At 48.7% G+C, this 50,623-nt stretch overlaps 1 protein-coding gene across 1 annotated transcript; it reads left to right on the top strand.

Moving 5' to 3' along the window:
* The first annotated feature begins 6,296 nt into the window (after positions 1 to 6,296).
* CCND2 (cyclin D2) lies at positions 6,297 to 36,609 on the top strand. The gene is made up of 5 exons (XM_041736192.1): positions 6,297 to 6,921; positions 8,725 to 8,940; positions 11,592 to 11,751; positions 21,382 to 21,530; positions 31,094 to 36,609. Exons 1-5 carry the CDS (start codon positions 6,727 to 6,729, stop codon positions 31,241 to 31,243), a joined length of 870 nt encoding a protein of 289 aa, XP_041592126.1. The 5' UTR covers positions 6,297 to 6,726; the 3' UTR covers positions 31,244 to 36,609.
* The last annotated feature ends 14,014 nt before the right edge of the window (positions 36,610 to 50,623 follow it).

Below are 50,623 nucleotides of genomic sequence, written 5' to 3' on the forward strand. Positions count from 1 at the left end.
CTGAAATTTGCCACCAGCAAAAAAACCAAAAAGCCTCAACAAGACAACTATTTCTCCGGTTTTTATTAATGAGTTTATAAAAATTTGGAGAATATGAATTCAGCATGTTGTAGAATTATGTTATAAACTGCACTAACAGATGCTAGCAATCCTTGTGTTTAAAGATTGCAAAGTAAATTATGAAATAAGGAATATTTATTAGAAATATTTTATATCACTTCAATTTGGTTGTAACTGATACACTGCTGAATAATGCCATGAAATCCAAAGAATATTCAATCTTCCACCGGAAAGTGGACATTTTAAAGGGGGACGAATAAACTTAGACAAAACTGAAGTGTTTAGAAAACAAACAAAAATGACTATTGCTCAAAAAAAATTTCTGGTGGGGGTAGTTTTGACATTTTACTAAGAATTTAGATTTACAAAGTGTTTAACCTGACTTCCCACAACTCAGGTGTCTGAAATTAGGCAGGAGCAAAATTTAAAGGACATTCATCTTTTAAGCTTTAAAACACTTCATTTGGTTCTTCCCTTTTTTTTTTTCAATAATTTATTCTATTTTTTTAAACCTTTGTATACACAAAGCAAGTGTCTATCAAACCAGGCACCAAGAAGCAAGCTCTCTTAAATACAGCTCACTCGGACTGAGCTTCAACAGAAAGTATTGACCTTAACATTAATTTTAACTCTTCCTTTTTTTCAAAAGAAACAAAACAGAGTGTCCTGGGTCAGATCAGCAACCATTAAACGAAAAAGAAATAAATATTAAGTTAAAAATAAAGGAAATGTACTAAAACGAATGAAGAAAGTAATACTCAAAATCAAACTCTGTCGTCTTAAAAAAGAAACACTTCCACACTTGATATCTGATTGGAGCACAAAGCTTCTCCTTTACATTTGAAACAAATGATTCCACTTCAAATCCATATTTTTAAAGAAGCCTCTAGCTTTCTGCATCTGATTCCTGCAACAGTCTCTCTACCTCATTGAGGAAAATGCCAGTTCACGTTTCCTCTTTCTCTCTCAAACATTCCCACGACAGGTCCTTGGAAAATTGAGCATAAAATCAGAATTGTCACTGTGGGTTCAGAAGATGACATATTTTAGAGATCATCCCCCAGACTGAAAGACTAAAGAGACTTTGTCCAAACTGAGGGGAAACTGAAGGTGCATGGGCTGTGTGTGCGGCTGCAGGTTCCAGCCCCTGCAGTCTAGAAGGTTCTTCACGAGCGCGGGCACCACACGGGGACCCCGCGAGTGGGGGGGACCGCCCTGCCCTCTGCCCTCTGCCCGTCTATTCGTGGAACTCTTTCTGACAAGCATATTTCTAGGCGGATTTTTCTCCTCGCACAGTAAAATTCATCCAATATCGCTCGTTTCCATCTTCGGGAGAAGGTCTCACATGTCAGCATTAGAGCATGAACCACCCCCGCCGGTGTTCGCAGAGTGGACGGGGCGGGTGGCGGGGAGGAGTATGTCGCGCGTGGAAAACTCCTGGTGTCAAAGCAGCCGCGGAACTCGTGACTCGAGCGGAAAAACACGGCCCCGTCCCCCTCGCTGGAGACAGGGGCAACCACGATGCTCAGGCTGAGGTCGATATGGGTCGGAACCGGGCCGGGACCCCCGCGACCCAGCGGCTCCGGATCGCAGAGGGGCGGGGGGGGGCGGCCGCGTGGGGACGGGGCCGGCGGCAGGAGGGTCGCCGCCCCGGGCCGCAGGCAGCCCCCGCGCCCCCCGCGCCCCCCGCCCCGGCCCGCAGGCCGCCCCCGCGCCCCCCGCGCCCCCGCGCCCCCGCGCCCCGCGCCCCGCGCCCCGCGCGCCCCTCGCCCGCAGCGCCCGCCGCCGCCGCCCCGCGCCGCGCCCCCGCCCGCCGGCCCCCTCCCCCGCCGCTTCCTCTCGCTCTCCCAGCCCCTTCCCCCCACGTGTGGGTGACGTCAAAATTCCGCGAAAAAGCCGCGTGGTGGCTCCCCGAGCAGAGGCGCGAGTCCGCCGCCCAGCGGCCCCCGCCCGGGCGCGCCGGGGGAGGGCGAGGCCCGGGGCGGCCGGTCCTTTGCTCCGGGGAGGCCGGGCCCCGCCGACGCCGCGGGCCAGGCGCCCCCCGCCCCAAATCTCCCTGGAAAATTCACTTTTATAAAGCTCCTGCGTTTCCAGGGCTATTTTCGGCCTCGCGAGGCGTGTCCTGCAGCTGAATCAGACAGGAAGAGGGGGAAGTTTGGGTCTTTTATTTTTTATTTTTCTTCTCCAGGGGAGGGGAGCGCGAGGCTAGGTGGGTGAGCGGACGGCGGGCGCCGGCCTCCCCGCCTCCCCGCGCCGCGCCACCGCCTCCCCGCGCCACCGCCTCCCCGCGCCGCGCCACCGCCTCCCCGCGCCGCGCCACCGCCTCCCCGCGCCGCGCCACCGCCACCGCCTCCGCCTCCGCCGCCCCGCACAGCCCCGGCCCGGCTCAGGCGCGCCCTTGGCGGTCCGCACGCGCAGGCCGGGCCGCCGCGGCCCCCGCGGGACCCCGGGCGCCCCAGGGCGGCGACGGGCCCTCGGAGGCCTGTTCACACCTGGCGTCGCGGCCCGGGCGGCGGGAAGCCTTCCTTTGGCCCGGCCCCACCTGCCTTCCGTGCCTCGTGCCCTCCATCCCGACCTGCCCTTTTCCCCTCGCTCCCTTCTCGGGACCCCGCCGCCCTCCCCCAGTTTCTCCTTCTGTGCCGTCTCTAGTTCTTTTCTGGGGTCCCGGGAGCCAGGGGCTGAGACCGGGACACTTGCCATCTACTTTTAAGTAACCGTCGGGGTTTTGCTTTGCACCGTCTGGCCACCCCTCAATAGAGAAACACAGACACAGCGCTAGGCTTCGGAGAACTTAGGGAGAGGGCGGTGGTCCCGATTCCCAAGCCTGAACTCCCCCCCCCCCCCTCCCCTCCCCTCCCCCCACCCGTCCCGGGCGCCCCTGCGCGGAGGCAGCCGGGCTCGAACTCGCGCGGCTTTGAAGCTTTGGGCCGACAGCGTGATCACCTGGCCTGCCGGCGTCTGCCAGGTGAGCTTGGGAGCATGTGTGCTTAGCGTTTGCAGGCTCCTGCAGAAATGTGCTATAAACACCCAACACCAGGCTGCACCCTACACCTACAGGGTTTTGTACACTTTCCAACCGAAACTCCAAAACCCGAGGAAAGGGGGGTGGGGAGCCGGCACGGGAGGGAATAAAAGTCCAATAAAACTTATGTTCACTAAAGTTTATCACTGATCCTATAAAGGGCAGGCTTTTTTTTCCCCTTGAGGGATAAGGAGAAACCAACATTATTTTACCCCCTTTATTCCCACAATGACCAGTTTTGACTTAAAATTAAGAGCACAGGAGCTTGAGAGTTTTTTTTTTTCTCTTAACCTGAGTCTATACTCAAAGAAAATGTGCACGTTTGCCCAGAAGGCAACGTGCCTTTTCCCGCGTGCTAGGCGCAGTGCTTTTTAACAAGCAAAATTACGGTTTTAACACATGGTCGGAGCGGCGACCGAAAGGGAAAACTCAGTTTCCAGTCCAAGCCTCCGGAGACATTCCTGCCAACCTCCGCACCCTCTCACGCCCCACCCCGCGCGTTGGAGACTGAACCCCGACTGGGGGACGGCTCCGATGCGAGGTTAATGTTCGGGAACGGTCCGTAATAGGAAGGGGAAGTGAATGGGGGAACTTGAAGAGGCGAGCCTGCCACGCGGGAAGCGTCCGTACTCGCGGGTCTGGGTGAATGGAGTGGCCACCGGGAGAGGGGGCGTCCGCCCGCGCCCCTCCCCTTTGCAGCTCCAGCTCCCCCAGCCCCGCGCCCCGCCGGAATTTCCCCGGGAGGCCAGTCCCGGGCAGGGGCGGGGGGCACAGGGGAGGGCAGGGGCGAGCGGGCCCTCGGCTCGCCTCTGTGATTTGAGCCGTCGCCACCCAGGCTCTCTCCCCGGGGTGGGCCAGGCCGGGAGGACCACCACCCGCCTTGCCCCTCCCCCCTCCTCCCCACTTGGGAGCCCCAGGGCTGGGGATGCTTTCCCTGCAGAGAGGTGGAGAAAAGACCGTGCTGAATTAGTTATCAAGTGATGTAAAGAGGCTGGAAGCCTTCGCCGACTTCTGTCCTTGCCTGTCGGGCTAGATTTATATTTTAAAATACCTCTCACCCCCCCCCGCGCCCCCCCCCACCTCCCCAGCAGCTTTCTTTGAACCGCTCATAGGTGGCTGAGGTAAAGTTTGAGTAATTCCTTTATGGGGTCTTAAAACGTAAGTTAACGTATTTATCCGGAGTGACTCAAGCATGAGTCGGAAAGTCCAAGTTGACTAAAATCAATAGGTAATTGTTAGGGACCGACTCTATCCCGAGGAGCACTGCACTCAGCCGGAGTGTCATCCGCTGCGCAGGACTGTTTCACTTTGAGTTGCAACTTAGGTTTCTCGGGGAGCTTTTTTCTTCCCGAAAGCTAATGGCTTCCACAGCAATTAGACTTTTTCTTCGCCGCCCCCTTCCCTCCCCTTTCTTTACCTACGGTAGATTGGATCCTAATTCCCTCGGCCATTGATAAGGTCGCAGGCGCCCCGGCCTCTCCCCAGCCCTCGCCCGCCCCGGTCCCCGCGCTCCCTCCGCCCTCCCTTGGCTTCCTTTTGATGTAGCGGGGAACGCGTCCTACTAAAAAAAAAAAAAAAAAAAAAAAAAAAAAAAGAAAAAAAAAAAAAAGAAAAAAGTAATCTGCCCGGTAACAATCAGCGCGCAGTAGCAGGAGCCCCAGAGCTATTGGCTATGCAAATAGAGGGAGGGGAGACGGCGCCCCAAACTCTTACTCACCCTTTTAAAGCGATATCCCCCCCTTCCCCCCACCCCTTCCGCCCCACCCTCGTTTAAAGGGGCTGGCCTCGGGGCCTGAGTTAATCGCTAGCACCTCTGGTTTATTCACTCCCCGCCTTCTCTATTCCACTCCCCCCCCCCCCCCCGCTCCTTTCAGGGAACCGAGTGTGCAGCTCACCCAGCCCCCGCTCCCCGCTAGCTCTCCACACCCCGGTTCGGGCCCCCGGCCTCCGCGAAGGAGGCGCTCGGTTGACCACGGTGTGTCCCGAGCCCTGCCCCACGCCATGCTCCCTGCACGTGCCAGCCCCGCCAACTTGCCGGGGGCGCTGGGCTCTCTCCCCTTCCCCCCCAAGTGAAATTACACTGAAACCCGCGGGGGGGGGCGGGGGGGGAGGAAGAAGGTGGGGAAACGCCACCATATCCCCTGTAAAAGCAGCCTTGACCCGGGGATGCGTTAGAGCACATGTCAGAGCCGACTGCGCTGGCAGCGTCCCCACCGCAACCCGGCTCCCGGGGAGAGAGCCCAGGCTGGCGGGTGAGGCATGAACCCGGAGGGGTCGGCGAGGATGCCAGCGAAGGACACAGGATGGAAGTCTCGGGCCTCCGAGGAAAGGAAGGGGTGGTGTTGTTTGCGCAGGGGGAGAGAGGGGGAGCCAAACCTAATCCCTCCCTCGCCCCCTCTCCTCCCCTCCCCCTCCCGGGCTATTTCCTAGAAAGCTGTATCAGTGTGGCCACGCTCGGCGCAGACACCTCGGGCGGCTTGTCAGCAGATGCAGGGGCGAGGAAGCGGGTTTTTCCTGCGTGGCCGCGGGCCGCGGAAGAACCGATGGTAGCCCTGCCCCCCCCCCCAGCCTGCGGCAGCCCAGACCTCTTCTCTCCTGCTCCCCATGGCGCCTGTAGCGCCCCCAAGAAGGGGAGGGTTTCTGCTTCAGGGTCACATTCTATCACGTCGGAGAAGCCGCCCCCTCCCTCCTAACACCCACCCCTTCCTCTCCTTCCTCTTCGCACACACAGGCGGGGTGGGGTGGGGGGGCGTTGTTCTGGCCCCTTTAATCGGGCTTTTGAAACAGCCCGAAGTGATCCAGGAGCTCAAACGTCCGGGACAGAATCTTTATCTCTGGATATCCGAGGTTGCTATTTTCTAAAATCGCCCTCCTTATTCTTCACTTAAGGGATCTGCTTCTAAATTGCAGGAGCCCACCCCATCTTCAAGTGATCCACTCGTCATTCTCGGATCTTACATGCATGGGCAGGAATGGAAAGGTCAATTTTGAAAAAGCCAAAGTTGGAGGGTCGTATTTTGGCACGATACGCCCACAGAATGTGCGAAATTAGAGGAAATAAGTAGGAATCGGTGGGGTTTTTTTTGTGGGTTCCCCTATTCGGGGCCCCTGGCATGCAGGGCTGGATAGAGGGAAAGGGCCTCGGAGAGCTAAGGAGAGGGGTGGGGGGGGCGGGGGACCGCGTTTGAAGTTAGGTCGGGCCAGCTGCTGTTCTCCTAAATAACAAGAGGGGAAAGGGAGGGAGGGACGGAGAGATTGAAAGGAGGAGGGGAGGGACGAGAGGGGAGGGAAGGGGAGGAGGAACCGGAGAGGGGAGCGAGGCGAGAGGGAGGAGAACTAACTGCCCAGCCAGTTTGCGTCACTGCCTCGCAGAGCAGAGAAGAGCGAGCAGGGGAGAGCGAGACAAGTTTGAAGGGGAGGGCAGGCAGAGTTAGCAGCCCCCGAGGCTCTCCTCTCCCACCGCCCTTCCCTCTCCTCTCTTCTCCCCAGCCTCTGTCTCTCTCTGCCCCATAACTTTTCTTTCGAAAACCCCCTATTTAGCCAAAGGAAGGAGGTAAGGGGAACCCTCTCCCCTCCCCCCTTCAAAACCCCCCAACTTTTCCAGTCCGGAGAAAGCAGGGGAGCGAGCGGGTACCCGACTGGCCATGGAGCTGCTGTGCTGCGAGGTGGACCCGGTCCGCAGGGCCGTGCCGGACGCCAACCTGCTCTACGACGACCGCGTTTTGCAGAACTTGCTCACCATCGAGGAGCGCTACCTTCCCCAGTGCTCCTACTTCAAATGCGTGCAGAAGGACATCCAGCCCTACATGCGCAGGATGGTGGCCACCTGGATGCTGGAGGTAGGTCTGCAGACGGACTCCGTCTGTCCCCATCCGGATAGACGCCCACACTCCCCACCCCCGCCCCCAGCGCAGGGACCCTAAAACTGGGAGATGGCAGGATCCACGCTCGCCTCCGCACTCCCGCGCGCGAGGTTACCCCGCGCCCTTTGGCGAGACGCGTGGCTTCATTTCTGTTCCCTGCAGGATGCTAGAAGAGCTGGGGGAGGGGAGGGGAGGGGGGGAGGAGGAAAATCTGGGAGAAACGAGACTGTCCTGGGGCGGGGGTGGGGGAGCATCCCGCGCGCGTGTGCCTGCATGTGGCTGCCTCTTCTTCCCACCCCCATCCTGATCTGTCTTTTGCGAAGCTGCGGCTGCTTTCGGTGTAGTGAAGATGGGAGTGGGAGCGTGGAATCGGGGCCCCAAAGTAAAAAAGAGCAGCCCCCCAAAGGCCAGAGCAAAATCGTCCTAGCCTCAGGTCCCCGCATGTGGTTGCGACTCCGCGTTGGCACTTGGGGGGGGGGGGGGGGGGAGGAGAGAGGAGGAGAGAAACGGAGAATTCAGGAGCCCCGGAAGTCGCAATGAAGAAACGTGTGTTTTAGGGGAACCCAAAAGAACCACTTCTTTACCCTTGCTCCAAATCTTTGCCGAGCGAGCCGTGTGCCCACGTATGCACGGCTCTGGACCTGCCGTGGTTTCGCCATGTTGCTTTGCAAACTCCGGCTGGAAAGGCTGGAAAGCGTTGCCCGCTCGCCCCCCGCACCCCGCTAGCCCGGCCCCCCCACTTGCAATAGTACCCTCTCCCCCAGCCCCCACCTCACGAAGGTTACTTACAGTTTGGCTTTCCAGTTTTCTCGGTGCGGAGATTTGGGTGGGGTAGGAAGGGGGGAGGAGGTGTGTGTAGGGGGATGTCGGGGCGCCCCTAACGGAGAGGTCAGAGCCCCCGGTGCTCTCCGGCGGCGCCCCGCTCCTCGCTCTCCCCCGGCTCCTCACCGCGGTCCCCGGTTTCTGCCCTTGCGGGCCGCAGCCGGACGGACACTCCCGCCGCGGCGCTCACCCCTCCAACTTTCCCCTCGGGATCCAGAGCCCCAGGGGTTGAGATACAGACCTTTCCGGCACCCGAAATCTCCGTTTCGGGAAGCCTGGCTCCTCTGTGGGGTTTTCACGCCAAAAGGGCTTTTCTAGGATATTTCCTCGATTTTTAATTATTTTTTGAAACCGTCTCCCCAGGCTCCGAGTCCGCCGCCGAGGCTGCGGCTCTTCCTCTTCTCCTCCCTCCCCCTCTCTTCCCCACCTCTCCCCACCCACCCCCCCAATAGCGGCGCCTGGGCCGCAAGGACGCCCCCGGACATTTTTTTCAATTGTCGGGAATGATAGAGCAGGGTCCGGGGCTCCGAATGAGACCAAGAAGAAGACCCCCGGAGCCTCCAGAATATTTTTATTGATTTTTTGAAAAGATGACGAAATCCAAAAAAGAGAGTGTGAGTGAGTTAGAGGGAGCAAAGAAGTCAGTAGCCAAAGGGAGCGTCGCCGAGCCTGGCGGCTACTGCGCATTTGTTTGCCTCCTCGGTTCGGATCTTCAGTTCACCTCTTTCTTACGTTCCTGGGGAGTACCCCAGCACCGACCATTTAGATTTACCCCGTTTTCCTCATCTTTATTCTTATCACATAGTCTACTCCCCTCCCCCTCCCCGCTGAAAAATTAAATATTTTTGCTTCTTTCCATAGGTTATGCCTTTTCATTTCTTTTTTTGTGTATGTGTGTTTTCCTGATATTCTTCCCTCCAACCACCCCCACCCAACCCATTCCCGCTCCCATCTTAGGTCTGTGAGGAACAGAAGTGCGAAGAGGAGGTCTTCCCTTTGGCCATGAATTACCTGGATCGCTTCTTGGCGGGGGTCCCAACTCCTAAGACCCATCTGCAGCTGCTGGGTGCTGTCTGCATGTTCCTGGCCTCCAAACTTAAAGAGACTATCCCTCTGACCGCAGAGAAGTTGTGCATTTACACTGACAACTCCATCAAGCCTCAGGAGCTGCTGGTAATGACAATCTCCTTTCTATTCCTCCTTCCTTTGCTCTCTCCAGGCCTGGCGAGCTTCTACCTCCTGCTCCCCAAACAAATCCTTTGGATCCCAAATTACCGCACTGCTGGAATTTTCACACTTTCCGGAAATAACGCTTTAAATACGAATTTTTTTGTGTTCCTACTGTGTGCGAGGCACTATACTAAGCACTGAGGCTACATCCAGGAATAAGATACCCAGATACCCCAAGACATTTGTTGTGTCCGTGAAATTCAATTACAGTTGTGCCTGCGTGTGTGTGTGTGTGTGTGTGTGTGTGTTTGTGTGTGTTTGTGTATGTGTGTGTAGGGGAAACCTGGAACACAGTGATAACATTTTAGTTAAATTCAAATTTTCATCCACTGAATTCTAAGAAAATAGCTCGACTTCTCACATGGTAGGAATGTGCCCACATGATAGGAGTGTGTTGCCCTGTGTGTCCTAAGAATCTACAGTTCAAAGGTAACATCAATGGATAAACTCTCAAGATACCTGTACGTAATAGCTGTTAACTAAATATCAGCTCATTGACTTTGGAGCCAAGTCAAAATTTGGCCTTTTTATTGGAGGAATCTGAAGCCTGGGTTCCTAGCTCCAGCGGGGCTGGGACCTCTTTGCCATGACAAGGGTCCTGTCTTGACTGGTTTTCTGGCAACAAACCTTTTTCCCACCCAGTCTAACTCTTTTTCCCTGCAGCTTCGCACTTAAAGGCGTGTCCATGTTGCGGCAGTGTGGTTTGGGAGAGTGGCACCCAGGCCCACCAGGAGTGGTGTGCGCACCTTTCTCTGCGCTCTTTGGAAAGGGGCCCCCCTCTAGCTGCCCCTCCCCCTCGGGGCAGCCTGCCCGAAGTGAAGTCCGCAGGGCCAGGGCTGGCTGCTAGAACGGAGCTCTTTGTGAGAGGCCTTCCTTTCTGGGGCTGGGCTGCCATCTAGTGGCAGACATGTGCAAGGTTGGGGGAGGAATTGCAGGGAATGCAGAGGGGCCTGAATGACTTCACCTTTGAACCGCTGCCAGATTTCAGCTGCTTCTGGTTTGGTCCGGGAGGCCCAGAAAGGTGCTTTCTTCTGGGAGATCTGCTTCCTTTAATAATAGTACAAGACGAGTGGTTTACACTCGTATTCCCCTGCGAGAAGAAAGGGCTGGAATTTCAAGCCATCTTAGAAGACACTGGTGGTTTAGTCATTTTATCTTTTTTTTTTTTTCCCTCCACCCCAACGTCCTGTAAAAAGCCAAAGCCAACATTATAAAGCATGTAAAGGAAAGTTTGTTAGAATTCGTTGCCAGTGTGCTTTTCCTCATGGGAGACCAGGAGAATGAGTCTTCCATGTGGTTCATTTGTTTCAGTGTGACGGTGGGCCACGGTGTTCTTCAGGACACCCCAATTTTTCCAGGACCAGCCAAGCTAACTAATACTAGGTTCCTCCAAAACGCTGCCTTCCAACCCCCCCCCCCATTCCCCATCTATTTATCCCCAAAGCTGGGATCTGGAGGAGTCCTCATATATGCCCAGTGAGGGGAGGGGAAAGGAGGCACCCCAAATCACACAGCCACTTAGTGCTGCAAGAGGGGGGGCTGGGGCTCTGGTTGCTGGCTTAGCAAATGGGAGATAGCCTGGGGGCTCTTAGGGCAAATGGGGGAGCAGGGTGCACAGGCAGGCAGGTCTCCACCTCTCATTCTTATGAAGGCATGAATGGATAGGCCCATTTTCCCTCTGATTACGCACATTTTTAGGGTTTCCTTTTTGGCTTGGTTTACCTTGAGCACAATTCTCCAAATGCATCCCAGTAAGGGAGAAAAGAGGTTTCTCACGAGGTGGGCTGGTGATGAGAAGCCCTTGAGAGATGGGGGTTGCACCGGCCACCCTCAGCTTTGAACGGAGGGATTCCGTGACCTAGTACAAACACTTTCACTTTGCCCCATCACCTCTAGCTGCAACATGGGGTTGCTAGTGACCCTCTGGTGGGTCCTTTAGTCATGATGACAAAGGCCTATGAAGCTTTTAGGTGAAAGGGCACTCTGTGGCTGCGTGTCCTTTTCCCAAGACTTCTGCATTATTTGTAGAGGGGAAAGTTTTAAAGCAGAGAGAAGTGGCGCTTTCTGGCACCAGCTACAAGTAAGCTAATTGGTTGCCAAGGAGTTGGGCCCAGGAACCTTATTTTGAGCTTTATCTGTGTGCATCATTTTTGCCCCGAGGATTAAAAAGACTATTAATCCAGCGGTAGAGACACAGACAATAAATTACTACCTAAGGGCCACAATGACCTTGGCAGTATCTTATTGTAGGTTCAGCCTTCCGGGTGGGCAGGCAACAGTACTGTTTGGAGGTGGGGATTGGCTGGGAGCGGGGAGCCGGACAGGAAAAGAAATGGCAGAAAGCAGAATCTTGGCAACAGCCACCTGGGCTCTCATTATTGCCCAGGGAGCCTGACACTGGAAGCCTAAGAAGAGATGTCAACAACTTCCAAGCTTTGGGGGTAGGGGAGGTACTGGGACAAATGGGCCCACCTCACCATCCCACAGCATCCAAATGAGTGTCTTTAAAACTGGTCTGGATCCCCAATCCCAGTCCTGGGACAACAGGTCAGCCTCTGGGTTTTATACTTTTCTCTTCCTCCCTCCCTCATCAGGAGTGGGAGCTGGTGGTGTTGGGGAAATTGAAGTGGAACCTGGCTGCCGTAACCCCTCATGACTTCATCGAGCACATCCTTCGGAAGCTGCCGCAGCCGAGTGAGAAATTGTCTCTGATCCGCAAGCACGCGCAGACCTTCATTGCTCTGTGTGCCACTGGTAGGAGCAGGCCACAGTAGGGGGTGGGGGGTTTGGGGGGGGGGGTCGGGGGTCCTGGGGGAGTGGAAGCAGGTGCACACCCAGGCTGAAGAGTCCTTTTGGAGGGGGTGGTCAAGGGAAGGCACCTGGGGTACTACCTGGCATGGGCTTAAGAGGTTTAGGAGATAGGTGGTCCCACTAACCTAGACTACCAGGTTTCATGCCTGGGCTGTTTTATTTACTTTATCTCAGCCTGGTACATTCTTTTTCTCTGCTCAACTTATAAATGGTTTATGAGGACGGGTGTGGTAAGGGAAAAAAAAATAATGCCTGTTAAAATATTCTTTATGATGTCTAAAGTGCTCTTTGAAGATTATATATACTGCTCTCTGGTTGTGTTTAAATCTTTAATCTTTTGAGGAAAAGGATGGTTTGGAGATAAGCCCAAGAGGAACTTTGGGGGGTGGGGGCAAATATAGGTTAAAAGAACACTGTCAAGATAAATTCGCTCCCTGCCCTGATAAGCAATAAAGGGAAGGCCGGAGGAGTTCTTTCTACTGTGGGGCACATACATGTAGCTGTTCCCTCGCTGGATGGGGGAGTAAACCTGGCTGGCTCTCAGCAAGGACTCACGTTCTGAGCACTGAGTTTTGATGCACTCCTTCAAGTGCTGGTGTTTTGATTTTGGTTGCAACCTTTCACACAATAGTCACAACTGGCTTTTTCTTATGAAGAACTTTCCACCCACCATGTTGGTCCTACAATTGATACATAGTTCTCACTGGCCCATATGCTTTGCATTTCTCTAATGAACTAAAGGCCAGAGGGTTGACAGGTCTCCTTAAACTGAACTGGGCCAGTTTCTACCTTTTTTTTTTTTTTTTTTTTTTTTTTGGTAGTGGCCATGGGAGAGACCCTGGAGCCTTAATCATCCAGGGGAGAAACGTCATAGAACCGACCATCTGGGCAGATCATTTGTTTGGGGATGGAGGGGTGGGGGGAGGAGTGGCGAGGGGTGGGGTGCAGAGGGTTCAGCCCAAGGTTGCCAAGAGTTGTTGAATTTTATAGTTGGGACTCTGAGGCTAACTTTTTTGCAATACCTTGTTACATGTTACTCTAGAGTAAATACAGATGGATCACACAGTAGGCAAGAGTGTATACGCTCTGTTTTCGGTCAAAAGGTCAGACTTTGCTACTTCTCACTGGATGACTTTGGACAGGCTGCTTCACCTTTGTGAACCTCAGCTTCCCTCTGCAAAACCCACCTGTGGATGCACGATCTTAGGGCCTTTTCAGGGTGGTTGGGAAAACGAAACTCAGAAAGAGATGATGCGCAAGGAGGCACTTTGTGAACCGAGGTGGTACCGATTGTGCACGTCTCCATCTCCCACTTTTAACTATTCCCGTTGCCTTCATCCGCTGCCGGCAGAACCCCTTGCTCTGCCTTGACTGGCTTTGAATGTAGGATCTCCAGACATCCACAATTGATTCTGGGGCACAGGTTTTGTTCTACTGGTTTGCTGTAGTCCTGCTCTTCCCAATCCAGGCGGTCCCATGGCATGTGTATGCATCCTGTGCCCCTTTGTGGGAGGGTAAACTGCCCTTCCTGCAGCCCTGAGGGGGCCATTCTTCAGAGCCCCCGTGGATACCTTGCTGCCTTTTAGACAGTCACCATTCTTTTGCTTCCTCTCTTCTCCTGCTGTCTGGCCTGGGGCCCTAGAGGTCAGTCCCTCATTGACTTGTCATTTTGTCTCCCAGGCCCTGCTGTCCCTTCCTCTCCATTGTAATGATTCACTGTGGGGGAGGGGTCAACCAGTCCTTTTTTGCCTCTGGCCCTAGGACAGCTGACCCCCTGACCCTTAGCTCTCCCATTGCCCAGCTGTTAGCCAGAGTTCTGCTTTGACCTTGTCTCTTGACTGACAGATCTTTTGGGGTCTGTCCACCCATCCCTCCATTCTGATCTCTGTTTGGGATAGAGATGGTGAGTGGAATTACCCAGGCATGGGCAGATCCCCAGATTCTGTAAAGGCCCATTCTCTCAAATTGGGGATCCCATCCCCCACTCTGGCCTTCTTTCCTAGATCCTTGACGTGGCTGCCAACTCCAAGGCCAGAGTAAGGAGCACGGAACTCAGGCACTGAAGACAAGTCTAAGGGGTGGCATGGGAAGTCACAAAGACTGCCTTCTGGGAGACCGGAGCTAACTTTGGATAGGAAATGAGGAAAGATAGAAGGAACAACTCCAATCTAATGAAAACCACAAGTCAAGTACTAAGCCTTAGGTGTGGACTGGTCAGGGTGAGAGAGGGGTTCTCACAAGTTTTCAGAATCTGGGAAGGATGGCTGTGTCTCACAAGGCTTTTCTTTCTCGATGGATGCTTGAGTCTGAATGACTGAATTACATAGCATCCTTACTGTGTGGAGTTTTATAGCAGTTGTCCTGACAGTATAAAAGCCAAGGGCTGTTTTTCTTGGAGGACACATCTTCCAGTTAGATGCTACCTTTTGGGGGCCCGGGTGTGACAAATGGTTGGGTGCCTGAGACCATCTGGCAAGTAGTGGGTGCAAAGGGACTGAGAACCAAAGGTAGGTGGTGATGGATGCGGAGACCGTCCTTTCTGCTCCTTGTGTCTCACACCATTGTCCTGGTCCCCTAGTCCTCAATATTCTGCCTTGAAGCCCAGCAGACACCTGTAGCTGGGGTCCTGCAGGCCTACAGCGGGTCTTGAGGACTTGGTAGCCGACCCTTAAGGCTGTGTGGCTAGTTTATGGGAAAAGTTGGTTGTGAAAGAGCTGGCAGTGGTTCCCTAGTCTGTGCGGGGAGTGCATGTGTGTGTGTGAAAGGGGAAGAGAGAGCAGAAGAGCAGAGAGGGGCCGTGAGAAGGGGAGCGAAGGGGAGCGGAGCTGCAGTTTTCCTTTCTGGCCAGAGGGTAAGATGGTGGCAAGGCGTTGAGGTGCCCTCCTTCCCCCTCCCTCCTCGGCTCAAAATGGCTTCTAGGGGGAAAGACTGCCTCAGACTGTGCACAGTGTCCCTCTCGGGGCCAGTCGTGGTCAGCGGAGGCACTGGGGTGAGAAGGAGACCTTCATAACTGTCAGCCCCTGGCATTCCCCTTCCTGGGGCTTTGGATCCTGGGGAAGCAGAACTGAGCCTTCGTGTCTTCCTGGTTGCCGCCCTGATGGTAGAGCCCCCCAGGTCTGCGAACAAGGAAAGAAGGACCATGTAAGATGACTCAGGATCGCGCTCTGGCACTGGAAGATTCTTGATGCATGATATCATGCTCAACAGATGATTCCAGTTAGTCTAGAAAAGACAATGACATTGAGTTTCAACGTGGTGGGGGTAGGGTGGAGGTGCATTGCCTCCTGACCCGAGGCCCCACATCTCCCTCTTTTTGCCTGCCCCCCCGCCGAAGGAGCTTTGCTTAGGCTCTTTGCACCATGTCACCACCCCAAGGCCCGAGCACCAATGAAGATAACCCTTGTGCCTTGTGTTGCCAGTCTTCCTGGTTTTCCCTACCTAACGGTGCTTCATGACCTTCCATCATGAGGTATTGTAATGATAGCTGGGACCCAGACAGGGTAGGTGACTCGGCCCCTTATACAAAAAGGAAGGTTTGCCCTGGTGGTTGCTAGGTGGGAAGAATTTACAGCACCTTCCCCTCTCTTCTGAGCTTCTGCACTGCCTCCACAGCTGACAGGGCCCAGAGCTAGGGGGGGAAGGGGCGTGTTCAACTGGCAGTGCAAGTGCACCCTGTGGGGACAGGCAGCGTGACAGGGTTATCTCACTTCCCATCTGGCTGTAAAATGAATGACTAACAGGCTGCTTGCTATTCTCCAGCCATCTCCCACTCCTTCCCCTCCCACCTAGGCCTTTGGAGTCACATGGGCATTAGCTTGGCTTGGCAGACCCATCCCGTGTGCTAAACCTATCTCGGGGGTGGTAGGTGAGGTGTGTGCTGCCCACATCATCATTTGGCCAACAGGCGTCTGGGATTCTGGCCTTTTAAACTTCCACCTTGCTGCAGGTTGGAGGAGGGGGGAGGGATGGGGGAAATGAGAGACACTGCCCCCCCCTTCCCTGTTTTCTCTTAAGCCTCATGGCAAGTATCTCTCACCCCCTAGTGGTGATCAAGAGCAAAGCGGTCAATCTTGGACTTGAAGGTCTCCCTCACCGTAGCCAAAACAATCGGCCCTAAACTGATGTGCAGGGCCATCTAATCTGTGCTTTCAGACCAGCTTAGCTCAGAAGTCTTTCTACAGTGAGATCTTACCAGGGCATGCAGATACCAAGTTGATGAATATGGAGCCCTCGCTGTCCTTGCCCAGATTAAGGAGTCCAGTGTGGCCCCCAAGAGTGCCTGTGGTGGGCTTGGGAAGTTAAGTGGGCTGTGCAGGTCACAAAGTTTGCTGGTGCCATGGCTACAACCCATTTCTTGGACTCCTGAGCCGGGGCTTGCTTTTTAGGGCTTTTCTTGCACTTCTGATAGGAAGATCACACTGTATTCCTTAGTGGGATGTGGGAGGTAGCCTTGAGGAGCTATTCACATTCTGGTAAGTTATAAAGAGCATGAAGTCCACAGTCCAAAAGTCTTGACCTTAACCCTAGACCCAGGATTGAGCATTGGACAAGTCCAGAATTCATTGATTTGGGGTGTCTGGGTGGCTCAGTGGGTTAAGCATCTGACTCTTGATTTTGGTTCAGGTCAGATCTCTGAGTTGTGAAATCGAGCCCCAAATCTGGCTCTGTGCTGGGTGTAGAGCCTTGCTTAAGATTCTCTTTCTCTGCACCCTCCTGTTCACACCCCCCACCCCCGCTTTTGCATGATTATGCTTTCTCTCTACTCCTCCTCCCAAAAAAGAAAAAAGGAAAAGAATTCATTGATTCACCTGTAAAAGAAGTGTTTTGAAACAGATGAGTTTTACGTTTTTTGTTAATAAATACCTCACCACTACTACTTGGATGATGAGTAAGCAACCAATAGAGCTGGGATTCCCCTAAGCTGTCCCCCTTGCCTCCACCACTTCCCCAGGAGGTCATTTCAGAGGCTTCTAATATGTGGGCATTGTTCCTCAGCTCTGGGTGAACCACACCTGAGTGAATAGGGGGGGGGCACCTGAAAGGGAGTTGCCAGCCTCTGTCTTCCATTCATCATATGGGGGCCCTCGGGTTCTCCCACTCCCAACAAACCAGGACGAGGCTTTGGAAAACTCGATGAGGTCATTTCTGGGACATAGAACACAAGTGATAGCAAAAGATTCTCCAGGCAGCACAGAGCCCTCATTCTTCCCAGCAGTCTCGGCACGGTTGGCCTGCTGTCAGCATCCGCCTATGTCCCAGGGATGCAGCGCAACCTTGCTCCTTGTGCCTGCTGATGCTGAACAGCATCTCCCAACAGTCAGGATCGCTCCTCACAGTCCCATAGAAGGTTCCTGGGGCCAAAACCGTGGTGGTATGACACTGATTGCTCACCATGAGCTGGGCACTGTGCTTTTACATGGATTATTTTAGTCCTGTCCTCAGAACAACCGTATGAGGTGTAGGTATAATTATTCTCCTGATTTGCTGGTGAGAAGATGGAGGCTCAGCGAGGTCAGGTGACTTGCCTATCTTCACACAGCTGATAGGTGGTAGGACATCGGCCTCCCCATACTCCACTCTCCAGTTCTTGGAGCTGATTGGCTCAAATCCTTCCCATGTCCTTAGAGAGTCTCCCTGAGTATCTTTCTGCTGCTGTTGCCTCGAGCACTCCCTTGCTTTTGAGAAGTTTCTTTACTAGCTACCCATGTAGTAGGCACCTAGGCATTTAGAATGCACAGTTCTGTATTCGATTACTATGTTTACATCTGGTGAGGGGGGGTGGGGATTAATCCATGCTCCCTGGAACAGTGACGACTTTGTAATGACTCTGTTGTAATGGCTCACTGGTCAATTAATTGCCTCTCACTCTGCCATGGAGGAAAGAGGGGTCTCAGGAAGTCACCTCTTAACCATTCCGGTGGACAGCGGAGGGTAGAGATAGATAGATCCTCGCCTTCTGCACCAAGATATATATAGTTTGTTGGTATTTTTTGACCAAGACAGGTAGAGATTTCTGAGAGACTTTTACTTGGCATTTTATTTTTGCTGAAATAAAATAACATTAAGAGAAGAACTTACAAAATCATTTACATTTCGTTCGTCTAACAGTGAGAAAGTTTACATACATTTTCTGGGACTCCTCCTACTTCAACCATCTACATATATGTATTTTTATTCATATGTTTCTGGAAGGTGGTAGTCTTGGTCATAGCACGCAGACATGGCATTTGATGTTCCTGCCCACTCCCCCTGCCCCAGTGGGTATGTTTGAATACTTTTCAGTAAAGTTACATAGCCAAAGTTGAAGGCTTCCAGGAGTGGCTGCATGGGTTGGGTGAAACTTTCCACGGGTGAGTGCAGAGGTTAGGTAACTAGAGCTAGTGCAAGGACACGACCCTTCAGCTGTTTTATTCTGGTGTTTTTCTCTGTGCTGTTTCCCCTACCAACAGAGAGGGGGTGTCCCTGAGCGTGGTCCTGGGGCAGCCCCAGAGGCCATGCAGAACTAGCGCTGCTCTGTGGACAGAGATGCCTTGTGACTTTGATGCTGGCGGGTGGAAGCCATGCTCCATTCTGTTGATACTTCTTTTCTTGGGAGTGGTTCTTATTCTAGATCCTCAGGGAAGAACAAAATAGAGCTGGAAGGCACCTGGGAGATTAGCAAGACTAAGGTCTTCTAACCTTTTGACCCAAACCATGAAGAAAGAAATACATTTTATAGCACAGCTCAGGATATAGATAAATGTCCATCAAACTGATACAATAGTTTCTCAAGACAATATTTACTCTTACTACATGATTACTTGCTGATACTTTCTATCCTATTCTGTTCAGTTAAACAGCAACAAAAACAAACTGCAAATGGATTTTGGGACCCAACAGTGAGTGCAACTGGAAGTTAGAAAAACACGGATCCAACCCCACCCATTATTTATTTATTTTAAAGATTTTACTTATTTATTCATGAGAGACACAAAGAGAGGCAGAGACATAGGCAGAGGGAGAAGCAGGCTCCATGAAAGGAGCCCGATGTGGGACTTGATCTCGATCTCCGGACTCTGGGATCACGCCCTGAGCAGGGGGCAGACGCCCAGCCACTGAGCCAGCTACCCAGGTGTACCTCAACCCCACCCTTTATCAGACAAATGGAATCTGGGTTTAGTGCTAATGTCACTTCTTCTGATTTCCTCAGAGGAGAGCCTAGCAGGTGCTCAGGAATCTAGAGGAAGACCCTGGTTTGCTACTGGGGTGGGTGCAGAAGAGCTGCGCAGCAGCTGGCCTGGCTTCCAACAGCTTTTCCCTGGCAGGGGCAGCTTTACCTGGTCTGAGCCGCCGAGGGGCAGCTAGGCTCTTGTACACTGTGACCCCACTTCTGGGAGGCAGGGGACAGTATCCCCAGTATCCTTAGCATTTTCCTAGCGAAATAAGAAAGGAGGCATAGTCCTTCTCGCCACTTTGGCACCTGCCATATCCCGGGGCCACCCATATACATCCCCTGGCTTCCAGAAGTTAATTAGTTTGCTAAAATTAGGAGTCTGTTTTGTGTGCAATTGGACAACAAAAGAAAGGCACGTTATGAGGTGTTCTCTCTGGTCTGAGGCCTGGGACAGAGGAAAAGGATGGCCAGGGATATCCTCCTGTTCTTCCCTGCCAGATGCTACCACCCAGGGCCTCTGTGGGCCCAAGGCCATGGGCTGGCTGCCTCGTCTGTATTATGAATGTCACAGGGGGAAGCTAACGAGGTTATTGGGCAGAGAAACAGTCCTGTGAGCCCATGTGGAGGAGACCTACAGCAGAGCAGGAGGCAGGGAGGCCGCCGTTGGCACCATCCAGGGGGGAGAGAAGACACGGGAGGAGTCGGTGGCAGCAGGCTTTGGGCAGAACGCAGCGATATGTGTCCCTCAAGAAGTAGAAATGGTGAGCGGCCTAAGGAAAGAAAGCCAAGGAGACCGACAGACTGACAGGCAGCCAGGCTTGCTCCGTGCATGGGATTCGGCCAAGATGGGAGGTGTGTGCATGGTTCAGTGATCAGTAGTGTTGCTCAGCACACCACTAACGTGACGCTGGACAGTGGGGTCATCTATAAAAGGGCTTTAATGGGATATGTTGCTTAATAGGGCAGTGGACAGGAAGAAGGGAAGGCATTAGGTTCATCTGTTTTTATAGTTTCAACCTGATGTGCCTGCTAGAATTTGAAGTGTGACCCAGGTCCTCCCTCTGTACGTCCCTCTCACTATCCCCACCCACCTCTGCCCTTGCCCAGCTGTATACGGGCAACTGCAGTAGTGCTAGAACCAGAGGTGATGCACTGGAGGATTTGCTCCACTCCAGGACTGACTAAAGTGAGTGACAGTAACCTCTCTAACATATCAGAACAAGGCACAGGTAAGGGCAGTGTGTCAGCTCAGGGGTTTGCCCTTCCTCATCCACCATACGAGCACCTTCTCTGGTGGGAGTGTGGGTGAACTGGCATGTTAAACCGATGGGACTGTATACGTGGGGCATTAGCGGGCATTAGGAACAGCAGCAGGAGTCAGGTGTGGGTGCCCTTATCTCTTCCTGATAACTGGGCAGTAGGTGATCTTGGTCACCCAGCCTCTTTGCGGGAACATTCAGGAAACTGAGGTGTTTGGTCTCCCACGCTGAGCCCTCACCCGCGCACAGGAACATAGGAACATACCCTCTGTTTGCTTTTGGAGAAAAGAAAGTGGATGAGGGTTTGAGCTCCTTCAACTTATTCTCACTTTGTACTTCTCTTAGCAAACTGCTGTTTCTTTTTCCCCCAGCAAGAAAATGGGACCTTTGGGCCCAAGAGCCATACAACCTAAACAAAGCCATCCATGTGGTTAGGGTGCAGTGGCTAATACTGGGTGCTGGCCTTCTCTCCTTATGTTCTGAGGGTCTTGGGCTGGAAGTTGGGAATTGTATGAAACTTGGCCCTCATGCCCTCCATCCATTACTGCTTCTCTCCCCCACCCCCCCTTTTTTTAAAAAATAAAATAAAATCATCTTTTGTTTTGGGCCATCTGTCTGTTGACTGTCCACAAATAATAGGGGCAAGATTACATCAGGATTATCATTCTTCATATCATTTTACCTGCTTATACTTTCCCCACCTTCCACCATCTAGATCCCTTGGTCTGTCTCACTTGTATGGCGCCTAGGTTACCTTTTCTGGTCTCACCTCAGCCCTCCCAGCTCTGCTCGCTGTGACTGCAGAGGACACTGCATTTCAATTACCTTCCTGCCCCTTACACATGCCAACCCCAGACAGGCTCATGGGGGTGAGGGGTTGGGGACAGGAGTCCCCTCTCTGAAAATTACTCTGTGTATTCAGATAAGCTGTCCACCTTCCCTGCCTCAGTCTCTCCATTGGAGCTCTGGACCTGCCACAGTAATGGTAAATAAATAAAGGATGTCTTGTGAAGGGAGACTCAGGAGAGGATGTGTCTGTAGGGTGAGGAGTCACCTGTGCAGCTGACCTTTCACCATCCTATTTCTGAGGATCTTCAGGCCAGGGAGCCCCCAGATCCAAATTCTTCCTGTGCCTTGACCTTCTGCCTCTCATTCTCGCAGACTTTAAGTTCGCCATGTATCCACCATCGATGATTGCAACTGGAAGCGTGGGAGCTGCCATCTGTGGGCTGCAGCAGGATGAGGACGTGAGCTCCCTCACCGGCGATGCCCTGGTGGATCTGCTGGCCAAGATCACCAACACGGATGTGGTAGGTGGACGCCATCTTCTTGGTTAAAACCAGATGTCTCTTTTCTCAGTTCAGGAAGAGACAGTCGGCTGGATGATGATGTGTTGGGAGGTATATTTTTTTCTTTTTTGGCGGTGGTGGCTTCTATTTTCCAAGATCAACATCCAAGGTAGTACGAAATTCAGTAGGTGAGGCTTCCTTGTAAGGGTTTGAAAGCCTCTGTGCCAGAAAATAGAGAAGAGAACCTAGCGAGCAGACACAAGGTGGGAGGAGGGCTGTTTACTAATTTTCCTTCGTGGTGTGGGCTTCCCCAGGAGTCTGAATTGTTGTTTCATGTCCATTTATGTACATGTCCTCAGGCTGCCTCTCCCCCACAGTGTCGTGCTCTGCTTACACCCACTCGGGCGGAGACACAGTGGAGAAGGGACTAGAGCCGGCTGCTGCCCTGGGGGCGGGGGCGGTGGGGATCCAAGAGGTGCCCCACCTCTAGACCGTGTCTGGCCTTGACACACCTCTCAGCCTCACCCGCCTCTCACTTCCCCTTTTGTTTAATGTGGTAATGGATTAAAAAGTACTTGTACAAGAATAAAGAGCCATCCTAATTTAAGGAACTATTATTAGCTATAGATTTTTCCACCCCTGTGCCCCATGGACTGCCCAGAGGATGTAGTTCTGCTTGCCAGAATTTGAAGCTCCTTAGAAGAAAGGTCTTGAGAGACCAGGGTCAAGTGAGGCTCTGATTCTGCTGGTAGGAGACTGCAGTCCTTTAAAGGTCTAAGCTAGGGTGGCTGTGAGAGGTCAGAGGGGCGGGTAGAGGCTTTCCATGAGAGGTGCAGAGGACTGGGGCACAGGGGTAGGGTGGGGGCAGTAGTAGAGCTGGGACAGAACCTGGAAGCTCCGACTCCCCGTCTCGGAACGTTGTACTCCACCCTTGTTGTAGCTTCTGAAGCTTTTTGTTCAAGAAAGTCCTCTGCTTTTTAAAGGCAGTTGGAGAGGCTTGTCAGCAGGGAGGCCCTCATGTGGCACCACGGAGAGAATCAAGGTGCAGGGAAACATCACGAAGCGCCCCTCTGGATGTTCCAGGTAGCTCCTGAATGCCCTGCTATGGGAATATATTGAGTTAGGAGATAACGTGGCTTACCGGCCTATGGCTGATGCTGCATCCCGGATGCTGAGCAGAAGGTTGACAACTCAGAGTGAGGACCACAGCTTGCTGGCTCTCTCACCTTCCCACCCGCAGTTTGCCTTGGTCTTTATTACTGTCTTGAGGAAGTAGTGCACGGAAGTGTTGAAGGGCCTCATGGAACCAAACCCAGGGTTCTTATATGCTTTTAAAATTCTAGGCCCTAAACATGGGCTTAAAAAAAAAAAAAAAAGGCTCGTACGACTATGTACCACCACCTGGTATCTAAAACACAAATCGGAGAGACCCCTCCAGTGTGCTTCACGTGAAGAATGTTTTTCTAATCCTCCAAAGGCAAATCTTGGGACAGAACTTAATATTTATAGAAATGATAAGCTTTCTTCCTTTTCTGAACATCTCCTATTAAGGCTGCCTTACAAAAAGGACTCCCGACCAGCAACCAGCTTAAGACAAGCTCTTGCTCGACCCCCAGAGACAAAAATGTCAGTGACAAGAGTCTGACCCCCAGGCACTGTAACCTCTTTCAGATATTTATAGACCTGCTCTGATTGGCGGGTTGCCCCATGAGTCTCTGGCCTTATCGCCCCTTACTAGTTTCAGATGGACAGAGGTCACTACTGAGGTGCCACTGAGTCTCTTCCATTGCCTTTCCAGACTGCAAACCAGTTTCTCATCTTATGCTGGAGAAACTGCTTGCCCCTTTCAGATACAATGTAGCCAGTCCATCCAAGTTAGCTGTCAGACTGGGTTCAATGGATACAAAACCGATTGGCTGGCTAGAGGGCTTATAGATCCCAGCTGTTGAACTGGAAATGCATGTGTGCCTCACTCCTCCTAGTGGGCCTCCGGTTAAACATTTTAATATTAAAAGCTAAGCATGAACAGAAGAGAATATAAACTCCATAGCACTTTTTCAGATAGGAGTTCCAAACTTTCCTCTGGGCCCTAGAGGCTTGCTCACTCTCCCCCTAGGAATGTTCTTAGTAAAAAGGCTTGAGCAGCATTGGGCTAGGCTGGCTTTCAAGTGCTATAGGTCTCCTCCCATCCATCAGGCTGTGTTCCCTGAAGAACTGAAGCTCAGAGTGAAGGAAAAGGAAAGGACTGGAATTCAGAAAGCATTAGTATTGGAGAGAGGCACATTTTACTTCCTGAGCTCATTTGCCATTTCATGAGTCAAGAAGTGGTGTGTCTCAAGCACTTACTCTCCATTCATTTCTGGAAGCATTTATTAAAGGCTCACTGTTGAAGACTTGCATGATGAGCAAGGCCTGGATGGAACCAAGATAGAAACTGGGGCGGGTGGGTCTTGTATGGAAAATAGAGGAGATGATGTTCCTGACTTCAAGGAGCTTGGCGACTGTATGGCAAATCAAAAGTAAAGCATGCAAAATCCTAGCACGTGAAGATCATCAAAAAATGAATGCTGAAGTATTATGATGAATGCAGTATAGGGAAGCAACCTGGGGGAGAGAGCTCACCAGGCCTAATATGAAATGCAAGCCTCCTGGCATTAGCGATAGAAAATGCCCTTGGAATGGAGAAACAAAACGTGGTATGTATGTGCCATGGAGTGTCAGTCTGCCTTAAAAGAAGTGGAATTCTGACACACGCCACAACATGGACGAGCCTTGAAAACATGCTAAGTGAAAGAAGCTGGACATAGAGAGACAAATGTATGATTCCACTTACAGGAGATACTTCTAGGAGATGGTCGCGTCCATAGAGACAGAAAGTCAAACGGGTTAGTTACCAGGGCCCAGGGGGTGGGAGGAGCGGGGAGTTATTTAACGGGTATGGAGTCACTTAGGGATGGCCTGAAAGTTCTGGAGATGCATGGTGGATATGGTTGCATCACAAAGTGAACATCCTTAATGCCACGGTATACCTAAAAATGATTACGGTGGTCACTGTTATGTTCGGTTTATTTTGCCACAATTAAGACACGCACGCGTGCATGCACACACAACGCTGTCAGACCCATGCTGTGAGATGCCCACAGGTTTGCGTTGGGCTCTCCCATGGAGAGGCCAGGTACACAGGACCACATTGTGCCGCATCGGCTCTCGTGGAACGGGACTAGGGAACCTGAGCACTGACAGGGTGCCCTGGAACCCCCGCAGTTCCCGTGCGCACCCCGTGCGCCTTGTTATTTGTGACCTCTTCGAGCTTATGGTGTTTTCTCTCCATGCATCAACGGGATCAGACTGGTGAAAGAGGGTCCCCTCGATTCCTTTGAGTAGGCACACAAATTTCTCTGGCTCACTGGCCGGCAGCAGATAGCTTTGATAGGAGGGACCCATGCCGCTCTGAGAAAGTTGGTCTTTGTTACTCCCTCTGGTTGCCAAAATAAACCGGAATGCTTCATTCCAAAGAGAAAGCTGAGTGAGAAGCCTGACAGTTTTACAGGGAATAAAAGTCTCAGAGGGTGGTATATTTTAAGTACTTTTTCCTTCCAGTCATAAGTGTTGCTAAAAACAGACGCCAGCCAGCTAGGCAGTGCTGGCTTTGGGGGAACTTCTACCGGGGTTTCCGTTGCCAAGGGTGAGTTTGAGAGGAGGGACCGGGCGTCCTGGTTCCCCGGTGAACCTTTCCCTGCTTCGCCAGGCAGAGTCGGGGTTCCTCTTCCGTCCCCTCGGCACTCGGCTGGTGCTTTGTGCCAGCGTTTATCTCACTGTTCACTTGTCTATAGAGCCTCTTGAACGGGAACCAACTTTTACTGCGCTCTTTATCCAGAGCCCCTGGCAGAGTCTTGGGAATGATGCTGAAGAGCGGGAGGGAAGCAGGAAGGAAGGAACGGAAGACACAAAGGCCAGGCAGATGGGCTTAGTGTGTTGCTCATTCTTTGGTCTCCCCAGGTCTTTGAGAAAGCCCTGAGATTTCTTAGCGTTAATTACATGCCAGGGTCCTGAGCAAAACATGTCACCTTCACACGACACAGTTTTACAAACTAATAAGAAAGCAAAGGTCAGGCTCATGGGCTGCGATGATGCTGTGAGGCTGTTGGGAGATACTCAGTGGGAGCAGAGGTGGTCACCTGGTCACCGGATTCATCCTTTTCTGCCTGGGTCACATCAGAACCCTGTCCCATTGTTGAATACTGCCCAGAGAAGATTCCAGAACACCCCTTCCTTAGGGGCACTCGGTTGTGTTAGGATCTTGGTTGTCAGCGGGTTGTTAATATCCCATCCGCTGAGCCGTGGAGGAAGTCTTGATTTTGACTCCCTGCTCTTGTCTGGGTCCTGGGCACCGTGTCTTTGTTTCCCCTCGGTGAGTAGCACAGACACGCTCCTGGCACACCTTCTCCGAAGGGCCCTTGTAGGTCTGGGGTTGTCCTTAGGGGACTTGACGGGGCCTGTGGTGGGGGACCTTGTGAAGAGCGGCTGGAGGGGAGGCCGGGGACAGAGAGGGGGACGGGATCGAATCACAAGCTCAGGCTTCCCTGTCCTGCCTTATTTCTTCTGCGGGCTTCATTTGGTATGCAAGGAAATAAGCCAAACAGCCTGTGAAGAAAGGAAGAATGAGATAGTTTCCTAAGTTGTCTCTGCCTGAGTTGGCCGCGGGTCTGGGGCTCATTCAGCCTTTGTCCCCCTGTTGAGTGCAGTGCGTGTGTGGTGACAATGGCGTGATGCAGTTACACTGAGGGCTAACGGTAGGAGTTCCGTCGGCCCATTCATGGGAGCCGAGGAGGGTGCAGGGCGCAGAGCCCGAGCCAGCGCGCAGAGGAAGTCGGAGACCCGTGTCACGAGCTGGAGATCACAAACACTGCTGTCAGGGCTCTGGGGCTGGCGGGCCAGGGCTGGGGAGGGGGCCTATCATCATCGGAGTTGGAGGTTTGCCCGACCTCCAGCACTGTGGAGTGCCACCTGTCCAGGCTGACAGACGAGCATTATGGCTTTCCTTTTAATCAGCTTAATTTGGGGCATCTAAACACAATGACTGGTGCTTTCGGAGGCTGCAGGAAAGCAGAGGTCCCAGAGCCACAGCACTTTGCATGCACGTAGCATCTTTTCACTGGATGAGCTGTCGGTGCCCCCCACCCCACCCCAGCCACTTGGGCTATGTCTCCCTTCCTTGGAGATTCTCTGCCATATATGTCTGTCCTTAGAGCTGGGAAGAAGCAGAGGGTCTTAGGGGAAGGAGTTCTGAGGCTGGAGGCTTGCCCATTTAAAGCCAGGTTTAGCTTTTAACCCGATGTAACCAGGGGACAAGAGAGCTTCAATTCCATTCTCGAGCTGTACAGTGAGGGCATGCGGCTATTTGGGCTCCAAAAGCCCCTCGGACCCCCAGATACCCCGCTTCTGTCATTGCCTCTGCATGTCGTCTTGTGATTGTGTCCTTTGGAAGTACTATAATTCTCTTCTTCTCTGGCTTTGCCTCCTTTTCTTTTCAGGCCTTTTAACTTGGCGCCCCCTGCGCCTTTATTCCCTTCTCTCAGCTTGACCTTCCAGCATGAGCAACCCTGCTGGGGTTGAGGCAGGTTCCTCGTCCCTCCAGGTCACCGCTTCCTGCACCCCTGTCCCATGCACTGTCCTGCCCTGCTGCTCAGGAGAGTTGGCAGGTACGGGCTGTGTGGGGCTGGCGTGTCTGGTTGCAGGTAATAGCACCACCACACATTTTCCTCTTCCTCACTTAACATCAGCTCATAGGAAATTCTCATGCTTTCTGCAAGTCCAAGAATGGTTCCTGACGATGCTGAAGGAGAGTATTAAAATACAGGGAGTGAGTGCAGTCTCAAGGAAGGGAGGTTGCTGAGTTAGTTCTGTCTCCACCATCACAGAGTGGACTGTCTGACACTGTTCATACAAGACAGGGCCTACGCTTAGGTTTTTTTTATCGAGTTAAGAATGGGCAATCTGTGGTTAAAACTCAAACTGACACTAGCCAACCTGTGAAGGAGGGGAGCCCGAAGGAGGGTTAGGCACAGGCCCCAGAGAGCTTTCCAGGAGTGGGGGATATGATTGACCCCAGAGAGTTTTAGCTTCTTAGCTCTGTCCCAGATGAATCTAGAAGAGAGCAAGGGAATGGGGTCCAGGGTCCCTCATTTCTTGAGTAACTGCTGTAGTCACTTATCTCTTTAAGTAAGAGATATCTAAGATCAAGAGCTGGGCTTTGTCAGTTACAATTTAGATCGAAGAATGTGTTCTACGTGAAACCTTCATTTTATTTGGGAAAACCAGTACATGTGTTCTTGGCTGGAGTGTACATAAATGTGACCTTCGAGGCATGTTATCTTCAGTCCCATGGCTCTGAAAGTCCAGTAGAGGTGACTGCCCAATGCCCCAGCCTTCCCTGTAGGATTTTATCCAGAACTGTTCTTTGAGGTTTCAGGCTTCTGGAAGGGAAGACTGAATGCCAGAAACAGAATTATTGGCGACCCCAAAATGGAAAACTCTGTATGGCCCCAGATCAGGTTGGTTCTTTTGCTTTGTCTCCTCATTTGGAGGACCATCTTTCTCAGGGATGCTGGTGTGGCTAATGTGGGGATGATCATGGAGTTGGTCATATTTTGGGAGTGGAAGGTGGACTGACCCTGATGACCTCCCCATGGCACTGAAATAGAGCCTCTGAGGAAGGAAAACTGGACAGGATTGGCCAGGAGGTGCTGTGTTTCTTGTTGGGGACGAAGGTCTTCTACACGACTTTCCCGTCAGGAAGTCTTCACCAAATGGCTGTGTCATATGAAGCTCTCTTGTTAAAGAGGCCTCATTGCTGACACCTGGCTGGCATCTCTTTTTGATTTTAGTGGTTCAGACATATTGTGTGTGTGTTCCCTCCCCTACGCCGGCCACACACACACAGTCTCTTGATCAGTGGAGAATCCTGCCATCCTCTTTAGATAACAAAAGCTCTTTATGGCACACCTGAAACTAATATTACGCTGTATGTTAATGATACTTGAGGTTAAAAAAAAAAGCTCTTTATGCCACGTGCTTGGATAGGATTGGTCTTCCACGGAGGCAAGCATGCAGCTACCATCCCTATGTGTGGAGGGGTTCTGACTCATTCGCCTTGCCTCCTAGAAAAAACTTTTATTTATTTTTTTTAAATTTTTATTTATTTATGATAGTCACAGAGAGAGAGAGAGAGAGGCAGAGACACAAGCAGGCTCCATGTTCCAGGAGCCTGATGTGGGATTCGATCCCAGGTCTCCAGGATCGTGCCCTGGGCCAAAGGCAGGGCCAAACCGCTGCGCCACCCAGGGATCCCGAGAAAACCTTTTAAACATGACCTCCAGTAGCTCCTGAAGGACCTCTGTAGTGGAGGGGCATCCCATAACAACGGGCTGGATTCAACTCATTATTCTCCACGAGAAAAAAGAGGAAAATAATATTTAAATTCTGCACCTCCACATTTCTCAGTGAGGAGTGCAGGGGGGCCAGGGAGGGTGGAGGGCACCTGAGACCTGAGATAGGGTGTTTGAGGATGGTGTTAAGCCACCAACATGGCCTCTCCGAACAAGTCCCCTTCTTCAGATGGTGCTTAAATGGAGAACAAGCCAACTATTCCAGCTGCGGAAGGAAAACTGACAGTGGGCCCCACTGTCCATCTCTGATGCAGGACCTTCCCAAGGAACAGCCAAGAGTCATTTGCTTATAGTCATTTGTTCCCCTTGTTTACCCCCACACCAGCTTTGACTTTATTTAAGATCAATTTTCTTTAGACTGTAAGGTTTCAGGTTTCTGAAATCCTCTACTGAAATGGAAGTGCCCTTAGAAACATTATGCCTTTAGCCTTTACCCCCGGGCTTGTTGGGCAAGTGGTGAGTGACCTGGGGACACAGCCCCTGGGGACTGGGCTTTGGAGGAGGAGCCCAGGGAAGGTTTCCAGTCAATAGTCAGGGGGTTAGACAGGTTGGGGGGCGGGGGGCGGTGACCAGGACATGCTACAGAAGTTTGAGAGATGATGCTGGGCCCTTGGTTGCCAGTGCCGGACTCCTCAGCTTGCTCAGGGTGGCAAAGAGATCTCTGGGTTCTGTCTGTCTTCCACACTCCCCCGCTGACGCCAGACACACAGTGCCCCTTCACCAATCTGGAGCAAATGCTTATCCATACCTTATCTTCAAGAAATCTAAAGAATTCTTTTCGACTCCAGGACGAATTTGTTGTTATTCACAATAAATGGTGTTCATTTATTGAATTTAGCACCTTATATATATTATCTCTGTTGGCCTTTACCCTATGAGTGTTTTATTTTACAAGTTGGGGAACGGATCCAAGAAGTGAAATGACCTAGGTGCTGCCTGCCAAGTGTGGTGGGTGCGTCGCAAATACTACTCTTCCCTCTTTGTTCATCTTACATTCTGGGTGATATTTCACCTCTGCCCTTAGCAATTGGGCAGCTGCTGTTCCTGCTCTTAATTTTTATAAAAAGCTGTAGTTTGAAATGTGGAATGGACAAGGTAGGAATGGAAAATTTGGGGGTACGGAAACTGTGTCGCTGAGTAGTTAAGTCCAACTTTATTTTAGATTGTGGGAAAATAAAGATAATGCTTTTATGCTTGGCAAACCGTAGCCTCCAGGCAGTGAAAATTGCACAGTGAAATAATCAAAAGGGAAGCAAAGGTTAAGGTGAGGAAAGAGCCAAGCAGAGTCCATATAACATATTTTCCATATGTATATGCTGCTTCAGTGCAGAAAGGTAGCCTTCCAGAGGAGAGGAGGGAGCATAATGCTAAGAACGATATTCTTTAGTTCACACCCCACATCGTGGCAGGACCCAGCCCCTCCCAGTGACACCCATGAGTTGCCACATGCTCCTTGGCACCCCACTAACAGAAGCTCCTGCCTGGGGCCGACTTACTCTGAAATGTCCCTACCAAATACAGACTAATATCAAACAATGCTGCAAATTCTTACTAATTCCCAAAGTGGACAGCTCAAATGTCCTGAGTTTTGTCAACATTTTGGGTTGGGTTTTTATGAGAATTGAGGGTGGTGAGTAAGCAGAAAGAAAAAAAAGTTTTTCTTTTTAAGAGCTTATGTGGTTTCTGTGAGTACAGTTCAGTCCATTCTCTTCGTATCCATCCCTCAGGTGCTACAGATCTGTGGCTAGATCTGTGGCTCTGTCTGCGTAGTGCTGGCCTTTTCTCCGTCACCTCCCAGTGTCCACAAACAGAAAACACCCGGGTGGGGCTTTGATTATCGGGTGCTGCACATCCACAGACAGCCCAGCACCTGGGCCAGATTGTCAGGTGCAGGCTGAGATTCGGCCATTTTTCAGCAAGCTCCGAAGTGGTGCTGACGCTGTTGGTTGTGGGCCCCACCTGGAGCAGTGTGGTCCTGCGGCCCTGCTCGAGCACCTCTCCTTTACTTTGTGCTTCTTTCTACGGGGAGACTAGCGTGTGGTGTGCGAGGCTTAAATTGTGTCTTGTTTTCTTGGTGAATGCTCTGCACACTATTGATCTTCCTAACCGCTCTGGTCTGACCCATTCTCCTTCTAGGACTGCCTCAAAGCCTGCCAGGAGCAGATTGAGGTGGTGCTGCTCAACAGCCTGCAGCAGTTCCGCCAGGACCAGGGGGATGGGTCCAAGTCCGAGGATGAACTGGACCAGGCCAGCACCCCTACAGACGTGCGGGATATTGACCTGTGAGGATGCAGTCGGGCCGAATGGGAGAGACGTATTCCCATCTGCTCTCTCCTTCTCTCTGGTTGTGTTTTGTTCTTTATGTTTTAGGATGAAACTTAAAAAAAAAAAAAAAAAATTCAGCCCCCACCTAGAGCATATTGAAAGATCTTTTAGAAGTGAGAGAAAAAGGTCCTATAAAAACAGAATAACAAAAAAGCGTTTGGTGCCTATTTGAAGTACAACAGAAGGGAATCCCTTGTATATGCGAACAGTTATTGTTTGATTATGTTAAAAGTAATAGTAAAATGCTTACAGGAAAACCTGCAGAGTAGCTAGAGAAAATGTACGCCTGCAAATATGGGAACAAATTAGAGGAGGCTTTTTTTTTTTCATGTTATGAACTAGCATGTACACACCCCTTGTAGGATAATTTCAAGGAACTGCGTGTGCCATTTATGGCATTATTAGATTGCAAAGCAATGAACTCAAGAAAGAATTAGAAATAAGGGACACGATAGGGAGGGGAGTACAAAACAATCTCTCAACCTGATTGAACCATTTTGGAGGTAGAAGCACCTTTGCTCTCGACCACCTGTTTATTACTAAGTCAGGAGCATAGCTGAATCTCTAGTACGAACTCTTGCTGTCTACAGTAGCTGCTACCTAAAAAAATATGTTTTATTTTGCCAGTTGGACACAGGTGGTTGGATTCTGGGTTTCATGTGTTTTTGACATCTTGCTTCTTCTTCCAAATGTGGTTCGTGGCGGACACCACCATATTTTTATCAAACGGGGCAATCTAGCTTTGGGCCATAACCAAAACTCCTATGAAATGGAGGCAGATGGGGAGCAAGGGTGGGATCTGGAATGGAATCTTTTCTCTATGGAATCTTTTCTCTTAATGTATTCAAGAGGGTAATGTGACCTTGGCATCCTTTATTAAAAAACTGATTTTTGGTGCTGATTGGCATGTCTGGTCCACAGTTTAGCATTGTTATAAACCATTCCATTCGAAAAGCACTTTGAAAAATTGTTCCCGAGAGATAGATGGGATGGTTTATGCAAGTCATGCTGAATAGACTCCTCCCTTCTTCTCCTGTGCTCCTCCCCTCCTGCCCCCAGTCGCATGACTATTCACTTCTGGTATCTGACATTCTCTGTACACAGTTCTGGTATCCCTACCAGGACCCAAGAGACACCCCTTTCCACTGACATTCCCATCACAACATTCCTCCAAAAAGCCTACAAAGATCTGTTATCATTTTGATGGCAAAGAAAGATCTTAATTCCCATCTATAGACTTCTCCTTTGGACATGGAAAGAAAAGTTCTTGCTGGTGCAGACAGACAGCTGAATATCAGAGTGTGGCATTTTGTTCCCTTTTCCGTTTTTCGTTAATTTCATTGCAAAGTTGTATTCAGCGTACTTGAATTTTTTTTCCTCTCCACTTCTTAGAGGCATTCATTTAGCAAAGAGGTTGGAGCAACAACTTTTTTTTTTTTTTTGCACAATTATGATTGACAGGTAATGAAGCTATTAAAATATTTTCCTTTTTAAGTTAGAAAGAAAAATCAGAACAGGGCTGCTTTGAAGAATTATTTTATACACAGATTCTGCCTTGTTTCGTAGTATGAGGGTTGAAGATGGAGAAAAATCTAAGGGTCTCTTATTTTTCATTTTATTGTGTTCAGTTTTTTATGATTATTTTTTTTTTTGCGCTGCTAAGAAGCTAAGATCATTCATTCTTATTCACATTAACAGTACCTAGCTGTAATGTTTCACAGAGTGTGCTGCTATTTTATAAACATTTTTATAATATATTATTTTACTGCTTAAATTCCAAGTTCTGAAGTAGATGGTTGAGATAGGAGTTCTTCGTACTGGAAAAGCCCTTCCATAGTTTTTCTTCTGGTAGCGTATTCATGGTTTGGGTTTTTTTTTGTTTGTTTGTTTGGTTTTATTTTTTTTTAATCCTTTTTGGTTCTCTCTCTTTCTCTCTCTCTCTCTCTCTCTCTCTCTCTCTCTCTCTCATATTCTTCAAAGACAGCATTCTTTACCTCAGGTTTACTGGACAAAGTCAATAGCTACAAAAGAAAATGATTCACATTTTTGTTTTCATAATACCTCACAACCACATAGTTTCTGCTTGGGAGCTGTTATAGTGTGGGGAAAGGAGAAGTTGGCGAGGGGGGCACAAGCCCCTCTCAGGTGGAGGGTCGGGTGGGTTTGGCCCTGGGGTCTGACACCCAGGGACCTCTTCAGTCATGAAGGTCATCAGGCTTCCATTTTGACTCCGGTATCCTCATCATGATGGAAAAAATACAATTGAACCATGGGATTTCCCCTCCCCCAACCCCCAGGGCAGATGTTTGTCACAAACCTTCATGCAGTGAACTAGGAAGTCATAATTAGCACTTAGGTACCAGGCATCAGGAGACAGGTTGAAAAGAGTTCTAGCAGGCTATTTGGAGATCATCTTGTGGCCCTTTCTTAAAACAGGGCTTTCATCTGCTTTTCTCTTTCCCCTCCCCTGATATGGCCATCCCCAGTTGGATCATCTCCGAGACTTTTATAGGCCTGAATCTGTGGGCATATGAATCGGCAGCATGTAGGATCACAAGGGTTCCTTCTCCCACCTGTCTCTAGACTGCAGCAGGCCAGCCCCTCTGCTAAGTGGCACTCAGTGGTGTTCAGGCTTTGCATTGCATCGAATTGGCATGATTGGGAAACTAGGTCAGATGAGTATTAGAATGGTGGTGGGAGGGAGGTGGAGAGGCTGCTCTACAGAGATGCCACTCCGGGTGAGTCTTTGTCTCTTGAAGTATGTTTGGAAGGGTTCAGGATTTGGCGAGTTAGTACGACCCTAGAATTCTAGGGAGTTTCTGGTAGGACAGTGGGTGGTGAATTCTGAAGTTTCGGAGAGGACAGCTGAGCAGCCAGGGTTTTGTCAAGAGCTCACTTTGCATGGGACCCTCTTTCGGGCCCTGAGGAGTAACACGGAATGGAAAGGAGGTGCGGTCCCTAAAGTCCTTAGGAGTCTTGGAGCCTAAAGTAAGCAAGGTACCTAACAGTGACTGTCCCTACGCTCAAACAGAAGCAGCAAATGAGAGAAGCTGACTGATGAATGAGGAAGGGAACAGGCCTACAGACTCTCCCAGTCTGTTTTCCTGGAGCCTGGGTGCCATTGGGGCCTCCTGATCTTTTTCTCCTTCTTTTCTTCAGGGCCTAGTGATGGGACGCGTTGCTGATGGGGAAGGTGCTAGGTCTTTTGGGTTTTCTGCCCTACCCCCTCCTTAAACAAAAGAAGGAAGGTTGGATTTGTTACAGTAGCTGATGCCCTCTCCTTAGATCTTGGTCTCCTTGCTAGGAGTTTTTGCATGAGAGGAAAGTCAGCTCTCCCCCATGGATTTTTCTTCTCTTTCTCACCTCCCACAAATGGGGTTCCAGGCCTATTCTGGTCATCTGCTACTTTGTTGTCCTTTTATCTGTTCTTCCTCCTCTCTGGGCTTTTGGTTTTTGGTTTTGGGGTTGGTTTGTTTTTTGTTTTGTTTTGTTTTCCTTTGTTTTTGGTCATTGTTGTTAACTGTTTTTCTCCATCAGTGGGGGCTAAATTGTTCCCCTAGCCTGCCAAATTTTATTCCTTCCCCTATTTTGGCCAAATCCCAGGGGGGGAAATCCTAGTATGCCAAAAATATATGCTAAGCATAATTCAATTCCATGCAGGTTCCTAAGAGCCAAGAAGCCTGCAGGTGGAAGCAGGGGACAGGTCCCTCAGTAGAATGTCTTCCCGTGTTCAGCGGAGGGATCCTCAGAGAAAGGGGCTTGTCTTAAAGGAGGCTTTATTCTGGAACTGCCCCAGGACCCCACTGAAGAGCTCACCATGTCTTCTAGTCAGATCCCCTTTGGTCTACGTGCTCTGTACAAGAGGCTCTTGTTTTGCTTCTTTTCCCAGGCAGGTCAGGGCCATGCATGGCTCAGAGGAAGCAACCCTGACAGCGTTGCACTGCATCCCTTTGCCAGCAGGATAGGCTTCTCTTCAGAGGGAGTTGTAGCTTTCCTGTGGCCTGGCACCCTCTGGGCCTTTCCACACTGCCCCCAGGGGGAGCTCTAGGACTGCGGTGAAGAGCATTAGGCAGGATTGGATGACTTTCTCAAAGAGGGTGGGGGTATTCTCTCTCCATGGGCCACAGGGGGCAAGGCTGGGAGAAGAAATAGACTTGCACCTTATATCATGTAAATAATGATTTTCTAGTTCAAGAAGATAATATTGGTAGTGTGGTAATGGGTGGTAGGAATGGGGAGGAAGTCTGAGTAAGCCTGTTGGTTTCTAAGCCAAAAGGATTCCTCTTTGTTTATCTTTGAGACAGTCCAACCCTGAGAATAGCTTTAAAAGGGAAATTAGTGCTGAGACAGTAAAGTCCCCCTAAGCCGACAAACTGTAGCTATAGAATGAGTGCAGGCTTCTATTGGTGTGGGCTCGGAGCAGCTTGTAAGAGCCACTCATGCTGTCATCCACTTGTACAAAATAGGGCAGGAAGATTCAGGAGGATGTTTATGACTTTCTCATACCATGTGGCTTTTCATGATTCTGGATTCTAAACAACCCAGAACAGTCCTTTAAGCTGGAGCTATTCTCATACAGTTGTGTGTCTCTGCTTTTAGACTTGGCTGGACTATCAGACCCGATTCTTGGCTCAGGTTTCAAGAAGCCATCAGCAAATGTACACATGCACGCTGTAGTTGCAACGTTTATCCCTTTGCCTGCAGCCTACTTTGGGGAAAAAAGTGCCTTACTGACTGTAGCCATTACAGTATCCAATGTATTTTGACAGGTGCCTGTCCTTAAAAAAAAAAAAGTTTTTGTTTTGTTTTTTTTTAATTGGTTTTTGTTTCTTACTGTTGGCCAACTCTTAAATCCCCAGCAAATCACTGGGCCATTGGATTTTTTCCATTATGTTCATTACCCTTGTACCGTGTACCTCAGATCTCTTTCTCTCTCAGTTACAGTTTCTCGTCTTGGACTTCTTTTATTATTATTATAATTTTTTTTTGCTTTAAAATGAGTGTGATGCCATATCGAGTCAATGTTATTCTCTCACAGTGTACTCTATAAGAGGTGTGGGTGTTTATTTGGTCGGGATGCTAGCAAGTGCTAAAGTAGCATGATCGGTATAAGCAAAAGGTTTTTAGGAAGTATGGAAAAATGTTTTATTGGTTATGATGGTGACATGGTATAGTCAGCTGCCTTTTAAGAGGTCCTGTCTGTTCAGTGTTAAGTGATTTTTAAAAATAATGGCCTGTTATTCTGACCAGCTTAAAGATGGATTTGCAAATGGTTTTGGATGCAATTAGGTTATGCTATTTGGACAATAAACTCACCTTGACCTAAATTCTCTGGCCACTTTGACTTATTTATAGACCAGCAGCCCTCAGAATAGAACGCATTTTCTCATGTCAGAACTCAGATTGGCAACAATTGGTAGTGGCATAAAACATATCCTAACCTGGAGGGTAATCTACATATGTATATGTGTTATTAAAAATAATTGGCAACCCTTTTTTCTCCATTTTGGGTCCCCTGGGGAGCTGGGTCATAAACTAGAAGCTTCAGTCCACCTTCCTGAGGTGGGCAAATCCCTGCTATTACGACTGGGCTTAGTTCCTGATTATTGCCAGCTATTCACTCTTGTTATGAGTGAGTATTTCCTGCCTTGGGAGGTGCCAGAGGCACTGGGTGCCATCTCCAGATTCTGGGCAGTCTCTGGAGAACTCTACGTCTTTAGGTTTCTTGGCTCCAGTCTGCCACTCTTCACAGCTCCCACCTGATTCCTGATCTGGCCTTTAACTCTCCTGTGAGGACTGGGCCATAATTACTCTTAGGGGAGGAGTGGTGAGACAGAGCCTAGGAAGAGGGTAGGAGAGTCAACACTTAAATTAATTGCCAGGCCCCGGTCCTAGCTGCTTGTGGACCTCAGCTCCTCAGACCAGCCTTTTTTCACAAAAGTGATGAGTAATGCAAAGGGCAATGGCTTCATAGCCATTTTGATGTTGCTATAAACATTCCTGCTTGGTAGAGTTCTCTGTCTCTCTCAGAGGCATTGGAGGCTGTTTCCAGCTTATTTCTGACCTGAACTGCAACAGTAATATTAATACTGGTCATTTGGAAAGTCCAGATTAAGACATCGCCTGTTAAGTAACTCCACTAAACAGGATTTCTAATCATACAAGGACCCTAGAAATTTTCCTTATCTCCATCCCCCACTGACAGTCACCAATGGTGACAAGCAGGAATAGCTTTTTTTCTTGAGTTTCTGCCTGGTGGAGTCTGCGAGGTCTCTTGGGAGTTTCCAATGACTCTGGTTGCCACTCTTAACCATCCATGGAATTCTCTTCTGTACGACCTGACCTGTTGTACAGCTGGGTCCCTCCCCGCTCTTCCCCCAACTGTTTGGCCTGCAGTATTGGTGCCTATCTGTTATTAACACTACAACACCACTCCTTCCAAATGCCATCCAGTAGCCCCGCAGGCTTCTCCCATTCAGAACTGTGGATGTTTAAGGGTGGGAAGGAAGCAGACAAAGCTGGCACTCCATTCCCCACAGCTGGCTAGTGATAAATCTAAGGGCCCCTTTACATGCTCTTTCAGAGGCATCTCATCATACACTTGAAAAATTTCAAACCTGAGGCAAAGACAAAAGTGCCCTTTCTCAAAGTGGAAGGAGCAGTGGAGTGAAGAACTAGAAATACCAGGTCTTTTGTGCTCTACTGACTACTTTCATGTTTCTTACGACTTTCCTAAAGATCAGGAACGTTTATGCAGTACACAGAAGTAACACCAAAATAAAGCGTCCCAGTTGGCTTACTAATACTCTCAACACACTGCAGTGAAACGAGTGTTCAAAACTGAGTATCACACCTGATTTTTTCTCCCCTGCTATTATGGTGCAGGCGACAGGATGGGTTTCCCCAAGCAAATGAGTTTTAGGAAACCCCTTCTGGTGAGATGCAGCACAGTTTGGAAACAACAGTAGAAACAATTTGACCGTTCCAAAAATTAAGGGATGGGAAATGGATGGGTAATGCAAATTAAAAGTGAAGGGAAAATATTCAAATAGCTTGACGAACATACATAATATAACGAATTTGAAATGCTGCAAACAGACATTATCCTCACAAAACAGGATGAACTCAGCCACAAACACTAATTTGGGATTCCCACCCACCTAATTCGTCCTAGGCTCAAAAAACTAAGGCTGGTACTTTCCAGAGGATGATTGGTGGCTTTCACACTCAGGCCCCTGGGGGCCTCCCCCGCACGGAGGATAGAGGACAGGCAAGGTCCATCAGCTCTGACTGCAGGCTCAGTCAAGCAGCCCTAGTGGCCTGAGAAGGCAAGGCAGAGGTTGGCTGTCACCTCTGACCCCATCTCAGCATCCCCCTGGAGCTTTGAGTTTCTGATTATCCAAAACATGGCTTCCATCTCACTTGTGGTGATTTGCCTTGGCTCTCTCTGACATGTCACCCTCATCCCTGATTACCCTCTGGCCCCTTTGTGGAGTCAACAGAGGTCTAAACATGCGGTGCTTCCTGGCAAGTCCACTAGGTGGCGCTAACACCCCAGGTGAGAACAACTTAAAAACTGATCCCTGCACAGCCAGGTGCAGGAAGACTGCCCAGAACCAAGCCCTCTCTCTGGCCCCGGGAGGGCCCAGCGGTTCCCTCACCTGCTTCTCTCTCAGTTACTACTACTACGACATTCTGACTCCATCTGGGAGTGGTTGGTGGGATTCATGACTTCTCGTTCCTCTCTGTGATTGGCCAACTGGCAGCCTGCAGACATACTCAGCTGGGCGCCCACTGTGATATAAGTTGCCTTGGACTTACTTGCTAACGAAAGATGAGAGCTTTCACTTACAAGTCAGGATTTTAACTACTCTTGGTAAATCCACGTCCTGGTAACGACTGGCCTGAGGGGCAGTCAGGGCTGCAGCCAAGGATGGTCTGACCCCTTCTCTGCTCCCTAGCACCCACTGAACCTGGTTCACTCATTGACATCGCTTGCGTGCCCCCTACCGTGCTTGCAGCTCTGCAGCCTCTGAAATGTTTCTGTCTTACCAGTCTGCTATGAAGTAGGACCCCCTGTACGCCTCAGGTGGAGCAGTACAGGTCTGGGACTCTCCCTCCACTTTTTTGCCCCAAATACAGACTACAGACCTCTACTCCTCATGAGGCTTCATAATATCCTTTCCCCCTTTATGGGCTTTTAGTTATCAGATACCTGGGTGCTGGGCCAGATTTTTGAAATTCCTTCCAGACCCTAGTACTCAGTCCACACTGAGGTCTGCAGGTAGGCCAGGTGGACAGGGTTCAAGATGAGCTTTTTCTCTGTTTCTGTCGCCACTTTTCCTTCTTGTGGTATCTCAGTGACCCCACAAGAAGATGCACCTCTAAGATTTTTAGATCTGTTGATACAATACAAATCCCGTGGCTATTTCAGTGACCTTGTCCATTAAAGTGACATGTAGCGCTCCCCGGCACTGCTCATTCTTCCAATAGACTGTATAGGGCTGGTCAGATGCCAGGCATTCTGCACCAAAAACCTCATTCAACAAATATTTCTTCAGCATCTACTTTTCCAGGAACAACGTCCCTGCACTGCTTGATCTCAATGGTCAATGGCAGAAACAGACAAGTCAAAGGACGCCTGCTACTGAATGTAGTGGCAAACAACACAGCACTCTTGCAGGCTTCCTGCTCTGGAATCCCCATTGGTCCACTACACTAGCTTTGTAGTGAGCCGGGTCCTTCATCTTTGAAATGGGGCAAAATAATAATAGTACTTCCTGAGTTAATCCATTTGAGCGCTTCAGCATGCCTGGCATATAGCCAGAGCCTGATAAATGGTAACAGTCCTCAGGCTAAGGTGGCATGTGAGACAGGCACCTAATTCAGTCTTTAAAAATGAATGTCACCGGCAGGTACCAATTGTTTACCTACTCAACCCAGCCAATAAGGCAGTGAGATAAGGGACATGTTTTAGTTGATTAGCATTTTGTGGTTTTAAAGGAGTCCTTCCCGAGCAACCTATGTAATCCACACAACCGACTATGCATCTGATACTTCATTTTGTGATGAAGTGTCTGGAGGGTCACGCAGCTCAGGGTAAGTTATCAGAGTTGGACCAGAACCCAGCTGTGGCTGACTTAAATGGTACATATCCACCCTCCACCCCACCCCCACCCCCGCCACACTGGGCTGCTTGATTTATTTGCATTTTGCTCACTGAGGATTGAGCTGAGAGTGTGAGGCTTTCAGCCGGGGTAGGGTGGACTGCAGGATACCACTTGTTAAAATCACCCAATGGAATGTCCCCTTCAATGAAGACAAGGTCCAAAGAGAAAAAAAAGGGCCTTGAAGTCTAAGGAGAAGTGTTTGGTGGATTTAAACTCTGAAAGTGGCATTTTTGCCTTGCCTCTAAACCGAGAAGCAGTGATTCTGTTCAGGTAGGTTCCTCTCAGTACATGTGGTTTGTAAATGTGTAGCCACTATGATTGTCAGCCCAGAACTCAGATGTGTAGGGATATAATTATTTTTCCCTAACTAGTTTTTACTAGAAGAATCTGCCTTTCAGGCCATTCAGTGTGTCCTCGTCTTCCCAGGTTTGCATTCTCCTTTAGGTTTGCCTAGCCCCAGCCCTCAGGGTGGGATGGAGGGGAGGGGTGGAGATGTGATCCTCAGGCCTCCATTTCAAGCCTGCAGAGCCCTTTCAGGATCAATGACGTTGCATAGTGACGTAAGTAAATTCTTAGTCTCCTGGTCGATATTTGTAGCCATTAGAAAATTTGAAGTGTGTGAGCATTGGCCACTCCGTCGCAATCTTGCTATCAACTTACAGTGAAAGCAAAGCTTGGACTAAATTTTGCAGCACCTCCATACAGACATTAGCTGACACAGCAGGCCCTAAATGCTTAATACCTTCTGTCCCCCAGTGCTGTAATGGCACAGGACTCTGTCTCTACTGACACCTTGCATGAAGGTTTCCTTCCTCCAGGTAAATATTCCAAAGCTAGGATTCTCTTTAGAATCAGAAACAAGTGATCAGAAGGCCTCCCGATCCTATGGCTGGACAGAAGACCGTTTAAGATACGAGGTGCTGGCTATTTATTCAGCGGTGAGGAGTACCTCTGAGATGGCTTCGGCTGGTCAATATACCCATCTTGATTTCAGGGAGGCCCAGAGCTAACTTGCATTGTTATCATTGACAGGTTGTTATTTTCACCAATACAGCCTCATTTCTTAAATTCAGGACGCTAATTAAAGTATCTATGATCCGTCAAGACACCGGTAACTGAAGTTCCTGTGGACTATGATTCTCCCTCTGGACCACCCTTAGACTGTACATCCTTGATTGAGACATGTTATGGACTGGATATTTGTGTCCCTGTCCCCCCAACCCAGTTGTAATGGTATTTGGAGGTGGGGACATTGGGAGGTGATTGGGTTACAGATAGGATTAGGGCCCTTATAAGAAGCAGGCAGAGGGCTAGCTAGCTCTCCCTCCACCTTGTGAGGATACAAAGAGAAGCAGGTGGTCCACCACCCAGAAGAGGGCTCTCACCAGAACCTGACTATGCTGGCACCCAGTCCTGGACTTCCAGCCTCCAGAACTGTGAGAAACAAATGTCTGCTGTTCAAGCCATCCCACTGATGGTATTCCATTATAGCAGCTGGAGCCAACTAAGAACGCTTGTAGCATCTGGGTTATAGCTTACTTGAATCACACACGGAGTCCACATATTCTGAAATATTTCAAGAAAATTGCAAACACTGCTACTGGGCCTTTCTCGGTGATTTTTTTTTGCTATTCTGGAACATAAAAGAAATATTCTGCTGTTCCCAAACTCGGCTGGGACTGTCCAGGGAACTGCACAGCTACTGCTTCTCTGGGGTCTCTCCACCTCCAGGGGAGCTCCTCCTGCGAAAGGAGCAGTGCCTCCTTTCCCCCAAACCACAAAGCTTATTTCATTTAGAAAAATCACATCACTAATTTGTCCCTACTTAGAGACCCACTGACACTCCTTCCCTTCCTCTCAGCCAGGAGAATTTTTCTAGTCCAGGGCAGGAGCCGTCACGACACAGTCACTTAAGCCTTATTTATTTATTTATTAAGCCTTTATTAAGCCTTTTAATCTTATGTCAAGATTACTTTCATTATCCTCCAGGGACAGAGGTTCTTTTCCTAGCCTCTTTCTTGTCACTTTCCCGTCCCTAAAAAAGGGGACACAGGATAAAGGACCAAAAAATGCAGGGGAAAAATACTGTAGGAAAAACACTGACTACTATTCAAAAAATCCTATCCTACCAGGATTGTAGTTGCCAGAGGCCCTGCAAGGGTTCATGCCATTCTTAGGTTAGGATTGCCCAGCACTGGAGGCACTGAAGTGGTCTGAGAACAAGGCTTCTGCAGCTTTTCATTCGTGGCTTAGTTTAGTGAGCTTCTGGGCATCTTGGTTAATACTTTCCTGGAAAGTCTTGATGCTTTAGATAGTCTAAAAACAATAATTCAGGGGTGCTTGGCTGGTTCAGTTGGAAGAGCATGTGACTCTTAACCTCAGGGGTCATGAGTTTGGGCCCCACATTGGGTATAGAGGTCACAAAAAAATTGAAAAAAAAAAGCAAAAACAATTATTATATTTTCCATATATCTCTGTAAAGTCAAAATGAAGACACTATGGAAGATTTGCTTTGATATGTCATTTCCTACCACCTTATTTGCTTCATACTCTAAATCTTTACAGATACTAGGGTCAAGAGACTGGGATTTTAGGGTCCTAAAAGTCTTCTTTTTGCCTTAGCATTCTGACAGAGCTGTGGCAAAAGTAAGAGCCTTGGCCTTCCCACTCACTACCCTCTACCCCACACTGGTCCTGGCTCTCTGCCTGCAGTATTATTGACTATATCATACATTTGTATGTTTCATATAAATTGTCACACGTATTGCGATGGGGAGTCGTAGTGGAAAGAGTCTCACTTAAGCAAGAAGATCTGGGTTTGAATCCCTGGGTTTCCACTGAGTAGCAGGAAGATCTCTGACTTTCCTTGTTCTTTTATAAAACAGGAAACCTCACTGGATTAAGAAGATTAAGTTAGTTCACGTAAAGTGTACTACATAAGAAGAACAAGAATTGGCCAATCTGAATACATGCAAACATATCAATACTGTGTCAATTGTTTTTAAAGGTGTTATATATGCAATTGTTAATTTCCCAGGAGGCCAGGGTGGAGGGGGTGGTTGTTTGTCTGTGGATCCTGATGGAGGAGGCTACTCTTGATCTCATAGCAGTAACATCATGAACATTTATAATTTTCATAGTATCCTCCTTCTGCTGCTGCCATTTTTCCAAACAGCAATGAACTCGGGTTTGGGGAAAGTTCTTTTGCGCAGTAGGTGACAAGCTCAAAGGCAAGGCATGAAAAGGGATTAGTGGATACATGTATTCAAATAAAGGGGAGTTCCCCAGAAGCACGTCAGGCTGAGAAGGCATCCTTCCACTGTCCATCAGTAGAAAAGCTATTTGACTGACAGATATGATTTTTTTGGAACAAGCAATAATGGAGAACTATGGGTGACAGATGTCAGATGTTGGCAGAGTGGCTGCCAAAACAAATCTCCCTCCACCTTCAGACATCAAGATGATGGAGGACTGGGCACAGTTGGACTGGCAGCTCCTTCTTGCTCGGATCATCGGTCACATTATTATTTCTCAGTCACTGGACAAAGCAGATGGTTTACCATGTATTTGTGATTTTCTATTGGCCTAGAAATTGTTTTTCCATCAGGGTACGGCATGTAATCAATTATGACAGTGGGTGGGGCAAGGAAATCCCTGCCAGTAAAAGTCCAAGGCTTTCTCTTTTATTAAATTTGCATAAACCACTCTAATTTCCAACTTAAAAGCAATAGAGGGAAAAAGCAGAGTAGTGTTGTTAGAAATAACTTGGGTAATTGCAAAACCACAATTCTTAGTTGGTCCTGGAGTCTCTCAGTTTACAGTCGTATCTGCTGTCAGTTTTGTCTGTCCATTGTTAGTCTTAACATTTTCTTGTCTCTATTCTGGTCTTATACAGCTTTATCTTATAATCATAAAATGAAGGGACGCCTGGGTGGCTCAGTGGTTGAGCATCTGCCTTCGGATCAGGTCGTGATCCTGGGGTCCTGGGATCAAGTCCTCCATTGGGCTCCCTGCGGGGAGCCTGCTTCTCTCTCTGCCTATGTCTCTGCCTCTCTCTTTGTGTCTCATGGATAAATACATAAAACCTTAAAAAAAAAATCATAAAGTAACATAATCAGAGCCAAACTCTGTAAAAGTAAACAGAATACCGAGAATACACATACCCATCAACTCAGATTTCTTTTTGAATATTCAGTTCTACTATATTAAATGCTAATAATCCTAAATTGGCTTGCCTTGGCATGGGCTAGTGGCTACCTACAGAGAACAATATACACATTCTCTCTCAGCCACCCTCTGAATGGGTTTTCCTTCTAAAAGGCATCTTGCATATATTTATGGAAAAAGTCCCTTAGTAATAAAAACAGCACAACAATTTTTAACATTATAAATATCACCTAGGGAAATCTTTGACACAAATAACATGTTGCTTCTTGTCTTTTTTTCAAATGTATTTTTTCTTATAATATCAGGCTCACAGTGAATAGTTTTCTATCCTTTTTTTTTTTTTTTTCATTTAATCATGAATCAGAGGAATGTTACCATATCATAGATATTCCTTAGGAACATGATTTCCAATGGTGGCAAATACTGAGTTCCTATGATGTGTCTGGCACTATTCTAAGCACTGAAGACAGGAAAGAGAACAAGCTACACCCTAGCCTCGGGGAATTTACATGCCAGCAGAGACAAACAGGTGATCAACTTGTAAAAACAGTAAATGCATGAGATAGTTTCAGATAAAATGGGATAATAGTGGCCAGGCAGGCTACTTTGCTTGAGTGAAGGCCTCTTGACAAGGGAACTTGAGTCAGGATCTGAAAGCTGGAAGGGATTAACCACTTAAACATCTTGGGAAAGAGCCTTGTAAGCAGAAAGAACAAAAACTGCAAAGACCCTGAGACAGGAATGAGCACGTCGTGGTCGTGGTCGAGGAACAGAAAGAAGCATGATAGCTAGGGCTTGGTGAAGAAGGGCAGTGGACAGAGAGATGGGAGTGGAGACCTAGAGGGAGCCCAAGTCACATAGGCCTTGTAGAGTTCAGTAAATAGTTGGGACTTTGTTCTAGCAACAATGAGACGCCATTAGAGAATTTTCCAGCAAGCGGCTGGTACGACTTGATTATAAAGACATCCCTTTAGGGATCCCTGGGTGGCGCAGCGGTTTGGCGCCTGCCTTTGGCCCAGGGCGCGATCCTGGAGACCCGGGATCGAATCCCACATCGGGCTCCCGGTGCATGGAGCCTGCTTCTCCCTCTGCCTGTGTCTCTCTGCCTCTCTCTCTCTCTCTGTGACTATCATAAATAAATAAAAATTAAAAAAAAAAATTTAAAAAAAAAAAAAAGACATCCCTTTGGCACATAAGTAGGAGATGCTATGTAGTCTACAAGAGCACAGGCTCCCATGGTCATGCAGACAAGAGATGAGGGAGCTAGAATAGGATGTAGCAAGGTCACAAGGAAGAGTGATGGACTCAATACATAACTCGGTGATAAAGCACACAGAATTTTTTTTTTCTTAGCTTTTAGATTTATTGATTGATTGATGAAGAATTGAGCAACATAAGTAAGCTTGATTCAGACATACATAGAGCTCTGCACCCATAATGAATAAACCCACATTCTTCCTGAGCACATGAGACATTTATACAAAATGACCATGGATGAGTTGACAAAATGAGTATCCATAAATTTCAAAGATGTCTATCTTTAAAGATCTTTGAAGTCCTATAGATTTAAGTCTGTAACTATTTCAGTCTTAATCTCAGAATAAGAAAAAAAAACCATTAGTTAAAAAAACTATAGATAAGAAGAATAGAAACTCCACTGACTCCTCTATTAACCAGCAGACCAACATTTGGCACCAATATAATTAATTTCACCCTTAATGCTATTGTTGAAAGTATTTAAATGCCCAGGAAACATGAAAACCCACGCTTTCCTCCCTAATCCCACATCACACTTGGCTCATTTTCAGTGAAGACTATAATTAAATCTTTATTTGAAAACATGACTAAAAGATTAGCACTCACTGCATTATTGAACCTACAGAAATTTGTGATGAATTTGATGGGAAATGTTAGGTTAAGGTAAAGAATCTAGGATTACAAGGGCAACTGGGTAGGAGGTATTGCCATCAAATGAGAAAGACATGAGGAGGAGTGAGCAGTCTTAGGAGGTAAAATTCCAAGGTTTGGTGTTGGACAAAGTTGGCCTGAGATGCCCACTGGAGATCCAAGCTGGGTAGGTAATGGAATGAAGGAGGATTGTGGACTGGAGATATAAATAATATCTATACACTAATAGGATCACCTAGGCGACTACATGGGTAAGGAAAGAAGAGAGCTAAGGGCAGAATCCTGGGATACTCCACCATCCACAGTATTAATGGCATTGTCTACTTACTAAACATTTCTGTGTTCCCCATGTTTCTCATCAAATTTGCAGTTAATAGGGCCATATCAATAGCTCTGGACAGTGCATAGTGGAAGCATCTAAGATTTGGTTCAAGGCTTTTTTTTTTTTTTAAGATTTTATTTTATTAAAATAAAAAAATAAGGGATCCCTGGGTGGCGCAGCGATTTGGCGCCTGCCTTTGGCTCAGGGCGTGATCCTGGAGACCTGGGATCGAATCCCACATCAGGCTCCCGGTGCATGGAGCCTGCTTCTCCCTCTGCCTATGTCTCTGCCTCTCTCTCTCTCTCTCTCTCTCTCTCTCTGTGTGTGACCATCATAAATAATAAATAAAAAAATTTAAAAAAATAATAAAAAAATATTTTATTTTATTTATTCATGAGAGACACAAAGAGAGAGAGGCAGAGACATAGGCAGAGGGAGAAGCAGGCTCCATGAAGGGAGCCTGATGTGGGACTCGATCCCAGGACTCCAGGATCACGACCTGAGCCAAAGCCGGATGCTTAACCACTGAGCCACCCAGGTGTTCCGGTTCAAGACTTTCAATTGTTCTCCTTTCCTGCCCCAGGAATCATGAATCTATGTATTTAAGTTGATATGCCTGTCAACCCTAATCCCTTAGTGACTATGTGGAACAAAGCCCCTTTTGATCCATGTCAGACATGTTACACAAGAGAGAAACTTTTATGAGTTAAGCCATGGAAAACTTCAGGCTTAATTTGTTACCTCAGCACAACTTGGCCCATCCTAACTAATTCAGAATTCCATCATATGCTATACTACAACAAAACACTACTTTTCCTTTTTTTAAAAAAACAGGCATATGTGATTTGATAGGTTGTCAATGGAAGTCTATCAGTGGCTATTTCTAGTTTCTATCTAAACAAAATTTAAACCAACTTTGTGTTCATTTTAGAAGCTGAGGAGCAGGGATGCCTGGGTGATTCAGGGGTTGAGCGTCTGCCTTTGGTTCAGGGCTTGGTCCCAGAGTCCTGGGATCAAGTCCCACATTGGGCTCCCCGAATGGAGCCGCTTCTCCCTCTGCCTCTCTCTGTCTCTAATGAATAAACAGAATTAAAAAAAAAAAAAAAAAAAAAAAAGCTTTAGAGCAATCCTGGAATTGTTGAGTGAATAATGCAAGATTATGTCCAGTCTTTCAAAGATCCTCATTTCTCAACTTTTTTTTTGTTCTTAAAGTTTATGAAAACTTTATACATATTTCTTGCATAATTCTTTAATACTGGTACTTTAAATTTTCCAAATTTCTCCTGAATTAATGCTCTCCCCTTGTATCAGGTATTTTTTTAGATGTATGATGCATTTGAGAAGTTTATTTTAATAGTCCTCATTCATGCATCTAACAAATTTTAATTGGTCCCTACTGTGTTTTAAACATTTTGTGTTTTTTTTTTTGTTGTTTTGTTTTGTTTTTTGTTTTAAACATTTTGATAGGAGCCAGGGAAATAATGAAATAAGAGCCAGTACTTAACTTCATAGTTATAGGTTTGATACCACCTGGAGCAAACTTATCTGGGGTCAAACTCAGTTTTGAGATCTTCAGATAAGAAATCAGTTGGGTTCTCTGTGCCTTAATTTCTTCATCTATAAAGTAAAAACAGTAATTCATACCTTGCAGTTATTTTGAGTGTTAAAAGAGACAAAGTGGATGTTTTTAATTAAGCTGTAGAAATGTACTCAGACTACCTCGAAGAGAAAAAGGTTTTTATTTATTTTTATTATTTATTTTTTTAGAAAAAGGTTTTATTGTAAAAACAGAACCTGCGGAGTATCTAGTATCAGGGCAGCCCGAGAGTCTAAGAACCAGGTGGTCTCTGCATTACATGCTTAAGTCTGCTTCTGTTTGTGTGTTTACTGGTTTCTTCCATTACCTTTGCTTGTTCTTACTCCCTACTCTAAATCTGTTCTTGAGCATATACTATTTGTGGCTTCTGTTTCTTCATAGTTTCAGTCTGCATGCTCCTCATAGCTCAATCTTAGGTTTCTTTTGATTCTTTTTCTCTTTAGCCCTCACATTAACTACCTAATTTCCTTTTTCTAGTTCAAAGTTCCAGGAGAATCTGTTGGACCGATTTATTCATTCAGGCATTTGGCACCTTTATATGAACTATCTACTATGCGTAGGCAACGTACTCCCATGGTAATTTTGGCCCCCTTTTAGGACCCTCTGAATTATCCCTTTGCCCTTATTCTGAAAATGCCTGTTTCCTTGGAAGCTTGTTAAAGATGCTGAATTTGGCCCCCACTCCTGATCTATTAAATCAGAATCACTTTAACTAGATCCCCAGGTGATTCATAGGCCCATTCAAGTTTGAGAAGCACTGCCTTAAACTTCTAGTTCTTGAGGCTGGCTATACATTGGAAACAGCTGGGGATTAAAGAAATTACTGATGTCTGGATCCCTCCTGCAGTCTCAAATTTAATTGTTCTGGGGTGCAGCCTAGCATTCAAAGGGTCTTAGATGATTCCAGTGTGTGGGAAGGTTTGAGAATAACTAAACCAGTCCTGTGCCACCATGGACCAGCTGTGAACCTAGAATAACTGCTTAGTTTCTCTCCAGACCAGATTCCTAGCACCTTAAGTGAAGAGACCCTGTGTACCTCGGACTTGTCCTGAGAGCCAAATGTGATCACACATGTGAAACTTTTGAAACGTGTGCTTATGATCCCATGCATCACTTGACTTCTCTAAACCCATCTTCGTATATATAATTGGGGGAAAACGCATTATTAAATATGAGAATGTAAGTAAAAAACGGATAGAAAACAATATGTAGGCCAACATTATTAAGTTCTGTCATTGTAAAGCTAGCACAGGTAAGCTTTACCTGTTATCTCATTTTACCTATCACGAAACTGAGAGAGAGGTTAAATAGCTCTTTCAAGGCCCTGAAAGCTGTTAAAGAAACATTATTCACCAGATGCTCTTTAAAAAATGGTGAGGAAAGGGCACTCGGGTGGCTCAGTTGCCTAAGCATCTGCCTTCAACTCAGGTCATCCAGGATCCTGGGATCAAGCCCCACCGTAGGGCTTTCTGCCCATCCAGGAGGCTGCTGCTCCCTCTCTCTCTGCCTGCCACTCTGCCTACTTCTGTTCTTCTCCCCGCCCCCCACCCCATACATAAATAAAACCTTAAAAAAATGGTATGGAAGATTTTACTTAAGACTACTGCAACTGAGGTCAAGACTATTGCAACGTGGAGAGACTCTGAATTCAAATACAGCAGAGCCAGATAAAGTTTTACAGCCAGGGGGTGTGGGGGAGGGAGGGAATGGAAACTAAGAGGAAGTTGGTTAGCTATCAAGGGAGAGGGGGGAGGGGAACTTGAAATCAAGAGTGGAGGAAGAGGGGCACCTGCTTGGCTCAGTGGTTGAGCACCTGCCTTCGGCCCAGGGTGTGATCCTGGAGTCCCGGGATTGAGTTCTGCATCGGGCTCCCCGCAGGGAGCCTGCTTCTCCCTCTGCCTGTGTCTCTGCCTCTCTCTCTCTCTGTGTGTGTGTCTCTCATGAGTGAATAAATAAAACTTAAAAAAAAAAAATAAAAAAGAATGGAGGAAGGGGAGCTGGACAAAATTCAGAGGGTGGAGGAAGAGGAGCTTGATTAGATACTAAGGGTGAGGGGATTCTCGATAAATTGGCTTCGCAGGCCAAGCACGAGGCCTAGGCTGGAAGAGCGCTCACAACACACTGGAGGAAAAGTCTGCAGCGCGAGCGCATCTGTCCAGGCGCCGGCGAGGCCGCAC

This window comes from Vulpes lagopus, chromosome 21 (genome assembly GCF_018345385.1).
Source record: "Vulpes lagopus strain Blue_001 chromosome 21, ASM1834538v1, whole genome shotgun sequence".
Classification (NCBI taxonomy): Eukaryota; Metazoa; Chordata; class Mammalia; order Carnivora; family Canidae; genus Vulpes; species Vulpes lagopus.

Coding starts and splice junctions, on each gene's coding strand:
- CCND2 (XM_041736192.1), top strand. CDS start 6,727: ATGGAGCTGCTGTGCTGCGAGGTGGACCCGGTCCGCAGGGCCGTGCCG. Junction 8,941..11,591: donor TCAAGCCTCAGGAGCTGCTG/GTAATGACAATC, acceptor CTCCCTCATCAG/GAGTGGGAGCTGGTGGTGTT. Junction 21,531..31,093: donor AGATCACCAACACGGATGTG/GTAGGTGGACGC, acceptor TTCTCCTTCTAG/GACTGCCTCAAAGCCTGCCA.